The sequence below is a fragment of the Malaya genurostris genome, chromosome 2, assembly GCF_030247185.1.
Source record: "Malaya genurostris strain Urasoe2022 chromosome 2, Malgen_1.1, whole genome shotgun sequence".
NCBI classification, from domain to species: Eukaryota; Metazoa; Arthropoda; class Insecta; order Diptera; family Culicidae; genus Malaya; species Malaya genurostris.
In genome coordinates, this window is record NC_080571.1 from 330,857,576 (window position 1) to 330,913,396 (window position 55,821).

The 55,821-nt window shown below is 37.6% G+C and overlaps 2 protein-coding genes and 2 long non-coding RNA genes across 6 annotated transcripts; 1 reads left to right on the top strand and 3 right to left on the bottom strand.

Annotated features, from left to right (window-relative positions):
- The first annotated feature begins 25,708 nt into the window (after window positions 1–25,708).
- On the top strand, window positions 25,709–30,002 carry LOC131431542 (uncharacterized). The gene is made up of 2 exons (XR_009229691.1): window positions 25,709–29,588; window positions 29,720–30,002. It is a non-coding gene; the product is annotated as an uncharacterized LOC131431542 (long non-coding RNA).
- On the bottom strand, window positions 29,943–30,451 carry LOC131431541 (uncharacterized). Its single transcript, XR_009229690.1, has 2 exons — window positions 30,154–30,451; window positions 29,943–30,095 (listed from the first exon to the last, which is right to left on the bottom strand). It is a non-coding gene; the product is annotated as an uncharacterized LOC131431541 (long non-coding RNA).
- A 2,538-nt stretch (window positions 30,452–32,989) lies between these two features.
- On the bottom strand, window positions 32,990–34,238 carry LOC131427823 (chromatin complexes subunit BAP18). Of its 2 annotated transcripts, XM_058591354.1 has the most exons (5): window positions 34,138–34,238; window positions 33,986–34,077; window positions 33,811–33,912; window positions 33,499–33,727; window positions 32,990–33,441 (listed from the first exon to the last, which is right to left on the bottom strand). In XM_058591354.1, exons 1-5 carry the CDS (start codon window positions 34,153–34,155, stop codon window positions 33,325–33,327), a joined length of 558 nt encoding a protein of 185 aa, XP_058447337.1. In that variant the 5' UTR covers window positions 34,156–34,238; the 3' UTR covers window positions 32,990–33,324. The 2 variants fall into 2 exon arrangements, with proteins under 2 accessions (XP_058447337.1, XP_058447339.1); XM_058591356.1 differs by lacking the exon at window positions 33,811–33,912.
- A 9,065-nt stretch (window positions 34,239–43,303) lies between these two features.
- Window positions 43,304–46,350, bottom strand: LOC131431543 (zinc finger and SCAN domain-containing protein 10-like). 2 transcript variants are annotated; one of them, XM_058597325.1, is made up of 3 exons: window positions 46,088–46,227; window positions 45,890–45,968; window positions 43,304–45,685 (listed from the first exon to the last, which is right to left on the bottom strand). In XM_058597325.1, the coding sequence occupies exon 3, from the start codon at window positions 45,605–45,607 to the stop codon at window positions 43,382–43,384; it is 2,226 nt and encodes a 741-aa protein (XP_058453308.1). In that variant the 5' UTR covers window positions 45,608–45,685; window positions 45,890–45,968; window positions 46,088–46,227; the 3' UTR covers window positions 43,304–43,381. The 2 variants fall into 2 exon arrangements, with proteins under 2 accessions (XP_058453308.1, XP_058453307.1); XM_058597324.1 differs by lacking the exon at window positions 45,890–45,968 and having other exon boundaries at window positions 46,088–46,350.
- Window positions 46,351–55,821: the final 9,471 nt, after the last annotated feature.

Consider the following 55,821-nt stretch of genomic DNA (forward strand, 5'->3'; position numbering starts at 1 on the left):
AATGGCACAAATGCCAGGCAGACCGGCGGACCGAAGAGGATGTATTAAAACTGGGACATAAATTGGTACATGTCTTCTGATCGGTCTCTGCCGTAAATATAAATCAATGCGGATGGCTCTGAGGCGGGTACTTTGGAATGTTCCGGTTGAAGACCGTGAACCATGGCTGGGGCCTTCAGTGTGTACTCCGAGTAGAAACTTGAACTGACCGCACTAAGGTGTGTTATCTTTGGAATCGCCACCGGAGAGAAGTGAAAATCAGCGCTACGTATTATCAAGATGCCGTGGGCAAATTCACTACGAAATAATAATCCTATATTCATTTCTTTCTTTACTTCAATGCCATACACTCGAGTCCATTAATTGCTGTTATAAGATTTTAAATAATAGATAAAATAATTGTTAAGTTATTAAGGTGAAATGTAGCGGAATGCGCGCGTCGCGTTTTTGATCAATTATTCAAAAAATAGACCGATTTTCGAAAAACTAAAAACTTATTTCGCAATTAAATTTATTACAACTAAGTATTCTTAGAATTTTGAAATTTTGCTTTGGGGCTATCCATAAAAGACGTCACGCTGCAAGGGGGAGGGGCGTGTTTCACAAAACGTGAACTTTTTTGAGGGTTGTTGGAATGTGACGTCCAATATTTTCAATGAGCGCATTTTTGAAATAGGGTAAGGGCTCCCTACTTCATCTCAGCTCCAATTTCCATCTCATTCCTTCACCTCATAACTTTGAACATTAACAGATCGGCTGAAAAGTTCGTATCGTTTCTATGAGAGGGCGCCACTAGATTTGAATCCATACCATTTTCAGTTAGTAACAACCTTCAAAAGATACGTGTATAAATTTGACAGCTGTCTGATTATTAGTTTGTGAGATATTGCATTTTGAGTGAAGCTACTTTTGTTATTGTGAAAAAAAAGAAAAAAAAGGAATTTCGTGTGTTGATGAAACACTACTTTTTGATGAAAAAAAAAGTGCCGCCGATACCAAAAAATGGCTTGATGAGTGTTATCCAGACTCTGCACCGGGCGAAGCAACAATTCGTAAGTGGTTTGCAAAATTTCGTACTGGTCATATGAGCACCGAAGACGATGAACGCAGTGGACGTCCAAAAGAGGCTGTTACCGATACAAACGTGAAAAAAATCCACAAAATGATTTTCAATGACCGTAAAGTGAAGTTGATCGAGATAGCTGACACCCTAAAGATATCAAAGGAACGTGTTGGACATATTATTCACGAATATTTGGATATGAGAAAGCTTTGTGCAAAATGGGTGCCGCGTGAGCTCACAATCGATCAAAAACAACAACGAAAAACCATGCTGAAATTGAACGAATTGGGCTTCGAATTGCTCCCTCATCCACCGTATACTCCAGATTTGGCCCCCAGTGACTTTTTCCTGTTCTCAGACCTCAAGAGAATGCTCGCTGGTAAAAAATTTAGAAGCAATGAAGAAGTAATCGCTGAAAATGAGGCCTATTTTGAGGCAAAGGACAAATCGTACTACAAAAATGGTATCGAAAAGTTGGAAGATCGCTATAATCGCTGTATCGCCTCTGATGGCAATTATGTTGAATAATAAAAACGAATTTTGGCAAAAAAAATGTGTGTTTCTATTAAACGATACGAACTTTTCAGCCGAACTGTTAATCATATCTTTAAACGTACCTGAACAAAACTGTGGAACGTTTTAAAACATTTATTCTAGGTTTTGCCACACTTTCCAATTAGTTAAAAAACCTTCACGATCGCTTTTTTCATTAAAAATGAACTCACTTTTTGATTTAGGAACCACTTTCGTCTGAAGTTTTACAATTCATCATGTTTCTGAATATTTACTAATCGATTCGTCTCAAAACATGATCACTGTTTCACATAATTACACAACTATTCCATGTTGGATGACTTTATGGTTAGTAATGTTCACTTTCCACTTGTTTATTCAACGATTAAAGACTTCTGAAATTACCTGGTAAGCAATAAAAGCAATGAAAAATATGAGATGAAAATTTGCACTTAATTCACTTGATTGCGCTTTGTTTTCATTTCATTTCGTATCGCAAAGTTGCCAAGTTTTTTCATAATGTTAAATAAAAATAATTATTTTTTCTTCTTTAAATTATCATCAACAAGTACTTTTTGGTATCCGTGACATTAGTTTAAATATATCATTGATATTTATATATAAATAAAACTATTTCGGAATCTAATATTACCAAATAGAGCGGGTTAAATACTAATCAAATAATAATTGTGGCAAATCTAGTAGCACTGGTTTCTTTCCGCTATTCGTCACTATAACACTGTTAAATGTGTGTGTTTCATCGGCTGTGCACTGAGATGCCACATATTTTCATAGAAAATATGTATCTGCTCTATCTGTTTTCACTAATAAAATGAATCAAATCCAAATTCAAATTGGTTTTAAATTTTAATATAAATGTTTATCAGTGTTCAATATCCAACATTTGCACAAAAGATTTCCATTTTAACATGTGATTTGTCCGTTGATTAATAAACTTTTAAAGAAGTACTGTAATCAAATACTAATAGATACTTAGAGAGAAAAGTCTAACGTTTTACTTCTCACTTTTTATGAACCTCTACACATCTGTATTAAATTTAGAAAATCTGTAATCGGATTTAACAAACGCGAACGCAAAAATCTATACAATACAGATAAATTTGTATGAATGGCATCTCTGGTTCTGCATTTTGTTTTTAGAAGGGCGAATGCTTAAATAGTAGCAATACTTTTTTTGTTTTTTTTTTTTAATTTCTCCAAATTAACTTCAGAGTAAAAATTCAAATTTGAAACGAAAGGTAATAAAAACTATCCAATAAATTTTAAACGTCGAAATGATTCCAAACTGTTTTTTTTAAATATCGTGTGTTGTGCCATAGTTGGCATCAGGCCCTTTTAAAGGAAAATTCTGACATTTTGAACCTGAGAGTGTAATAGTGCAATATTTTGATTCTGATTGCTGTCGCCATTGCTAATTTATGGGATGAATAAAGGACCAACAATAGGATGAATACAAAACCTTTGAGATGAAATTAGGAGCACAGTAGTGAACATATCAGAAGTGTTTTTAGTTGATTTTTTAATTATTATTTTAATTTCCAAGGAATGTGAATAAATTCCCAATGTGGAGCAAGGCGAATTAAACAGAAATATGAAAAAAATCGTAGTGATTTTGGTGGCTAAATCAGGTTTTTAAGGTAACGTCCTTACAAATGAGATGAAATAGGGAGCCCTTGCAACACCTAATTATATTACTGCTTTGCCCTATTTCCTGAAAAAATCTCCACAATAAACGTTCACATTCTATAGGAAAACGTGTATTTGTTTATGTAAAAGCTTCTTCTTGTAAATTCGGAAATGAATGATGCAGGAAATCATTTCTGTTGTGATCAGCAAAAATGCACGGAGGGGTGAGTAAATTAGCGAAATTAATAAATTTGGCATAATATGAGTAAAAAAAAAAATGCCTTCAAACGGTTTAACTTAAGTTATGCACTGACAATTTTAGTCAATGTATATGAGTTTGGGTGCACCAATCGCTTGGAATTATGGATTCTTTAACTTTCGGAAATCTTATGATAGGTAGTAAGCAGATGTGACACAAAGACACAAAGAATGAAAGCATTTCAAAAAGTTTGTTTGGTCGGTCGTATCAAAATTTCATGCTTCTTGATGCTTCTTAAAATTTATTCAACAAAACCATGTTGGCGGAGTAATATCAATAAAACCAGCAAATAACATTAACATATATGCTGTGATTATCAATAATTATAATGATAAGAAAAACTTGTTCAATCATAAATCATGTTATGCAGCTGATTAATTTACCCTGTTTAGCTTGAATATCATGCCCGGGTAGAAGAGATTTCCAAACCAATTATTAAAAGCAAACATCTCATTGGTAGAAAATAACATTATTTAGTTTGAAATAAGAGTTAAAATATCAAAAATCATTGCAAAGTCTGCATGAGAAAATAGCAACAAAATATAAAATTCTACCATTGTAACTTCAAAGCAAGAGCAAAACATTTATAGAAGACAAATTTTTGAGTAATTTGAATTTCTAGCTTTGAGAATAGTATATCATAAGAATTTCTCTTATCTGATTCTGATGCAGTTTATTCATTGTATTCCATTTGAAAAAGGAACCACTGGTAAATTGTACTTCATTGCCTCATCAATAACGAAATAAGATCTTGATTTTAAATAGATATTGTCTAATCTATCAAGAAGATTCCTTCGATTAAATATCAAGAAAATATAAAGTATTGATATGACAGCACAGGAACACCAAGTTTGTGCAAGTGCAAGTTTTGTCAAACGCGCTTTTCAAACGCAGCGTCTGTTGTGTGCTCAAACCCTGTGCTCCTGTCACTTACATAAATGTCAATGACAATGTCGTTTCAAAGAGCGTTTCATTGAGTTTAATCAAAATAGTGTATCCTAATAAACATCATCATCAGCATCAACCAGCTGGAAGTAAAACAAAGTCTTTTGTCGCTCTAATCACTATGTGGTGTGAAATATTTTTCTAAACTAATTTTGCATGGATTATTGCTATTACGTAGTTACGTATGCTGTCAAATTAACAATATCAATGTGATTACGATCCAAACTTATTATTTTCATGGAATTTTCATCTAGAATTTATTTCTCTTAATCTAGTATTCATTTTATTGCGAATCAAACAACGGTTGCGAATTCAAACACGGGATGCATCAAACGAGAATATATTATATGTGATTTTCCTCCACCAAGATCAAAGCTGATCGAATCATCCAATGATTGAACTTATATGAATCAAGAATCATTTTAGCTCAAAATCACTATCGATTTTGTGTGACGGAAGATCAGTACCGATTTGATTGATGTGATTTAAAGATCACTGATCACTGATTAGAAGTGATCCTTATTGGGAAAGATCACAAGCGATCTTGACTTTATTTTCTCAGTCCTGTATAAATTGGAACTGCATAATCATGGACGACGAAACCTTCGTGAAACTCGATTACAAATCTTTGCCGGGACCACAATATTATACGGTGCGAGAAGGGCAAGTGTGAAACCAGTCCGAGACATCGATTGAAGTCGAACAATTTAGTAAGAAAGCTATGGTCTGGCAAGCAATTTGTAGCTGCGGCAGGATTTCGAAACCCTTCATCACCACTGCTTCAATTAACAGCGAATTATACATCAAGGAATGTTTACAATAACGACTTCTACCCATGATTCGAAGCCACAAGGATCCTGTTGTCTTCTGGCCGGATCTTGCTTCTTGCCACTACTCGAAATCAACGGTAGAATGGTATACTACCAAAAATGTAACTTTCGTCCCAAAAGACATGAATCCACCAAATTGCCCACAACTTCGACCAATTAACGAATTTTGGGCTTTAACGAAAGCACATCTTAGGAAACATGTCTCGACAGCCGAAACCATTCAACAGCTCGAAAAAGATTGGAAAAAAGTGTCAAAACTTGTCGTCAAGAAGTCTGTACGGAATTTAATGAGGAACGTTCGCAAGAAGGTCTAGCTGGCGCACAATGGCTAAGTAGCAAATGATGAGAATAATATTCTGTTGTTGTAGTCTAATATTATCAGTTTTTCGAATAAAATTGTGAATTATTTACAGCGAAATCAAAATGCGTCCATACTTTCTGGGACAGTCTTTAGTCTGAAACTTTTCCGCTTTCCTTAAAACTGCTCGAGAAAAATTATTTCAGTTTTAGAATACCTCCACTAACACATTTGATTAGCAACAAACACATTCCTATATGGATTTCCTCTTGCAGAAATTATTGCGATCTACGAACCTTCTATAAGTAAACCCGCTAAATAGAAACCTTTAATTTAACACGCGAAAGGCAATAGATATGGAATGTTGTCGTAAAACTATTTATTTTTCCGGAAAACTGCTTTTGTAACTGAAAATATTTAGTTTTGTTTGTTTTGTGTAGCGCAATCTAATCCAAATACATTGAAGCAGTGTTGCTAACTTTTTTATTAGGGAAATAAAATCTACATTCATAAAATCTAAGCGGAACATTGAAGTGAGTTTCGAATGTTGCACTCTAATTGTATATGTCAAACGATTTTTTTTGTATCTTCCAACCTTCCGGGCTACGCCGTCCGGTGCACTACTTGTATTCGGTTTTTGTTTTCCGAGTGCTCAAAGTTTTCAGTGAGAGAGTCGATTTTGCGAGTCGAATGAAGAAAACAGCGTTTCAGAGGAAAAATTTGTAAAAAGAAGTTTATGTTTCGATTATGTCTTTTTCTCCAATACAACATCGTATTTATACCTGCCAATATAGAAAAAACAACACCCGGGTTGGCAGTTCAATGCATAGGACGCTGGTCTTACAAGCCAGCTGTCGTCTGTTCGAGCCCCGGCCTGGAAGGATTCTTAGTGTCAGTAGAATCCATAGTACTAGCCATGCAATGATTCTGTACACTAAGAATAATCGGCTGCGAAGTCTGTTGAAACAGAAAGGCCAAATTCCACCACAGGAATGTAATGCCAAGACTTTGCTATATAGAAAAAACAACCGCGACTGAAAAATTCTTTTCGCTAGTAGTGTGCCATCTAGTGGCTAGTAGTCATTACGGTGTTAACTTTTTTTCGGTGACAGTGCGCCATATAGCTGCCAATTGCAAAAAGCCAATTCAACCATTTATGTTGGTTGAAAACAACGTTTTATTTCTCTAATTCAACTAAAAAATTAGTTGAATGGAAATGAAGTGTGCCTTAGCTAAGAAATGACAGCACGTTGAAATGGTGAATTCAACTCAAAAAATAGCTATTTCAACAAATATTTTATTATTGTTAAGGGAATGAGAATTAAAAAATCCAAATTAGCAAAAGAAAGATTTTTTTGGTTGTCTCAAAAAATAACTAACTAAAATAAGAAAATCAACTTATTTTTTCGCCAAAATGCTGATTCTGGTCTTTCCGTGCAGATAAAACGCTGCACTCCTGAACATGCCCTAAGATTTAAATTTGGTGCTCAGGCACAAGTGGAGAGTCTGTGAGTGAGTCTGTACATTCAATTTGTACTAAACCAGGGAAGACGCTTCAAGATCATTTTCAGACTTTTATTCTGAATCCGTTGAAGCGTTTTCTTCCTGGTGGAACAACAACTTGACCAAATTGGTACTGCATAAAGCATGGCTGGTCTGAAAATTTGTTTATAAATTAACAATTTGTTTTTTAGACAGAGCTTAGAGTTTCTGTTTATGTGAGGATATAAAAAATTTATACATTTATTACAATTTGCCTGGATTCCTTCAATGTTATCCTTGGAAGTAACTGTTTTGTCATACGTTAAACCAAAGTATTTTGCCTGATTAGACAATATCAATTCCAAGCCATTCAATTTGAGAATGTGATTATCGTTTGGTTTTAGAAAAGAAGCTCTGGGCTTATGAGGAAAAATAATAATTTATTTATGCTTCGGTGTTGGCGATTTGTATCTATGGCTAACAGACTTGTGTCGTCACAAAATTTTAAGATCAAAATTAAAAATATTATACAAGATTGGAGCTATGTTCGAATCTTGCTGAACACCTCCTAGTACGGTTAGCAATTCAGATTTACAATTTCGATGACTAACCTGAAGAGTATCAGTTAAATAATGTTGAATCATTTGAATCAAATAAACAGGAAACCGGAAGTCGAACAAACCTTTATGCCAAACACTGTCGAATGCTTTTTCTATGTCTAGAAGAGCAACTCCAGTGGATAATCCAGAAGATTTATTTGCTTTTATCATGTTCGTTACTCTGACAAGTTGATGAGTAGTTGAATGTTCATGACGAAATCCAAACTGCTCTGGTAAAAAAATTGAATTCTCATTTATATGAGACATCATTCTCAACAAGATATTTTTTTCTAAAAGTTTACTGATAGAAGAAAGTAAACTAATTGGTCGATCACATAATCGCCCTTATTCTGAATAACGACGTATTGATTTTTTGATCGAATGTGGTTCGATCGAATCATAGGTACCTTTGATTTTGCTAGCGTTATGAGGAATACAAATGAAATACGAGGGAAAAAACGATACGACGTTATTCAGAATAAGGGCGAATGTTTCTGCTGGGTTTTTATCAGGTTTGAGTATGGGAATTACTTTAGCGTTTTTCCATCTTTTTGGGAAGTAAGCTAATGAAAAACATTTGTTGAAAATTTTTACCAAGAGTCTCAAGGCAATATCGGGAAGATTTTGAATACGAATATTTAAGATTCCATCATTACCAGGGCCAACAAAATAGAACGGCCTGCTGAGAGGGACTTGACCTAATATTGCGAAATACTGATTGATATCTTACAATTGTTCCGTACATAAAAATATCATTTCATCTTGAAATTAAAATTACACAATTGATGGATTCTTGGACTATTTTGTTGGTACGCACTAGAAAATAGTGTTGAGTTTCATAAAACAGAAGGTTTTTGTTAAAAACAAGTAATAAATTTACTTAAACAAGTAATAAATTTACGTCTACGCGCTTGTGAGGAATTCTGGCAACCGTCAGGAGGCTGGCTGCATTCCGGCAGCTGTCAATATTGTCCAGGCGAAATTACGTCATTATCTCACCGCACGTATCTTGTTTATTTCTCTCTTCCTTCTTTCTTCTTTTGTCGTGAATACGACTTACTTTACTATGGGGCGCCTTTTCAAAATTAGCCATATGGAAGAATGGGCAGAACTTAATCGTGAATATCTCGACTTGTATTAATGGTAGCAACATAATTCTTTCACCATTTCATCAAAAATATGATCAGGAATTCAGGATAATATTTTGAACAGTGTGCGATAACCACAAACAACTCAAAAATTAAGTTTTCTTAAAATTTGAAAACAACGCGGAAAACACCTTACTTTCGCTTGGGTTTTTCGCGCAAGGACGACGATTTTGAGGTAGTCAGGCACATATCTTCAACTGAATGCGTATAAAAGGGGAACCGTGGTCAAAAATCGATCATTTCTTTTCGTGCGTTCGATGGAAGCAGACGTCGTGGGAGTGGAATCATCAACCAGCAGCGACGGACCAAATTGAGTTCCTCAATTTGGTCCTTGTGAATGCTAGAACCGAATCCCTACAGCATATTGATAATTTCTTTCAATAAATTATGCAAATCCGAAATGAAATAATCGACAATAAAATTCTGTATGCGGCTATTTTTATAGCCGTTAGGACCGCCCATTAGTGAAAAAGCTACAAACGAAATCACATAAAAGGAAATCTCTTAACAAAAATTCAATCAGTTTGGATTCAATCACCACTGCGAGCAGATGTGTTTTGTGTCGTCTGCACGCTTTCGACAACAGCGATTACGTCACAGTTGCCAGTCATTAGCAGTGGGAAAAAAACAACGGTGGAGAGCATTGCACAATATCAGCCGTTCTAATGGCTCTAAAAGTTTTCTAAAGAACTATTAGGATTTGTTGTTCGCAAATCGTAGGGAAATATCCTCAGTTTACTGCAAATCAAGAATAGTTTGCTTAGATTTGTGCGCTTTCGCTGTGTGAAATTCACAGTAATCGAGATCATGTGAAGCCTTTTTTTGCAAAAAATGTTTTAGAGTTTAATGTCGTAGAGAATTACGCAATTTGACTCTTCTGAATGCTGGAAACGAATCCCTACAGCATATTGATAGTTTCTTTCAATATATTATGCAAATCCGAAATGAAATAATCGACAATAAAATTCTGTATGCGGCTATTTTTATAGCCGTTAGGACCGCCCATTAGTGAAAAAGCTACAAACGAAATCACATAAAAGGAAATCTCTTAACAAAAATTCAATCAGTTTGGATTCAATCACCACTGCGAGCAGATGTGTTTTGTGTCGTCTGCACGCTTTCGACAACAGCGATTACGTCACAGTTGCCAGTCATTAGCAGTGGGAAAAAAACAACGGTGGAGAGCATTGCACAATATCAGCCGTTCTAATGGCTCTAAAAGTTTTCTAAAGAACTATTAGGATTTGTTGTTCGCAAATCGTAGGGAAATATCCTCAGTTTACTGCAAATCAAGAATAGTTTGCTTAGATTTGTGCGCTTTCGCTGTGTGAAATTCACAGTAATCGAGATCATGTGAAGCCTTTTTTTGCAAAAAATGTTTTAGAGTTTAATGTCGTAGAGAATTACGCAATTTGACTCTTCTGAATGCTGGAAACGAATCCCTACAGCATATTGATAGTTTCTTTCAATATATTATGCAAGTCCGAAATGAAATAATCGACAATAAAATTCTGTATGCGGCTAATTTTATAGCCGTTAGGACCGCCCATTAGTGAAAAAGCTACAAACGAAATCACATAAAAGGAAATCTCTTAACAAAAATTCAATCAGTTTGGATTCAATCGCCACTGCGAGCAGAGGTGTTTTGTGTCGTCTGCACGCTTTCGACAAGAGCGATTACGTCACAGCTGCCAGTCATTAGCATTGGGGAAAAAAAAACAACGGTGGAGAGCATTGCACAATATCAGCCGTTCTAATGGCTCTAAAAGTTTTCTAAAGAACTATTAGGATTTGTTGTTCGCAAATCGTAGGGAAATATCCTCAGTTTACTGCAAATCAAGAACAGTTTGCTTAGATTTGTGCACTTTTCGCTGTGTGAAATTCACAGTAATCGAGATCAAGTGAAGCCTTTTTTTGCGAAAAATGTTCCAGAGTTTAATGTCGTAGAGAATTACGCAATTTGACTCTTCTGAATGCTGGAAACGAATCCCTACAGCATATTGATAGTTTCTTTCAATAAAATATGCAAATCCGAAATGAAATAATCGACATTAAAATTCTGTATGCGGCTATTTTTATAGCCGTTAGGACCGCCCATTAGTGAAAAAGCTACAAACGAAATCAGGTAGAAACAAGCCTCTCAACAAAATCGTAGGGAAATATCCTCAGTTTACTGCAAATCAAGAATAGTTTGCTTAGATTTGTGCACTTTTCGCTGTGTGAAATTCACAGTAATCGAGATCAAGTGAAGCTTTCTTTGTTTTTGCGAAAAATGTGAAAAAGGGGAATGCGTGCATAATTCATACAATTGATATTCGGAAGTGTTAAGGAGCATGTCAGTTGTTTTCGTATTCACGACATCCAGTTATGTCTCTGACATTACCCACCCGCCTTTTTGTCATTCGACTTCAGTTGATATTCGTCAATCCCGCATGTCCATACAAAAAACGAATCTTGAGACGAGGTAAATGAAATTGAAATATGGGTATGTTTGGTAGTGAAAAAGCAATGTTATTGGCAATAACATTTTCCATAATTACCATTTTCCATAATTGGCAATAACCAAGACGCTAAAAATGTAAAACCGATTCAAAACGGTTCTTCCAATCTTGTACGCAAAGATCCGACAGAAACGGAACCGATAATAACTGCTAGGCGAAATTCTCTGCCGGAAACGGTTGTTGCATTGTTGCCAGACTGGCTGACAGACATAGCCAGCCGTCTGGGGGGAAATCTGCCCACCGCATACAAGTGTGTAGTGGCCATTTTTGCCTTACCAAAAAGCGGTTATTTTCGCCCAATCGCTTCGCTTTGATTCTGCTAAGTCATACCACAAACAAGAATTATTTTATCACAAAAACCACTAGTACTATGCAATTCAGTGCTGACACTGACCGAATATGATTTGATCCTGGAAATATATCCTACAACTCAAAAATACTAGAAAATTTTACTTGTGACGAAAAAATCGACACGTTCGCACTCACCGGCTACTGAGACTCAACTATGTCTGGTATGTCAATTGGCATATTGTCGCAAAACTGAAATGTAGAGGCGCTGCTTGTTCAGAGATGATACTTTCTGTAAGAGCTGTCAAATCGGTAGGAAAATTTCTAATTACTCCACCTTTTCAACGATTTCTTATGAAAACGGGAAAATGCATTTGAAAAATCATAGTAGAAGTTGAAGAAAAGGTTGTTACTCTAAGGTGGTAATGTTGATCTTAGTTCATTATGCGAAATCTACCGTTTATTCAGAATAGAGCATTAAACTTGGTTTGATACCATTTTTCAAATGCCTGGAAATAACAAATAAAGTATCCAAAATAAATAGTACTCGATCGCTATATATTCTAGTACTCGAGAAATCAACATTACACTGGCTTCTGTTTATAAAAATGTTGATCCGAAAAAACCTAACCTTACCCAATTTCACATATTTCTGAAGAAATTCCATGTTTAATCGTAATTTACACTGAAAAAAGTAATAGTAATCACTTTGAAATCGATTTTCTTCTACTTCGAGTGTACTTTTGTTGCTGATATCTATTTGTACTATTGAATAAACGATGAAAAAGGTTGCAAATCATATCAAATTGCCGATATGAAAATTTCCGAAAGAATCCTCCTTTTCTTGGTTCCATTTTTCATTGGCAGGTGTCGCTACCGGTAAATCAGCTTTGCGACAATGTGCCAATTAAACATTAGCCAATTGTTGCTAATGCTCGAGCTCACGTATAGAGGGCTTATCCAATGGGATTTGATATTTAGTGGTGGAATTATTGCAAGTAGCCATTTTCGCCTCAGTCGTCGTTATCATTTTCATTTAAAAACGATGTCAAACACTCAAACAAAAAGAGGCAGTCGAAACTAAACAAATAGCGGTGTCGTGCTGAAATTTAACATGTCACCTCAAGTATGACTTTATACAACCAAGAATCTGTTTCTAAATCATTTTCCTCCTAATAACCCATCCTCCATGTAGGAAGATGCGGTAACCCTTACTAAAACCCTAAATCGACTCACAATTAGGTAATGCTGATAACAAATGCATAAACAATTTTTCACAAGGCGATAACGCGGCTATTTTCAGTCTCATGCAAAGCTTCGAAAGAAGCATTGGCCTTACAATAGGTCACAGAAAATCACAGCACGACAATCAAATTGGTTCCATTTCCATTGTTTCAACTATGAATGGGTTAATTCCAGTATCGCAAAGCATTTGTTTACAGTCTGCCAATTACAAACAGTGATAACGTTACGTGACATCGGAAACAAGTGAGATGTCACTGAAAATCCCGAGTTTTGAATGACGAAGACATGAAGACAAAAAGTAAATTCGAAAGAACTTCAAAACTGGCAACGCTACATACTGCAGCGGCTGTGAAATTCCAATGGTAACTTTGATGCAGAAACCAGTGGCCGAGTAAATATTTATTGTCTCAAACAATGTGATGAATTGATAGTGGTGTCCAATTTCAAGTATTTTTGATTACTGAAGACATTGGAACAATTTGGATCTAGTTATTTTAGCATTACCGACACGAATTCTGTCCAGTTTCAAAATGGTGATTGGCCGTACCTCAATGTAACACGAAACGACACCGAGGAATTCAGCGTTGACGTTCCACTGCATGTGCATCTAATGCATCTAGCGATGGCTTGTGGGAGTGGTCGCGTGACGTAAGTGTGATGCACTACTCAGAACTGGATTTTGCTGCAGTTGATAATATTTACTTTCGCAATAACGGCCTTGTGACAGGAGGAGATATGAAGATCGTTGCGCTCGTAAGCTGGTTTTTGTTGTGATATTCTGTCATCAGATGTCTCAATTTGAAATGTATCATCAAATGAAACGCGGAGTTTGTTTATTAGTGCCAAATTCTCGTTTCAAATATTTTTTTCAAATCCTTATATCAGAAACCACGATAGTCTTCAAACAAGATTGAAATATGAAATATCTATTGTTTACATGATTTGGCTATTACCGTTATAGCATAAATTACTTCCACAATTCTGTGAAATTTCGATGAATAAAATTATAAACTTACCTATAATGTACATGGGATGAGAGGAACACATATGCTAATTTACTGATTAGAACTAGCAGTGAATCGATTCAATTGAAGATTGAATTCGCTGTTTGCAATTTAATCTTTACTACTTAGTTTACTTGCACTAAACCAGGACGTTTCAACTTCTACTTAATTTTCAGAATTTTATTTTTAATCTTTTGAAGCTTCCTGGTGGCATAAGGAAATAAACGTATTGATGATGCATAAAGTCTGGTTCGTCTGAATATTTGTTTATTTGCTTCAAAAACACACAGCTTAGAATTTTTGTTTGAAGGAGGATTAAGAGACACTAACAATCTTAGGAAAGCAGTCATTGTTGAATGTCGCAAAAGCAGTTTCGTTCCTTATCGTGCTTTTTAAGGGTACAATTTCAGTTTCAGCCGGGTTGGCGGTTCAATGCATACGGCGCTGGTCTTACAAGTTACAAGTTGTCATATGTTCGAGCCCCGACCCCGACCTGGAAGAATTCATAGTTTTAGTAGGATCGTAGTACTATCCATGCAATGATTATGTACGCTAAGAATCGGCTGCGAAGTCTGTTGAAACAGAAAGGCCAAATTCCACAAGGAATGTAATGTCTTTGCATTCAGTTTCAGCAAGCCAATGTTTTTCGTTTGCACGTCAATCCGGTTATGTCTCTGATATTACCCATCTGCCTTTTTTTGGTTTGAGAAAAGAATCTCCTATGAGATATTATATCAGACATGGGCTTACTCGATTTCTCACTAAAAAAAAATCAACACTTTTCGACAACAAAATGGTTGCAACAATCTTGGACAACTAATTAAATCAAATTTTCTATCACAGCTTAGAAACTTGTCACGCTGTAAGTACATTCTTCACCTTGCGGTGATTTTTTTTCTGAAAAATGTATAAACAAGTGACAGTTTCTCTTTGTTTATTTTCTCATCTCAACTATAAATTATCGACAAATTAACAATAACCGTCACTTTCTGTTGCTCCAAAAATTGTTTTATTCTTATTTGTTTCTTTCAGAAAATATTTGCATTTTCATGTAATGGAATTGTGGATCATCAAATAAAATCGTTCATTTATTCAGGAAATTTGTGTCTGCCAACAGTAACGAAAATTCAACTAAATTTGAACTTCAGTAATATTTAGCAAATTATTTTGTTCTTTATATCCTGTAAATCTATAAAATTCAATTTGTCCGACGATTCGACTATAAGTGTCAAGCCAATTGAATATTAAGTGTTTGGTTGATGGGATAAAAATGTATTATCCATAAAATATATTGTGATTTCATTGAAATAGGATTCGATAATTACACTTAAGTACAACGTGCCGATTTTTATCAGTGTACATGTGGTCAAAAGATTCATATTATGCTTTTCGATAGCTCATTTTCAATTACAAATACTAAGGCGCAATTTTGACATGTATTTTTCTGTGATCATTAAGCTTCCTATACCTTTGTGGCAAATCATTTACACTAAGAGAAAACCCATGTGTTATTCGGCAAAAGTACGATTCACATGTTATAACAGGTGAGCGTTACCGGCAAAAAAACCTTAAACTAATAGAAACCCTCGGAGAAGTCCCGTTAACGTTGACGAAAGTTGACTGATCATTTGAATCGTACTGTTTGAGGGTAGATGTTTCGTGATGAAAACAAATACATTTCAAAATTGCGATTCAGCGTTTGTGGCTGTAAATGAGCCCAGAAAGCCTCATAGAAATTCCGGACAATCAATGGGTGTATTTAAGGGATGAGAGGTAAACAGTAGTGATCCTAAAACCAGAGATCAGCGGAGAGAAATATTGTAGATCTGGCAACGAGACAAATATAACATGAACTCTGGTACCACTTGCATTTGTATTTGTGTTCGAGTGACTTTTTGGCTTTCTCATACAGAAAGGCTATAGAATGACTGTGAAAGCCGACTTTTGAACCGAGGCCCGGAGGTCCGATTGTCATATACCATTCGACTCAGCTCGACGAACTGAGCAAATGTCTGTGTGTGTATGTGTGTATGTGACAAATAATGTAACTCGATTTTCCCAGAGATGGCTGAACCGATTTTCACAAACTCAGATTCGGATCAGGGTCATTTCTCCGAATGCCATTTCGCCGAAAGGGTCATTTCACCGAATGTCATTTCGCTGAATGTCATTTCGCCGAAAGCCGTTTGGCCGAAAGGGTCATTTCGCCGATTCTTGCAATTGTCTTAATATTATAATTGGAATTGATTTAAAATAAACACAAATGAATGATAATACGTTAACGCCCGTTTTGTTGACCTACAATTGTACTTCTTGAATGAAGATTGATTCATGACCCTAAGAACAGAGTTCCCAAGAAAACTTGTTGACTATTAGCCACTAACCATCAACGCAATTGCATAGGTTTATCTACCAAGCAAATGTAAGTGGTATTTTCCGTTTATTAAGTGAAAAAATGATCTAATGCGGCTTCGCCACATCGATTTGCTTAGTGTGCTGTCCGATCTCGCTACCTCTCGTTCGGACCTACTAAAGCAAAGAAACCTAGCTTTGAGTGGATCGGGCAAACGGGAACCTATTCGGCGAAACGACTTTCTGCGAAATGGCATTCGGCGAAACGACTTTCGGCGAAATGACCCGCTCCCCTCAAATTCAAAAGAAAGGTCTCACTGTCCCATAGATCGCTAATGAATTTTATCCCGATCCGACATCCGGTTCCGGAATTACAGGGTGATTGCACCAAACTGATTTTTACAAACTAAGTTGCAAATGAAAGGTCTTGAAATTCTTAAAAAAGTCCCCTAAAAGTTGATTCAGAGCCGACTTCCGTTTCCGGTATTACAGTGCGATTAGTAAAAATTTACGATTTCATGAGGATTTTTTTACAAGCAATGGCGAAACGGAATTTAAATTTTTATAAAATTTAATGGTAAGTTCATCTAGTTGGCAGACCTTGTTAATTGGTGAATATATAAATCTACTTTGGGACTATTAGTGCCAGGTTTCCGCTTCCGTACGCGCCGGTAATAGTGAAAAAAGCTCCACAAACGGAACTCACTTCGATTTTTCAGCAACTGTTCAACCGATTTTCACAAATCATGATTTAATTTCCCGTAGCCGGTAGTATTGCTGAGAAAAAAAAAAACGCCAGAAAATCTTCGCCGGAGACGTTTGACTGCTCCCGGGAATCCGTACTTCACAGTATCTCCAGTCACGCCGGTTCCAAACTATCCCTCGTCGCCACTTGTAAAATATTAACTTATAACACTTTCCCTACTGGCTATTTCGGATGAGCTCTCACTAGCGAAACACACTTATTGAAAGTTTAAAACAGAAAGAGGACCGGCCTCTGTTTATTGATGTTTTTATGTTGCGTATTGATCGACTTTTCGATCAATACACACTAATCACAATACGTGCAATTAGATTTAATTTGTTCGAACATGTAATCAACAAGGTGGACACTTTTAGCGAAGTGTTACATAACAGAAACATGTCAGCTTTATTCGTTTTCACGTCTTTCAGTTATGTCTGTGACGTTACCCACCGCCTTTTATTGTGTTTGAATATAACGATTTCAACCTTGGAGTGGTCATTCACTTCTTCGATTTAGACAAAATCTTTAACCCTATTGATTGACTAACACCCACTCAAATAAAAATTCACGTTCGATTCACTTGAAAAATCACGTAAACTGGTTTCAAATGTCAAATTGAATGGTTTTCGTGACGAAATTGAATGTTACACGAACATCCCCTAAAATAAAAAGAGTCATCACATAAGATTCACGTGAATTGACCAAACGTCAAACAATCTACGTGAATTTCCAGTGTGAAAAACTGTATTTTGAAAATGGCGAACCGTGCCCCTCAAAGTGTGAGTAGTGTAAATATTTGCGAGAAATGTTATTTAATTACAATTTTTTAATACATCGACCGGACCATTCCAGTATGAAAGTTTCCATGTCTTCGACTGGACCGAGTGCCTGCGTGAGTCCGGAAGTGTGCCCGCTCCTGTCGAACGCTTCAAACAGGCCGTTGGTCCACCGAAAATCGAGTTCATAATCGGTATGAAGCTAGAGACACTGGACCCATGTAATGCGAACTCAACCTGCATCGGTAGTGTTGTGGGAGTTCTCGGATCTCGACTTCAGCTTCGGTTGGATGGCAGTGGCAACAAAACGATTTCTGGAGGCTTGTCAATTAGAGATCCCACGACGTTATTAGTTGCTTTTCATTTTCAGCCGTTGAAATTCTATGCTAATTTTCTGAAATAAATGTTTTATTTTTCATGGCATTTTTCATTTCCTAGATTTATATAAAAATCTGAAATCTTCCTTTTGACTTCAACCAATATATAAAATAGTAATTCTCTGGTATCTTAATTTTATATGAACTGATAGGTAACAGATCGGCTGAAAAGTTCGTATCGTTTCTATGAGAGGGCGCCACTAGAATTAAATCCATACCATATTCAGTTAGTACCAGCCTTCAAAAGATACGTGTATAAATTTGACAGCTGTCTGATTATTAGTTTGTGAAATATTGCATTTTGAGTGAAGCTACTTTTGTTATTGTGAAAAAATGGAAAAAAAGGAATTTTGTGTGTTGATGAAACACTACTTTTTGATGAAAAAAAGTGCCGCCGATACCAAAATATGGCTTGAGGAGTGTTATCCAGACTCTGCACCGGGCGAAGCAACAATTCGTAAGTGGTTTGCAAAATTTCGTACTGGGCATATGAGCACCGAAGACGATGAACGCAGTGGACGTCCAAAAGAGGCTGTTACCGATGAAAACGTGAAAAAAAATCCACAAAACGATTTTCAATGACCGTAAAGTGAAGTTGATTGAGATAGCTGACACCCTAAAGATATCAAAGGAACGTGTTGGACATATTATTCACGAATATTTGGATATGAGAAAGCTTTGTGCAAAATGGGTGCCGCGTGAGCTCACAATCGATCAAAAACAACAACGAATTGATGATTCTGAGCAGTGTTTGGATCTGTTATATCGAAATAAAACCGATTTTTTTCGTCGATATATAACAATGGACGAAACATGGCTCCATCACTTCACTCCGGAGTCCAATCGACAGTCAGCTGAGTGGACTGCACGCGATGAACCGAACCCAAAGCGTGGAAAGACTCAACAATCGGCCGGTAAGGTTATGGCGTCTGTATTTTGGGATTCGCATGGTATAATTTTCATCGACTACCTTGAAAAGAGAAAAACCATCAAGAGTGACTATTATTTAGCGTTATTAGAGCGTTTGAAGGACGAAATTTAAAAAAAACGGCGTCATTTGAAGAAGAAAAAAGTTTTGTTTCATCAAGACAATGCACCGTGTCACAAGTCGATGAAAACCATGCTGAAATTGAACGAATTGGGCTTCGAATTGCTCCCTTATCCACCGTATTCTCCAGATTTGGCCCCCAGTGACTTTTTCCTGTTCTCAGACCTCAACAGAATGCTCGCTGGTAAAAAATTTAGAAGCAATAAAGAGGTAATCGCTGAAACTGAGGCCTATTTTGAGGCAAAGGACAAATCGTACTATAAAAATGGTATCGAAAAATTGGAAGATCGCTATAATCGCTGTATCGCCTCTGATGGCAATTATGTTGAATAATAAAAACGAATTTTGGCAAACAAATGTGTGTTTCTATTAAACGATACGAACTTTTCAGCCGAACTGTTAAATGTGATATGAGCAGTACATTATATTTTACCTATGAAACACGTAGCCTTTACTGGATTATGCATTAAACAGTTTTCAAATGCCAGTCCATTAAAACCTACGTGAAAAGTAGGGTGGAAAATATTCACATAACTTTTCACGTAACTATAACATGATTATTATTTTGAGTGCCAGAATTAAATTGATGTCTGTGCTGTACTTCATAATGAACGTAGTTGACGTTCTGGGCAAGTCGAACCATGATCCTTCAGTAGACAGGAAAACTCACCGAACATTACCATTCGATGAACTTTGATGATGATGTAGGAATGAAAAAATAATTATACTAACCACCCGAAATAGTTATCAGTTTTACGCTTTGACGTTTTATAGACTACTGCCACAAAGATACTGGAAAATTTCCAAAAATATGAAACAAACTTAAGAACTAAAGAGCTTCATTCAAATTGGCAATAATGAGAAACACTCAAAAGTGCAAAACAAATGTTTTTGATTTGTTTTTGTGAAAATTGACTCATACCTAGATAGAAAAAAAACAATAATATGTTGGCTCCAGTATCAAATCCGCTTCTTGTTTACTATTTGCTGGAGAGTATTTCGAATACTTCGAGACCATTCAAAACAAGCGTGAACAGTAGCAACAACAGTCGAAAACAACGATCACCATTATTCGGTCTACCAGTGGATAACAAATTCGAACCAGCCGGTTTCTAAAAATCCGACGCCGAAAACACCATTAAACACGAGCGATAATTTACTATCTCATAAATATACGTTAAATTATTCTAATTAGATAAACACACCAGCGGAACCGGCTCAAGCCAGTTCTAGAATGCAAATTGATGTAAATCGCAGAAGCACACCTTTCAACCGAGACCAGCGGCCGCATCAGCAGCCGCCGGCTCATCCCGCTTGGCACAGTTTTACCCTGTCTCCTGTCATCGCCGCATTACAATGGCAAAGGCACAGGAAGGCATGCGCAAATTGTGATGGCAAACACGCGCCGTCAAAAATCACGGTCCGTGCAAAGCAAGCGGCGGCGCAAAAGTAATAAAAAAAAACGCGAAACCGGCTTCACGATCGGTTCGGGAAATAACACACAAATCGCCGCGACTCCACCAATCGAACCGGATCGGACCGGTTCGCCGATCGAGGCGTCCTCGTGTAAACAAATATCGTACCTCGCTTCTGGCCCCGTTGTGCCGTCTGCTACGCCCCTTCTTCAAGACGTTTTGGCTGGCCCGGTTTGTTTACACACGGTTCGAAGCAGTATATTTTTGTTTTTTTTTTTGCTCGATCCCGGTCAGACTGATGGATTAAGCCAATTTGGCATGTGAATGGATGGAATAGGTTTCGTCGAGAGTGATGTAAAATTGTTATTCAGTGGAATAGTACCGAATACCGGTGAAGGTCGCATAGGCCTTCGCGTAAATGGCGATCGCTTCTTCCTGTAACGAAATGGAATCCATATTTCTTCCTGAGTGAGTGAGATCGGAACATGTTATCGTATTTTGTTTGGCTGTTTTTACCAGCAACGAGTTCCGAGAATTGCAACCTCGAATCGATCTCGTCAACGACGTGGTAAATATGTACACTCACTCGATCCTTCCTTGTTCTCCAGTGTTGTTACAGAGTTTGGGTCACTAAACCTAGACAGCGGCATTGAAAGGAGGTCAGTCAGATCATTGCTCTTCTCTGGTTGTGGAGGTTGCATTACACTTCATCAGTTAGGTCAGGCAATTGCTCAGCTATCAGTAACAGATGGGAATTGAATAGTAGGAGGTTGCCGGGCGCAGCTGTATGAGCAAGTTGCACCAATCATGGTCAGCGACAGTGGGCAGAGAAGTGGCAACCCAACTAACCAAAAGTTCGGATAAAAGGGACTGATTTGGCTTAAGCAACTCTCAAAGTTAATCATAAGCATTCTAAGCAGCCCATTTTTTAAGTAATAATCCACACTTGAAAGTTCGCGTGACGCAGCGGAACGAACTTCTAAGCTGCTTCTAGAATACATTTTTCAGCTTCTATGCAGCGAAAAAGTTCACGCGGAACTTGTTCTGTACTTCGAACTGTCAAAAATTGCCACGTGTTTTCTTAAGTAGCTAGAAAGTTCACGCGGAACTTGATCTGTACTTTCAAGTTCTTAAAAGTTCCGCGTGTACTTTTAAGCAGCAAGAAAGTGGACTTTTTAAGTAATTGTGGAACTTTTGGTTGCTTGGGAAACCGCTCTCGAAAAGATGCATGCGGGAGCTCTAGTGTGCAGTGGTTTATATCATCAGAGCAAGCGGTTTGTTCGGATTATGGCGCAAAAATTGGTCAACTTCAAATCGATGTATTTCTGTTAAAAATGAACCGCAAAAACACCTTGAAATGCTGCATTTTGAAGTTGTACACACAATGGTTGCTATGATAAGTTTTCACCATTTGTTCTCCAGTGTTTAATACCGTTTTCGTTTATTGATCAGAGCAGCCTGAAAGCTGACCCAGAGTCGCCAAAACAACGTTTGATATGTTTGTTTTAGCAACCTGAGGTCGCTCTAGATCGGACTCCAATCGCGTAGTTTCGCTCTGAAAACTTTCTCGGGTCACACCACGCATCCAGCCGAGTTTGTTATTTTTTTCTTTTTTTCATGAATTGTTGTTCAGGGCGCGTACCACGTGTTCGTTTTACTCGGAGTCAGAGTAGCCCGCGTCTAGGTTCAAAAACGAAAACGGTATAAAATGACGTCCAAGCAAGAGCAGCCGCGTGTCAAAATTTTGCTCGCGCAGCAAAAGAATCCAACGCACGTCAAGTTGGCAAAATTGCTGGATGTGACCAAATCGACCATGAGAAACGTTTTAAAAGTGTTTGGGGAGCGTCTGTCGACCTCCAGGAAGCAACGGCAATCGTAATCCGGACGTGTTAGCGACGACGAAGAAGGTAGTGGTGAAATATAAGTGGAATCCTAACCTCTCCATCCGGGACCATCACTCGCAAGCTCAAAGTCTCCCATAATACTGTGCAGCGGGCCAAGAAATTATCGACTTGTGAGTAGGTGAAGATGGCTAACCGTGATTATAAACAAATCACGTCGGTATGCTCACTAAATTCGACTGTGTCGTCATGGACGACGAAACTTATGTGAAGGCGGATTTCTAGCAGCCTCCGAGACAGGCGTTTTATACCGCATCAGGAAAAGGGAAGGTGGCCGAAATTATCAAAACCATCAAACTATCGAAGCTCCGGAAAAAAACCTCGTCTGGCAGGCCAAATGCACGTGTAGTCTAAAAAGCGGCATCGTCATCACAACGGGAATCAAGAGATCTACGTCCAGGAGTGCCTGAAAAAGCGGCTGCTATCATTCCTGAAGAAACATAATAGACCTGTGCTATTCTGGCCGGACTTGGCGAACTGCCACTATGGGAAAAATGCAAAGGCAATGATGGAAGGTCGATGAGAATTTAATGGAAGGAGTTAACGCGGAAGGCACGGCAGTTCGGATTTAACAAACCAAAAGAATAAACAAACATTTTTTCTTTTAAATATATGAATAGAACTTAAAAAAAGAAAAATAAAAAGATTTTTTATTATGAATTGTGACTGAAAAACGTGCTTAATCCACCTAGCAGTGAGATGATACCTTTTTTTATCAATCCGCATGTGTTTTTTGCATGAATATTCTTCGGTGTTTCAGTTTTCATGACATTATTCTAATCACAGACTAACGGACATGACAGTATGAGTAAATTCTTATAAAAATAATTTTTCGTGATGCACTTGTTCCACCTATATTGAACTGCGCGAACTATTTACTATCTGTACACCCCTTATTTTATGTAAAAGTTTTTTTACTAGTTGGTTTCCCCTCGTTTGTCAACACCGATCAGCTGCTTGCAGGGATGCCTGATTTCATCAAAATATTTGAAAATGAATCGTCACAATAAATTATTGGATTAAGTTGATAATATATTTAACTTTTTCGCGATGTTGGAAGGTAACCATTTATTCGACTCAAAGTTGTTCATCTAGACTATTTTTTATTGTGTTGGTAGTTTTCACCCGAAATTAAGTGGCGGCAGACCAGAAGCAAGTAAATATTGTAACAAAACGGGTTCGATTTTGTATTGCGTTGGAGGATGAGAAGTAGGCACAATTATGTATATAGTTTAGGCAATATGTATTAAATCTGTATCCTGCATGAAATTCGCATGGACGTATACAAATCAATACATTACAGGTAATTCTGTATGAATGGCAACTCTGTTGGAAAATGAAAAAAATAAACACAGTCTAGATGACAGACAGGATGTTTTTGATAGGGTAACGTGGCGCCATCATGACACATGTGAGTACTGTCTCAAATAAAGGAATATTCGAAATGACCTTTCAAATGATTGAAGAATCTAATTTGAGTGTCCTGTCTGTTAGTCTGTGTTCTAATGTCCGTCGTTTTAAGGGGCAATTTGAGATTTAATTCACTCATTAATGTCGAAACTGCAAATCGGATCGAATTTGAATCTAAAAGTGTAACAAGCGATTAAACATTCCATGATATGTCGAAGTAATTTCCACTTTAGAGTTTAGGGTAATTTAAGGTACTTCCAGACCCGCTATTCAGGAACCAGCATAACCCAAACCGAATCGTATGGCCATATGACGAATAAATTGCAATATTTTTGAGTCCAACTTTAAAGCTTTTCGGGATTGTCGTCTTCTATATCGGTTTGAATTTTAAAAAAATTCATTACCCTATAATTCCAGCATCGGAAGTCAGAATTGGATAAAATTGGAATTATTTTAATTTGAACTTTTGTTTCTGAAATTCGATTTGGCTTTGTTTGAGAAAACGATTGAGCTTTGAGAAACGATTCGATACTGGAACCGGAATCCGAAATTCGGTGTAGCCGAAGTCAGACAAATTCACCTGAGTAGCTGTATAGTTTACATTTGTTTCAAAATGTTTGAAAATCAATGTAGACATCTTTGAGGAATCGTAGTGCGAATCAAATTTTTGGGTACCTTTTGAACGAAAACTGAATACAACCAAAAATGAAATAAGTTTATTTGGTTATCGACTATCCAAATCTGCTAACCCGATAAACCTGATTAATTTATGTGAAATGGACCTTTTTATACTAATCACCCTGTATCTCCGAAACCGGAAGTTGGATCTAACTGAAAACACGATGTTTTATAGAATCTTAAAACTTTTCATTTGAATCTTAGATGATTCTTAAATTTCTTTTGAATCTTAGATCGGTTCAGCCATCTACGAGAAAAATGAGTTACACAGTTTTAATTTCGCTTCACATATCATCCTGTGGTTCCGAAACCAGAGATCGGAACCAAACATAATTCAGGAACCTTGCTTGGAACTATACGAGTTTTCATATGAATCTGAGTGTGTAGAAAATGGTTGAGTCATCTCCGAAAAAAAAGATAGAAATTATTTGTCACATACGCATTTGCTGATCTCGACGAACTGATTCGAATGGTATATGGCTGTTATGTTCCTCCAGTATTTATTGCTGTAAGTAGTTTAAATCACTATAATTATGGAATTGCATTCAACTCGAAAATTCTGCCATCATCTGGTTTACATATTGCATATTCGAACGATTATGTTGCCAAAAACGAATCGTGCCAAAATCGGTTCGAGGCAATATATCATGCTGTACACAGTCTTTTGGGTACTTAGAAACAAATGTATGTAACAGTATAAAAAATCGTGTTTCACGTTGCTCCCAAGCATTTCTTTGTCAGACAGCGCTCAAAACTTCTACTGCTGAAATAGGGGGAAAAGTCGTTTACACAAAAATTTCGATATCTCCGTTAAAAATGGACGGATTTTAACAATCTATGGCTTGTTGGATGTTGGTGCGGAATCTAAGTCTGAAAATATATTCTGTTTTCAAGGTCAATTGTGACAGATACTGTCAAAACTCAAAAAGTAAACATCCGATCTCAAAACCATTCAATAGCGTTCAGGGTGACGGGGAGACCTTTCATTTGCGACTAGTTTGATCAAAATCGGTCCAGCCATCTCTGAGGTCTCGACCTCACACATACACACACGGACTGTTCCAGCACGGCTTACAATTAGAAAAGTTACCCGGCAGATTTCATTCATTTCATCAAATTCAAATCCAGGATTTCAAAACGCGATCGAACATTTCAATATAGCATAAAAAATGCTCAACCACCAGATAAGAAAACTAGAACTGTTTACCCCAGTTTAAGTCTCATGTTTATTTTCCATAGTAATAAAACCTTTCCGTTCCTCTTAAGAAAGGGATCAGCATATGCACACAGGCAGGATAGATTTTACAGAGCTGCGCGCTAGGGCCTTATAGACTATTCAATGTAGGAGGTAAACAAATGCCGGCTAAGAGAACCAAACAGAAATTTATGTAAACCAGATGCGCGCGTATGCATAGGACTCCCGATGTGGAATGGAAAGAGAAAACAACAATACGTTGCGTCATATGTTGCGCAACGTTCCAATTCAATGCAACACTTTTCTTATTATAAATAGCTTTAAGAAATTGTTAATAAACGAGTATACGTCTAAGTCTTGTCCACCCCGGTCGTATCTCGCGTGTAGTGAATATCACCTTTCATTCTTCAGTTTGATCCTGAACAGCAGTTGTCTTTGTCTCCAGTTGAGAGAATCATGACTTGCTGGTTTTAGTGTCGGATGGATCTGTTCGGAAGCGCCTTTCTCACTCTCTGCTCATTGAAATAGGCTGAGCTTAGTTACAAGCCATTTTCCACAAGCTGGACTCTGGCCGAGAAACCGTGGAAGACCAGATTTATACGGCCTACAATCGGCTCCGACGCGCCCCCTCTTAGAATCTCTTGTCACAAGCTGGCATTAGTGGAGAGGCTGGTAGCAAGAGTCAAGATTTTGCTCTAGCTGATTCGAAGTGGCCACTTCTGTCAGTCTCAAACTGTTGGTAGAAATACAGAACTGAGCTGATCTGCCAACAGGTAGAGCTTGGCGTGCAAAAGCAGCACGCTAAGATATACCTGCCGGATAGAAGGATCACGTCTCAATTCGAACACGGACATTTGCTCAGTTCGTCGAGCTGAATCGATTGGCATATGACATTCGGCCCTCCGGGCCTCGGAAAATTTTTCTAAAGTTTGAGCGAATTCTATACCGATTTTTATATTTATAAAAAAGGTAAAAACGACCAATATTTGCACGTTCCAATGAATGAAATGAGCTCATTCTCCCCATTTTTGTCGTGACAGTTTAGAAATGTTGAAAAATAAATTATCTGGCAATGCAATCACATCAAAGTATGCTCATATAGTTCCTAATACGAAACATAGCTGTTTATTTTTCATAATAAAGGAGTATTATTTTGAAAATAGTTGAGATTCAAGCTTGAAGTTGATAATCGCTTGCTTTTGAACATTTCCATGCGATCATTGGTGGAATCCAAAACAATGTAGGGGCAGATGTTCGGTTGCCGCAAACCACCGTCACTTTTGACAGAAAGCAGATAGCATCATTCCGACAAATGTCATGTGTGTGTAATAGCAGCACGTTTTTTTTTGTGCCGAATGCCAAAGCAAACAGACGCTTGTACTTTTTGCTGCGTTCAAAACAAATTTTTATTGAGTTAAAATCAAATACGAGATCTGCAAATGCGTGTGTGACAAATAATTTCACTTAATTTTCTCGGAGATGGCTAAACCGTTTTCTACAAACTCAGATTCATATGAAAAGTCGTATGCTCCTAAATAAGGTTCCTGAATTACGTTTGGATCCGACCTCTGATTGCGGAACCACAAGATGATATGTGAAACGAAATTAAAATAATGCAATTCATTTTTCTCGTGGATGGCTGAACCGATCTAAGATTCAAATGAAATCTAAGAATCAACTATGATTCAAATGAGAGGTCCTAAGATCCTATAAAACAACTTACTTTTTAGTCAGATCCGACTTCTGGTTTAGGAGATATAGTGTGATTAGTATAAAAATGTCCATTTCACATAAATTAATCAGGTTTATAGGGTTGGCAGATGTGGATAGTCGATTAAAAAATAAATTTATTTCAGTTTAAGCGGTATTCGATTTTGGATTCGGAATGTACTCCCAAATTTTAATTCGCACTACAATTTCTCACTCATCAGGTGAATTTAACTGATTTCGGCTACATCGATTTTAGAATTCCGTTTCCAGTATCGGATCGTTTCTCAAAGCTCAATCATTTTCTCAAAATTCCTCGATCATTTTCGCCAAATTGAACTTCAAAAACAAAAATTCAGGTCCCATACAAAATACGAATTCGGACTTAAGGTAACCATACAAAATTAGTGAATTTTATCAGATTCTGAAATTACAGATGGTGAGTTTTTAAAGTTCATACCAATATAGAAGATGTAAATTGTTTGGCGTATTGATTTAACAGATCGGCTGAAAAGTTCGTATCGTTTCTATGAGAGGGCGCCACTAGAATTGAATCCATACCATTTTCAGTTAGTACCAACCTTCAAAAGATACGTGTATAAATTTGACAGCTGTCTGATCATTAGTTTGTGAGATATTGCATTTTGAGTGAAGCTACTTTTGTTATTGTGAAAAAAATGAAAAAAAGTAATTTCGTGTGTTGATGAAACACTACTTTTTGATGAAAAAAGTGCCGCCGATACCAAAAAATGGCTTGATGAGTATTATCCAGACTCTGCACCGGGCGAAGCAACAATTCGTAAGTGGTTTGCAAAATTTCGTACTGGTCATATGAGCACCGAAGACGATGAACGCAGTGGACGTCCAAAAGAGGCTGGTACCGATGAAAACGCGAAAAAAATCCACAAGTTGATTTTCAATGACCGTAAAGTGAAGTTGTTCGAGATAGCTGACACCCTAAAGATATCAAAGGAACGTGTTGGACATATTATTCACGAATATTTGGATATGAGAAAGTTTTGTGCAAAATGGGTGCCGCGTGAGCTCACAATCGATCAAAAACAACAACGAATTGATGATTCTGAGCAGTGGTTGAAGCTGTTATATCGAAATAAAACCGATTTTTTTCGTCGATATATAACAATGGACGAAACATGGCTCCATCCCTTCACTCCGGAGTCCAATCGACAGTCAGCTGAGTGGACTGCATGCGATGAACCGAACCCAAAGCGTGGAAAGACTCAACAATCGGCCGGTAAGGTTATGGCGTCTGTATTTTGGGATTCGCATGATATAATTTTCATCGACTACCTTGAAAAGGGAAAAACCATCAACAGTGACTATTATATAGCGTTATTAGAGCGTTCGAAGGACGAAACTTCAAAGAAACGGTCTCATTTGAAGAAGAAAAAAGTTTTGTTTCATCAAGACAATGCACCGTGTCACAAGTCGATGAAAACCATGCTGAAATTGAACGAATTTGGCTTCGAATTGCTCTCTCATCCACCGTATCGCTGAGGCCTATTTTGAGGCAAAGGACAAATCGTACTACAAAAATGGTATCGAAAAGTTGGAAGATCGCTATAATCGCTGTATCGCCTCTGATGACAATTATGTTGAATAATAAAAACGAATTTTGGCAAAAAAATGTGTGTTTCTATTAAACGATACGAACTTTTCAGTCGAACTGTTAGGGCCATTCGAATCATTTTGGGTTATGCTAGTTCCTGAATACCGGCTCTCCAAGTACCATAAATGATGACGAAAAACTCTAAAGTGGAACTTACTTCGACATCTCATGGAATGTTCAATCGATTGTCATACGTTAAGATTGAAATTCGATACGATTTGCAGTTTCGACATTACAGGGTGATGAGTGATTAAAATCGCAATTCGCGACCTAGAAGGAACAGTGCTGCTATCTATGGAAGTTTAATCTGTGTGTGCAGTGAATGTAAACAAAGCAGGGTACTTTTTCACTCAAGTAAAATTAGTTCATTCTCTGTTTGCTCAATTGATTTTCTTGTGCGTTGAAGTACTAAAAAGATTAAACGCCTCCTATTCAGTCATTAAAACATATTTTTTTGCGGTACATCATTGCTGGTATTTCGTGAGTAAAAAGCGAGAAAAAACTCCTCTTCCGGCACTAGTAATCCACATAGGTAAGACAATATTTGAAATTTTGTGATCAAACAACTATTCTTGGTGATTCTAATGCGGTAAACCAGTGAATTACAATACAGAGGAAGGTAATTGAGACTTATTTAAGATTTTTTTTCTCTGAATATTGTAGGCCATGGATCTGAAAAGTTGCTCGAATGGACTTGCAAAAACATTTCATGACAGTGTTTGTTATACTGATGAGAACAGTGTGTTATGTTCCAGATTGAGTATACCGATTTAATCCTTCCCAAACAAGTAAAATGAACAATACATAACATGGATTCAACGATTCAGAGTTAAGTCAACGAAAACTGCTTGGGTGCATGTGTGTCGTCAATTTGTAAACTGGTATATTTATGTATATTAAATTTATTCATCTGACAATAAAACATAATTAATAAATAAATGTCAAATGTCCTCAAACTTGATGTTATCAGTTCGGAATATCCGACTGCCGCTCGTTTTAATCTCGTTGGATGTTAATCGTTCTTTTGAGCTTTGAGTTTCTGTAACAAATCAAAATAATAATTTTGTGATCTCGAACACGGATTAAAAAAAACAAACCTCAATAAATGATTCAAAACAGCTATCACATGTTTGCATTTTCCTTCACTGGTTTTGCAAGTACATGCAAATAACCAAGCAGAGCGTTCACTTCTAGTACAAACTTTGATTGTGTGCGGCTCGACACTTGGAGTCGAAAATAAGCCAAATCCATAATTGTAGATCTCATCTACTCCAACTATCCGAACGGTTTCCTCCGGCAGCGTAGCTAAAATCTTTCGACAAGTTCATCAACACAGTGCACGTAACATCTTTTGAAGGCTCCTGAAGATGAATCGAAAAATGCATTATTTTCACATTTAAAGTGAACACTTCGACGAAAAAATTATAACACACGTAGAAAACATGTAGTTTCAATGCAATTTAAAGAAATTTTAAAAATAGCAGTAGATTTTCACTCATGAATATTGTTCTGAAATTATGTTTACTTTTTTTCACATACCGATCATTTGATTTTTACATGAGAAAATAGACATCACTCAAAGCGATTTTTTTATACTCATTAACTGAATTAGTATCTTCAAAGATTTTAGGAAACACTGGTACTTATCATTTCAAACAGCAAAACTAAAATCGAGGAAAACGGTACGTTTGAAAATTTATCACTTTTTTCTTTTGCTTGTTTACTTCCACTTCACACACATAAGCTGTCAAACTCAACTTCGTAGTCGCGAATTTGCCGTTTAAAACGACGATAATTGAAATAATGTCATAAGAACTAAAACACCTAAGAATATCCATGCAAAAACACATGCGGATTGATAAAAAAAAAGGTATCATCTCACTGCTAGGTGGATTAATCACGCTTTTCATTGTACATTGGAATCCATGTAATGCCCAACCCATACGATAGATTAATGTGATAAAACTTCTCATCAAAATAATAATCATGCTGGCAACCCGGTACAGTTTGCTCATATACGAGAGAGTACAAGAGAAATACAATGCGTAAAGGGAATTGAGCGAACCACGTGGTCGATTAAAAACTCAACACGCGACCCTCTGTCCTCAGACCTTAATGACTAAATTATGAATGAATGAATGAATGAATGAATGAATGAATGACACAAGATACGATTCACGCGTGATCTGTCAAAAAAAAGTGTTGCCAAAGAGATACCACCAAAAAAATAACCCTTTATTTATGGACCCTCTGATTTTTTTTTGAATTTCACTCATTATCAAAAGTACACCCGCGGGATTTGGCCACCGTATTCCGTTTTTGTCAGTTCGATAGGAAACTGAAAAATTGACCTTCTTGATCACGTTCCGAATCAAAAGGTTCGAATCACACTTGAAGCGATCTCCCACCTTCCTTGCTTTCACGTGGTTGCATTTCATGACTTTTCTTCCGCTGTCAGCTCGCCGCTAGGTTGTCTGGGTCTCGTTGAACGCTTTGACCACGCGGAACATTATCGAATTGTCGATTCCCAACTGTTTCTGTTTGCTTACTAAATCGGTCCTACGCCGCTGACTTGAATAATTATTATCATTCATGTTCCAATTGGTAAAATGATTGGAAATTAAACTTTTAAACAAAACATTGATCTACGATTTTTTATATGTATTTTTATTGGGGGGCGGCCCGTTTGGCATAAGGTCATTTGGCATAATACCGTTTGGCATAACGCTGTTTGGCATAATGGTTATTTGGCATAACAATTATTTGGCATAATGGTCTTTTGGCATAATGGTCATTTGGCATAATGCCATTTGGCATAATAATAATGGGATTTGCAATATTTTAATCTAATGAAAATTGTCGTATGTGTTTCGATCGATTGATGTTGTGCAAGGGAAACTCCAACGAAATATGTGAAACCTTTTTATATAAGCAACTCACTTAGTGCCAGCACAATATTCTGTTCGTCATAGATGATTCAGGTCGAGACGGCCGAAGGCCGCGAGTGCGCCGGCGACCCGCCGTCGGAAGCGCCGGCCACTGCGGGGGGGCAGCGACCCCGCAGAAATCACCTCTGTCTAGTTGCGGGCGTTTGCCCGGATTACCCAAAGCTAGGAGCTATCCCTCAGTTAAGTCCGAACGAGCGGCAGCGAGGTCGGACACCAGGTTATAAAAAACGATGCGGCGTAGCCGCATTAGACTTTACAAAATTGCACTAAATTAGAACAATTTCTATTAAGCAGCATGTTCATCTGTTATGCCAAATGACTGTTATGCCAAATGACCATTATGCCAAATGACCATTATGCCAAACGGCGTTATGCCAAACAGTATTATGCCAAACGACTTTATGCCAAACGTGGTAGCCCCTTTTTATTGTAATATGAGTTTAATTTAAATTGTTAACATTTAAATTGGGTTTTCAGTCACAACTGGTGACTTTTCGGCCTGTCGTTGATTGTCGCTTTCTGCTTTCTTTGTCGCTCTGTAATCGTATAAAATCTGATACCAACGGTAGTGTCTCTGTACTGGTGCGCCCAGCATCTCTGAGGGTCTACACTTCTATGCGTAAGTACGGGAAAACGTCCCGGAAATTAGCTTTGCATCTGCCATCGCGTCTATTGATGCGTTTTGCGATTGGCACCAACAGGGTCTCTAGCTGTAGCAAGAGTTGTCTCCGGTTCGGTAGCAGCCGGTGATTCTATGATTTGATATACGAACGAGACTGATTCCCATTCAGTGCGAATTACAATCAAGTAACATCGAAATATTTGTGGCTACAAAAAAAATCCGAAACAATACGAATATATTGCACAACAAAAGTGAGAAATTGTGAAAATGAAATTAGAATCTCGTTATCGATTTTTCATTCATGGGACTAAAATACGAGTATTGGCAGTGCACCGTAGATCCGATCGAAACAAAACCAAAAAATGCTGATTAAATTTTATTTGAATGTCATCATGACACCTGTTACAGTAGGTAACCTCCAGTAATGATGAGGCTGCATTCTTAAACACTACACTTTCGTCATTTGTGAAACGGAATAATCGAAAATTATAAAACGAATCGATTACTATTATACTAACATTTGACCACTGATTGAACTTTTTAACACTTGATTATACCATATATCTACGTTTCCCACTGAATAGATCTTTCTTCATCAGAGAAAATACGATAACTTATACTGAATTATGAGGAAAACTTAAGAAAACATTGTGCGCCTACGCCCGTGGAGACGCACCAAAATAAAAAGCCACCTCATCTCATCCGGCAACTTCTTCCGCGCCGGGTTCGAATTCTAGCTTGACTTCGGATGTTGCAAGGCCTTCGACATCAGCTTCAGACTCTTGTACATTTAGCCGATTTAGTGTCATCATCATCTAAAAAGCGTGGGAAATAATTTACTAACTGCTAACGTTTTCAGGGCGGTCAATTACATTTGAGGGCTGGTTCAGGTAGCCTGCCTCCCCGACAGAGTCATGCTCTTCCTGTTTCACGATCAAAGTTGGCTGCTGTTCAGTACCGCTGGTGGTTGGCTGGACATTTTGCGTTTGCTGCTGCACCAGGATGGCCTGCTGAGATTGCGCAGATTGAGCAGGCTGCTGTTTCATTTGAATGCCTGCATCTTCGAACGCTTTTTTCTTCAACGTTTGTCGAATTTGGGACCTTAAAAACATACAAATTGATTAGTTCAATTGTTTGTCTGCTGGCGGCAAAACAGATGAAGAAGTAGAAACAGCAAAACTTACACCGTGCGTCCTTTGATCCGTTGACTGACTTTGTTGAGATCCTCGCTAAAACGGGTGACAGCTGAGCGGAGCATTTCTATTTCTTCATCTGTCCATTTGCTCCTTTTTTGGTGATCAGTGATAAAAGCACGATTAACCATCAAATAGTTTACGACAATTTTTTCACTAAACTTACCCTGTTGGGGAATCCGAAGAAGGGTGCAGCTGCATAGTTAGTTCACCCAAACGGTTGAATGCGGCTCCCGCAGCGGTGAAAATTTCACCAACCTGGAATAAACATTCACATGCTTTAAATTTCTAATGGGTTAACTTCGATCAAATACTCACTTTAGTGGCGGAATTCATAGCAAAATTAATAAATTTTGCTTAATTTTCTACAAACGATGGTTGTAAACAAACAACAAGCTTGGAAAATCAATCACCGTTCTGGAGCAGAGATGCCAGCTGAAATCCTCCTATTACTATGGATCAAAAAGTTGGCGAATTCAATAGCATAAAGTGTTTTAGATTTAAAGGATCTATAAAATGTAATGAACGAGATCGATTTTGTGAGTGAAAAAGATTTTGCCAATATAAAAACTTCGTTTTTACGTAAATAATTTTAGTTCACAAAGTCTGCAGGTCTGGCATTTCTGTTCAACTGTCAAACTTCAAGTGCGGTAGCCCGAACAAAAAAGTGGAAAGAAGTTTTCGTTTCAGTTCTTCCTACACGCAACCAAAGAGTGGAAGGGAGGGAAAGTACTCGAAAAGTGGTAAATCCCTCATATCTCGGTCGAATGGAGTCAAACCAGAACTAACGAATAATTTTAAATTTTTTGTGGAACCAGCAAGAATTCTAAATCAATGCCGACTCCAGTGCAGCAATTCTTTCCGAGTGAAATTCGCTACTAGCCGATTAGTTCGGAAATTTGTCGGAATTGAGTGAGAAATTCGATCTGCAATTTGACTTCTTTTTACGTGTTGAAAATTCGAAATTTTACGTACCAGCTTGAAATACTGGTTATGTTTTTATGAATTGAGTCATAAGTGGATTCACATCACTTGTAAATTTCGTAAGTGATAGCTGTATCGATAAAGACCATTTCTTGCTTGAATTCAAACGCAACTCTGAGGCTGTGAACCATTCCCAAGTAACATTTTTAATATTATTAAATACTTGTAGCTATCTTCAATGCTACATAATAAATCTTGCATTAAAACTTTAAACTCCACGAAAGCCTACTGAAAACCTCTATAAGAGCATGTTCCTGCCAAGTGGACCATTCTTCAGAAGGTTTATAAAGCAAACTGAAAAATCAGCAAGAAGCTGCGTTAAACCTTCAAATTCAAGAAAAATTTGAAACCAGCTTTACGATCAACATTAAATTTATTTGCATGAAATGAATTCCGCTATGAATAAACTGTCGTTTTGATCATATTTTTCTTGACTATGTGTGAGTCATGTCTGTGTTGAATGCAATCAATAAAAATTTATTGGATTTTATTTACAAGTTTGAGGCTTTTACCGAACGTAAAATTTCATGCGCTTTTATTTTTATCGTTAATGTATGGATAAAAATAAGAATTATAACTAATCGCCTTGAAATAAATACTGTTTTTGGGAAAGTATCCATGATTTATGAAAATTATTTTCTGTGATTCATCGTCTTTTTTGTATAAAACTATTTCGTGGCGATAAAACTTGTGCATACGTTCTGAAAATGAATCATAAAAGTCCATCATGCTTCCTCGTTTTTGCATTTCGAAATTTATTTGATGTCAATAAAAGCTACGGCAAAGAACATCATAATGGCGGCCATGAAATATTCTTTATTGCAAATTACACTTAATCTAAGAAGCAATAAATCAAATAGCCCACAACAAGAGTGTCATAAATGTACTTCAGAACCCTCAAATTAGCTCTGAGTGAAACTGTCATCCAATTAACACGCACACACACACAAAACTAGATTTATGAAAGAATTTAACTGACAATAATGTTTTAAAGAAAAATTTTTAAAGCAATATTAAGAGCGTTTGCATGGTTTTGTTCTAGTACAAATTGATTTATTTTTAGTCCAGTTGTTAGTCTACGTAAAAGGTTTTATAGAAGCTTTAAAAACTATGATATTACTTGTCAAAAGCGACACTTATTATAGTTGTTATAAAACAAGTAGTGATTGAACAATCAATTACAAAACTCCTATAAATTATAATCAAAACCATAAGGCATTCGCATTGTTACTTGGGTTTCGCGGTTATTTTTAACTTTTAGTTAAAATCTGACACTCGAGCGGTTAATATGATGTGGTTATATCTGTCGAGAGCATGGTTATTTTTGACAGATCGACGGTTATTTTCCGACACTGCAAAAAATCTTGCCATGAAAATTCTAATATTAATTCTTTAATTGAAGTTATTTCCAGTGGAAAATAAATCCAAATAACTTTCCGTCCATCAAATTTTGAAATGGGTCGCAGTTTTAGTTAAATTTTACTACTCGACACAAAATAACCACTGAAATGTCAGATTACAACCAAAAATTAACCGCGAAATGGTTCACAGCCTGACTAGAGTAACTATCGACATTCGGAAGTGTGATGGAGGCGTGTCAGTTTGAGAGATACTGTTGCAGTTAGGCCGTTGTTATGGGACTGTCGATTTTTCTGGATTGGTCTTTCTAATGTCGTTTTCGCTTGATGCCAAACCTAACCCAGTTTCCACTCTAACTGCTGTCAAAACGACGACACGACCAGGCACTCCGAAGATAAATCAACATTAAAAATGTTCGCTAACGATTCACCGCCAGTTACCACAAATCTAGCGACCCCTTGTAAATGATAAAAATAATCTTCTCGAGCAACACTGTTTAAGTTGCTATGGACTTAGTTATCAAGGAACTCCAAAACAAATAAACATGTTTTGAAAGCGGTGGAATAGTTCTATTAGTGTTAAACTTTGTCCAAATTAAGCAGAATTTTAATGAACTCGATTTTCGGAATTTAATCGAAACTATGGATGAAACCAACGAACGAGGGCAATGATCTGCTTCCAGCGATTCATCCGTACGCTTCAACTGCTAGCTTTTCTGGGCAGTAGGATTCGGTGTAATATGCCGGTGTCAAAATTGTTTTGTGTCGGTTGATTGCGCAGCAGTGGAAACAGTATTTCACCTTTTTGGCCACTATTCGAGGATTACTTGTGGAATTCCACAAAGAAACCATTTTACCGAACGTTATGCAGGTACCGCAGAGCACTAGCCTCGCTCAGCTCGTTGTCGGTCATTTCCATGTCTTCCTTCTCACACAACGGTTTCAAGTCTAGACCTGAATTTTGAACTTTTTGGCTTTATGAAAGACATAACTCATACTCCTCAATTTTTACATTCCGCTCGAATCATGTAAATCCATTAATATGTTCCGTAATATAATAACCGATCTAAAATTTATTTTGTTTACATTCATCTTGCCTTCGATATGCAGTAACCAAGGTTATGGTGACTGTTATTCAAAATCAATAAATATATCAACTTGTGCTGCCAGTTTAAAAAAATTCACTAGCGTTTTCGATTTGACATTTCCAGTTACTGAGGGGTAGTTGAATTTACGATACAGTTTTGATAGACGAGTGACAGGTCGTATCGTCGGTCAAACCGTTCGTTTGAAGTCAGCTCCGAACCTAGTTTTGACGTTGTTGAACTGAAAATCGAGACAGTTTTGACCCTGGTTTTTATATCAGGTTTGCTCAAGCCCCCAACAAGTGCGAAACCAACACAGTTTGTTTAAAAGTGTTTGTTTGGTGAAACTACCCTGGGTCAGTTTCAGTTTTCTCAAGCAAAAACGACATAAGTTTATTCATTAGAAAAAAAAAATCAATCAATGCTTGGTTAAGTATGATGAAAATTGAGAACTTAATTTACAGAGAAAGCTTAGGAGATTTGCATTGTAACCAATGGGTTCCAATCTCGCCAAAAATGGCCCAAACAAAAAAAAAAAAGAAAGTATATGTTTCCTTTAATTATATTATTTTATTGAATCGTTGAAATAATAATTAGAGAGTGATCTAAGGTTAGTTAAAATTAAATATTCTACGGGCAAACTTTTAACTCTTTTTTTTTTGGATTGTATACGAATGGTAGAATAATAATTGAAATGTTTATGAATTTAATTGGGAAAAACTCGTTAATTCCTGATAATTATTAGCTAGGAGCGAACCCAAATCAAATCATTAAAATCACTCTCTATATGAATATTTAGGAAATAAGCTAGGGTAAAATAACCGTCAATTTGAAATTTGTCGCAAAAACTATCTGAGAAGGAGTTTACCTGTGGAAGTTGGCGTCAACTGGATGCTGCAGATAGAGATAGTGCGTTCTATTGCTTTCTGGATGAGAGAGTGAGAGTTCCGGTTTGAAGGCGGAGAGTCAGGGATATAAAAGGAGGTGGTATGACTCAACACGGTCTCTTTTTTTGCTAATAGCAAAGTTCGACACTAGTGTGACGGGATCGCGGTTCCTCGAGCGCGGGTTTACTGAAACCGAAACGTTACATTCGGGCGAAGTGATAGTGTGCCACTATTTTAAGTGATAAAAGAGGTGGGATTTCGTGTAGTGAGGTCAACAGGACCACAGAAAAGCGCGACTATATGGATCGGCAGTGAACGTGTCGTTAAGTTAGAGATCCTATAGTAAGTCGCATGCCCGAATTTCCGTTATTAGTAAGAAATCCCCCTCCCGAAATAAAAGTTCGGATAGTGCACCGAAAAAATCTAGTGTCCGCTCGAGTATGCCTGATCGTACATCAACACACGATCCCGCTTCCCGTCGAGTGATCATCCCGAGTGGGTGAGAAAATTTTGTTGATTTTCCCCTCATGGTCGACGAATAATACGTCTGCGGACGAAGACACGTGGAATGGCCTCATCACTCAGAAAGGCCTCCAGATACCTCCGTCCCATTCCGGCACCCGAGACCGGTGCTGTATAGGAAGCTGTGGAACCCAACTGTCCACCACCACCATCGCGACCGGCGAGTCGCTCACCAAGGTACGTGAGAACCCTATCTGCTGATCTCTCGTTCGGCTCGGACCAGTCAGTCCGGCAGCTTCATCTCATCAAGGCGCCCACCCTACCGACGGCCGCACCATGCTAGCCAACGATTAAATTTTGTAAATACTTATAACTAATTCGATATTTTGATGCTTGAATTTTAAATTATATATATTATTGATTACTATTTTTTTATAAGTTTAAAATGAATTTAACTAAAGTGAATTTAATTGGTATATATATATATATATATATATATATATATATATATATATATATATATATATATATATATATATATATATATATATATATATATATAATATATATATTTTGTTTTGCTTAATAATATATTAATAATAACATGCTACTAAATGATACTATGTTCGTTATCAGTGACTCCGAAAATGATTATTGTGAGATTGTTTTTGATGAGAGAATAAGTGCCAATGTGTCGTGCCCTTCTCTAGTTTGCCCTGAGATTGAGTACTTTGCCGAGCTTTAATATTCAAGAAGTTATACCCGAAAGAGAGATACTTACACTTCTTCGATTTATTTTGCAGGCCTGATGGATTACCCGCTGCTATTTTAACTCGTTGTATTACTGCTTTAGCAGGACCGCTTAGCACTACTTTTAATCGATCGTTTGAACTAGCAAAATTTCCATTTGTATGGAAGCAATCATTCATGTGCCCCGTATTCAAAAATGGAGATCGATTAAATGTGGCAAATTATCGCGGGAAAAACAGTCTCTCTGCTTCTTCAAAACTTTTTGAAATTATCGTCAGCGAGGCTATCATGCAAAGAACCACATCTCATTAGACCAACATGGGTTCATGCCAGGACGATCAGTTACTACTAATCTAATAACGTTTACGTCAAAGTGCATCGCTTGCATGCAGACTAAGGCACAGATGGATGTCATCTACACGGATCTAAAAGCTGCTTTTGACAAAATTGACCATAAAATACTGTTGTGCAAATTGTCTCGTCTCGGGTTTTCTGCTCAGCTTGTGTCCTGGCTAAACTCGTATCTTTCTGCTAGGATTTTACGAGTAAAATTGGATAATTGTACGTCTTCGCAATTTTCGAATAGTTGTGGAGTTCCACAAGGTAGTAATTTGGGCCCATTGCTATTCACACTGTGGTTCAATGCATAGGACGCTGGTCTTACAAGCCAGTTGTCGCATATGTTCGAGCCCCGACCTGGAAGGATTCTTAGTGTTTTTTTTTTTTACAAGGTGAAATGCAATTTACGCACGGAGTGTGGGACTCTCCACAGGACTACAAAAATGTTGATTGGAACTACCCACTAAAACACCTTGGATCTCCAACCCTACCTCCCCGGCACCACCGCTAGGTATTACTTCGTGGTGGAAGGTTATTGGTGCTCACAGCACCCTCTCCAGATTTAAGCAGAATTGGGATCAGCATCCTGCTCTCGAGGGATCGACCAGTTGGATGACCAGGTCGGTCCAGTGATGCCGGTTGGAGGGTAACTTTCGATTCACTGGCACCTCGTCACCCAAAACTGATGCTACGTCGCGGAACTACTCGACTAGTCTCCGCCAAAAGATCTAGTCTACACCGACGGAGGGTTCTCCGACGAGGGAAGTCCTCCTGAACCGACGCTTACGGTACACTTCTACGACCAGACCGAAAGAATGCCTAAGTCGATCCAATGATTCCGGTTGGAGCGTGACTTCCGGTTCACTGGCGCTCAGACGATTCTAACGGTACCACGCGACGATCTACTCATCTAGTCCCAGACAAAGGATCTAGACTACTCCAACGGAGAGTTCCCCGGCGAAGGAGATTCTCCCGACACCGAGTCCTCTCTTACACCACACGGGACACCCGAAGGAGTGCCGAAGTCGGTCCGGCGATTCCGGTTGGAGCATGGCTTCCGGTTCGCTGGCGCCTCGACGACTCGAATCGGTGTTGTTGCGACTACTCGACTAGTCTCCTCCAAAAGATCTAGTCTACACCGGCGGAGTTCCCCGACGAAGGAGGCTCTCCCGAAACCATCGCTTTCGATACCCGTCAACGCCCGACCGAGAGGATGCCTGGGTCGATCCAGTGATTCCGCTTGGAGGATAGCTTCCGGTTCACTGGTGCCCCGACGATCCTAACAGTTTTACTTACTACTCGTCTAGTCCCTGACGAAGGATCTAGACTACTCCGACGAAGAGCTCCCCGGCGAAGGAGGTTGCACGAAACCAGCGATCGCGGCTGTCTGTTGTTGCTCCGCACTCCATTTCCGCTGCAATATGCTCGCAATTTGGGATGCCGCGGTCGACACTGCGTTCCAGTTCTCTACGCAGTGGCACATTCTCTGGATCAGGTTCTCCATTGTGGTGTCAATGCCACATGCCTCCAGCAGCTCACTTCTTTGAGCCGCGAAACGGGAACATGCGAACACGTGGCCGAACCTGTGGAGGTACCACCTGAAGCACCCGTAGCCTGCGAGGAATTGCGTCAGGCCGAAGTTCACTTCTCCGTGAGGTCTATCTAACCAACTCGAGACTCTAGGTATGAGTCGATGTGTCCACCTACCCTTGGTTGAGCTGTCCCACTCTTGTTGCCATCTGCGTAGAGAAGCAGCTTTGGAGGCCCTACGGGCGTTCCTGTCTCCTCGCATGCTGTAGCACTCAGCTTCAACAAGCATGGAGGATTGTCGGCGAATACAGCATCAACTACAACTCTTCGTCGATTGGAGCTGCGTGAATAAACTTTTTATCAACGTTTCAAAGTGTCAGGTGATGACGTTTCATCGTAATAACAGTTCGGCTGAAAAGTTCGTATCGTTTAATAGAAACACACATTTTTTGCCAAAATTCGTTTTTATTATTCAACATAATTGCCATCAGAGGCGATACAGCGATTATAGCGATCTTCCAATTTTTCGATACCATTTTTGTAGTACGATTTGTCCTTTGCCTCAAAATAGGCCTCAGTTTCAGCGATTACCTCTTTATTGCTTCTAAATTTTTTACCAGCGAGCATTCTCTTGAGGTCTGAGAACAGGAAAAAGTCACTGGGGGCCAAATCTGGAGAATACGGTGGATGAGGGAGCAATTCGAAGCCCAATTCGTTCAATTTCAGCATGGTTTTCATCGACTTGTGACACGGTGCATTGTCTTGATGAAACAAAACTTTTTTCTTCTTCAAATGAGGCCGTTTTTTTGAAATTTCGTCCTTCAAACGCTCTAATAACGCTATATAATAGTCGCAATAACCTTACCGGCCGATTGTTCAGTCTTTCCACGCTTTGGGTTCGGTTCATCGCGTGCAGTCCACTCAGCTGACTATCGATTGGACTCCGGAGTGAAGTGATGGAGTCATGTTTCGTCCATTGTTATATATCGACGAAAAAAATCGGTTTTATTTCGATATAACAGCTCCAAACACTGCTCAGAATCATAAATTCGTTGTTGTTTTTGATCGATTGTGAGCTCACGCGGTACCCATTTTACACAAAGCTTTCTCATATCCAAATATTCGTGAATAATATGTCCAACACGTTCCTTTGATATCTTCAGGGTGTCATCTATCTCGATCAACTTCAATTTACGGTCATTGAAAATCATTTTGTGGATTTTTTTCACGTTCTCATCGGTAACAGCCTCTTTTGGACGTCCACTGCGTTCATCGTCTTCGGTGCTCATATGACCAGTACGAAAATTTGCAAACCACTTACGAATTGTTGTTTCGCCCGGTGCAGAGTCTGGATAACACTCATCAACAAAAGTAACTTCACTCAAAATGCAATATCTCACAAACTAATAGTCAGACAGCTGTCAAATTTATACACGTATCTTTTGAAGGTTGGTACTAACTGAAAATGGTATGGATTTAATTCTAGTGGCGCCCTCTCATAGAAACGATACGAACTTTTCAGCCGATCTGTTATGCATCCTGTTAAATTCGATTACTGTATTGGTGGTTCAGTCCTGACTAGAGTGAATCTGGTAAATGATTTGGGAATACAATTGGATGAAAAAATTACACTCGATACACATCGATCATTAATAATCACGAAAGCGGTACATCAATTGAGATTCATTTCTAAAATAACTAAGGAATTCAAAGATTCACACTGTTGAAGGCTTTGTACTCTTCACTGGTGCGGTCAATCCTTGAGACCGCGTCAGTTGTTTGGTTTGCTTATCAAATTTCGTGGCGCATACGAATTGAACGTGTTCAGAAACGCTTCGTTCGATAAAGATTGATGCATGAAACAGCCGAAATGAAAATTTGCGAGGAAATTTATTTTAAAACTGAACTCCATCCCGAAAATCTTATCTAGCTGAGGAAATTGGTTCACAAATTGAACAACCATTCTATTTCTGGCCAATTATGTCAAAGAATCGACACTTGTATTTTGAACGTAAATAAAGTATAAAAAATCATTTACTTAGCATAAAATTTTCGATGATTTTCGGAACTAATGAAAATATACACCAGCTGTGTCCTACATCCTCTTTTATATATTTTAAGTGACTAATAATTGCATGATTAATTACCTAATTGGTGGAAGACCCTACTATTCTTTACTAGGTACATACTGAATCATGGTAACGAAACCATGAACATCCTTACAATGATCCTTGTATTTCTGATAAACGTCAAATCCTTCCTGACAAATCTCACAGGTGAACAGTTTCGCTAGGGTATGCATCCGTTCGTGCAAACGTAGATCCCTGTTCCGAATGAACCCTTTGTCGCATACCGTGCACACAAACGGACGCTTCCCCTCGTGCACCTTTGCCTCGTGTCGCTGCAGATCCAGCCGATGTCTGTAGGCTTTTGTGCAATTTTCATAAGAACACTTGTGATTCCGTTTGCTACCGTGCATTGCCGAGATTCGGAAATGTCTGTTCAGAGTTCGTTTGTCCCGGAACAAATAACGTTTACCGGCTGATTTGCATAATTGACATTCAAACTTTTCCGTCTGATTATGCCCTCGCCAATGGGTCCACAGATTTTCCTTCACGGCGAATTGTTTTCCACAGATGGGGCAAGTATAGCAGTTACCATTGCGCAGATGACCCTTTTCTTTGTGTCGCCGTAGATTGTTGTCGCTCATGAAAGACCGCCAACATTCGTCACATTCAAACACACGCATATCTTCAATTGTGTCGTGAATCTTTTGCACGTGAAGTTGCAATTCAAACGACGATCCTACCGCTAGGCCACATTGATCGCATACAAAATCTTTGGGTTTTGCTTGATGATGAAGCTTCAGTGCCTTTCTCGATCCGAAGTTGCAATTGCATACCGTGCAGACGTTGGTGCTCTCCTTCCGACGTAGCTTGTTTTCAAGTCGCTTCACGTGATGAACCTTATTAACGTGATCCATTAGTGCTTCTTGAGATTTAAAACTTTTCGGACACTTACGGAAGCAACACCGTCGCTCGCTGCTATTATCGACTCTATCCGAATCATCCCTTGATTTAGGTTCAATCACACGATTGTGATCTTGACTACGAAGGTGGAATCGAGCAAACACTATACTGGCAGTTCGGTAACTGCAGAAATCTTGTTTGCAACAGTAGATAACACTGGCAGTTGCATTGCGAAGATGGACGTCGTACTTGTAATTTTGCTTGAAAACCTGATGACATTTCGGGCACCAATTGGCTCCATCCTCCGGAATGTTTGGTTTATTGTTGCGATGATATTCGGTCAAGTGTTTGTCCAGCAACGTTTCGTCGGAAAATATTAGAAAACATTCGCAACACAAATGTCCTTCCACCTGAACCGCATCGAATGCTTGTTTTACTAGATCAAAGTCTAACATCGGTCGATTATGCAAGACAGCACATTTCATGTGGCGATCGATCGCACCCTGATTACGACAAATGTAATTGCATAAGTGACAAACGTACAATTTTGGATCGGCTCGCAAACTTGTGTGCCGAATTTTGTAATTTAAGCTCGGAAAATCCGAATGACATAGCTCGCAGTAATGCGTCTTAGATGGGCGTCGAAGGTGATGTTTTGTCTGACAGTGCTCTTTGAGGGACTGTGTGTTAGGGAAATATTCTTCACATCCACAGCACGACACTCCGTCATAGTAGATTACTGCATAATCTCCGTGATCTTCTCGATCAACTATCATGTCTTTTGGTGGTAAATGAAACATTTCTTTTTTCGTGGATTTTTCTTTGACATTGTCCGAAATCTCCATAACGATTTCCTCACCTTCTAAGCTACTGTGTTCAGTTTCATCGAATTCCGCAGGGATTTCATCGATGATGTGTTGTTCAATAATTATTTCATTTGACGGAACTACTTCATTAATTGGAGAGGAAACCGCCGTATCTAGGTCAAGCTCTATTTCAGGTTCTGCACTTTCTATAATTTGTTCTTCTAATACAAGAACCGGTTCGAAAGAAACCTGTATCTCAAGCTCTGGTTCCCGTAATTGCATTTCATCTACTGGTGGTAAAGTGCTTTCATTTTCAACATTCGGTGAAATTTGAACACCTTCGACTTCATCCGCCTTTAACTCCGAAGCAACTTCTTCAAGGTAAAGTTCTTCCTCAATGATTTCATCGAAAATTTCTTCGGCACCACGCGTCATCAAATCGGCAAGGATTTCATTCGGATTTTTTGGTTCCGTTGCTGGAAGTTCCATTAGCTCGTCCACAATTTTGTCCGGCAGTTCCTCGTTCGCGTAGGGTTCATCCTGATCGGGAATATTCTGTTGTGAAACGGGAGACTCCGGTCGTACTCGCAGTTTCTCATCTCCCACTCGACAACGCATGCAAAAACGATACGCATCTAGCAGCTGTAACCAACATCCCGAACAAATGACCTTGGGTAAATCATCCTCCGGCGTGATCTGGATTGTGAAGGGAAATTTAGTCATTTTATTCGCTTATTGTAAACAACTTATTGACAATTAAAAAAAAAAGGATTATCAGAACAGTTTTCAGAACAAATTCGTATGCTTTGTTCGCTTCGCTAGCATGGAAACTCAGTTTTAAAAAGCAGTTAAAATACAACAACAAACCCATCCATAATAAATCAATAAAAATAATATTACCTAATAAATTGACTCCAATTACGCCCTTTGATTAGGATCATCGTAACATAAACATCACATCTAGAGTATTGCTCGGACCCTTTGATTGTTGATAAACAAAATTAACAAAAATGTATAAAATTATATAAATGAAAAAAAAAATAAATACGTGAATCGCCAGTCGCCAAACCAGATTCAACCTAGAAGGAAATCATTTACCAAAAGCTGTCCGCAAAAGGATATCATCTCAGCGAGTGATATGTCGTCGTCCCTCTCGTAAATTGATACGTGCTGTTCCTGTTCGCAATCGATGTTACAAATACGGCACATGAAGGTTGAATTATTCTGCATCATTTCTGATGATTCAGCAGCAAATAACACTTCGAAATAAAATGAAAAACGTTTCGTCTGGAATAAACGATGTTTTCTAGAGATTTTCCAAATTCAGTGATGAAAACCGCAGACTCAGTGGCGTAGCGGAAAATTTTTGACAGAAATTTTTATGAAGTACACATACACTGAAGGAAAACGATTTGTAATTTCTTAAGGTTGTCAACTATCACGCGACTTTTTTTTAACTTTTAGTTCAAATTTGACATTCGAGCAGTTATATTGCCGTAGTAACAGTTGCCATGTTATTTTTTGAAAAATCTGTCTCTGGCTCAAAAATTTGTCATAATTTGTACAAGGAAATTTTTACCGGGCTTCATTTTCAGTGAGCAAAAAAAAAAGGCCTCATCGTCTAGAGGCCAAAAGTGTAAAGATCTGGTGAGATCTAACAAAATCTGGAGAAATTTGTAAAATCTGGGAAAAGATCTCCCGTGAAAAAAATAAACCATTGATTTTACAGCATAAGCAATCGATTCACAATTAGATCTGTGGGTTACAATACATTTTATTGTATCTTGACAAGATTTTTTTTCATTTCCAACGATTCAATATATTGTTCCTACGATTCAAAATTGAATTTATTGTACCCGTACACCACGTGTACTATGTGTGTAAATGTACACACTTAAAACCATTTCTTGAGCTCGGCATAATAAAATGCCGAAACTGATCAGCAACACCTAAATTTGCTGATTGCTCAGTAATCAATACGCATGTTTCTGAACTTCGTTAAATGCATTCACTGATATTTCGGTAAAATGCTTCACTTTGCCGAAATTTGGCATAATTGCTTGCTGAATTTATCAGTAAACAACAGATATGCCGACATCAGCAGAGACGTTTGCCGAGATTTCGGAATATGCGCTAGCTGTTGCCGAGATTCAGCACGACAGCTGTCATTTATTGCCGCGTTACATTTTCGCTTCGCATTGCGCGATTATTTTCTGATGAAATTCTCGAGTGAAAAAATGGATAATCTTCGAAGAAACGTGGAACCACTTGCAAGTAAAAATATAATATAAATATAGTGACATGTTTCGCTTTATAAAAAGCGACTTTATCAGATCACCTTATAAGGGAAAAACACCCAACACGGGGCTCAAAGAGTCCTCGAGACAAAACTTTGGGGGATATGCGAAAAAATAACCCAATGCATGGACAAATTCAATAGATCAAAGTAAGTTTATTTTTTGAACAATACCGTATATGCATAATTGAATATTGAAAATTTTTGTATATTTATTTTTATTTTCATATTTCCAGCTCGACTCAAGGTGGCCGCATCTGGAAACGCCGCTTTTTATGCTACATGTTTTAAGGTAGAGGCTTTAAGCACTACTGGCAACAAATTTGTAAGCCTCCTTTAAGTGTTAATAAAATGAATTTTTGATCCTGAATGGTGTGTTTATAATGTTTAGAAATTACAAACAAAATTAATTGACTAGATTTTTAACTACTGATGATTCGGTAATTTGTTTTTTTCATTTTTTCGTTTTATTTTATTGCCGAATATTTAGCGAACGTTTCACTGAGCAAACAGTAAATCTTATGCTGGCGATTTCGGCAATATTTGACGTTTGTCAAATTTGAGGGTGCCGAGACGCTCAGTTATTTTATTTTTGCCGAGATGATTGCTGATTACTCGGCTGTGCGAATCTCGGCATTTTTTTGCCGAGACTCAGCTAAAAAATTTAAGTGTGTACGTGCAAACTGTACATTTGATTGTTTTCCTGTTGTATGAGAAAATTTTATGATTTGAATTGTTTCGATACTTAACAACCTACACATTTTATTGTGAAAATGAATTGAATAGTTTATAATAATACATGAAAATATTATTCAATGATCAAAGCAAAATTGTGGAAAGTTTTGTAACAACAAATCGTATTGTTTTTCTACAATAGTGTTTATTCGGGATGATTAGTTAGAGTGTCTGTCGAAGCGGGAAAAATCTGACATTTGCCAGATAAATCTGGAATATAGGCAGCGTTGGCCGTGGTCAGAAATAACCCTATTAGGAAAAGGAGTTGTTAATGTTCCAGATTTACCTGTCATATCCGAGGAGGACGACATATCCGGATAATATCAATAAAACTCAAAAAGTCAATGGAAGCTAATCAAATTGTACTACTCTTCATTAATACATCTAACAGTTCAAAAGCGCACCCAACCGTTGCAAAGACAGTCTAATTACATGCGATCGTTTCTAAAGTTATCTTATATTTAACGAGTTGTCAACAAAACTTAACCAATGAAGAAAATGAAGTGCGTTTTGTGGTGCATTAATTAATTAAAAATTCATGAATTTGATAATTTGATTTGTTACGAGCTACAATCGTGAACGCGGGACTGTGTATTAAATTTTTGAGTACATTTTATGTTTTATACAGAAGACCCTCAACATAACTTCGTGTCGACCTTATAGCTGGTTTGATAGCGGTCGCCGTCACGGTTGAAAAGAAATTTTGACAGGAAAGCTCGGAAATATTTATCAACTTCTGAGATATCGTTACCCAAGTAACAATTCGAATGCCTAATGGTTTTGATTGTAGTTTATAGAAGTTTTGTAATTGATTTTTCAATCACTACCTGTTTTATGACAACTATAATAAATGTCTCTTTTAACAAGTATTATCATAGTTTTTAAAGCTTCTATAAAACTTTTTACCCAGACTAACAACTGGACTAAAAATAAAACAATGTGTACTAGAATAAAACCATGCAAACGCTCTTAATATTGCTTTCAAACATTTTCTTTAAAACATTATTGCCAGTTAAATTCTTTCATAAATCTAGTTTTGTGTGTGTGCGTGTTCATTGGATGACAGTTTCACTCAGAGCAAATTTGAGGGTTCTAAAGTACATTTATGACACATTTGTTGTGGGCTATTTGATTTATTGCTTCTTGGGTTAAGCGTAATTTGCATTAAAGAAAATTTCATGGCCGCCATTATGATGTCCTATACCGTAGCATTTATTGACATCAAATATACTTCGAAATGCAAAAACGAATAAAAATGATGGGCCTTAATGATTCATTTTCAGAACGTATACACCAGTTTTAATGCCACGAAATAGTTTTATACAAAAATGACGAAGAATCACAAAAAATAATTTTCAAAAATCATGGAGATTTTCGCAAAAATGCATTTATTTGAAGGCGATTAGTTATAATTCTTATTTTTATCCAAACATTCACGATAAAAATAAAAGCGCATGAAGTTTTTACGTTCGGAAAAAACCTCAAACTTGTAAATAAAATCTAATATATTCTGGTTGCATTCAAAGCAGACATGACACACACATAGCTATGAAAAATATTATCAAAACGACAATTTATTCATAGCGGAATTCATTCCTTCCGAATAAATTAAATGTTGATCGAAAAGCTGGTTCCAAAATTTTCTTGAATTTGGAGTTTTAACGCAGGTTTCTGCTAATTCTTCACTTTGCTTTATAAACCTTATGAAGAATGGTCCACTTGGCAGGAACATGCTCTTATAGAGGGTTTCAGTAGGCTTTCGTGGAGTTTAAAGTTTTAATGCAAGATTTATTATATAGCATTGAAGACAGTTACAAGTATTTATTAATATTAAAATTGTTACTTGGGTATCGTAATAGAGAAGTGCAAATTCTTAAAATGACACAACCCACGAATAGACACTATATCGCATTTATTTCCTCATTCATTAAAATCTGGAAAAATATTTCTGATGAGTTGTGTACCTAGAATCACCGAACAATAGCAAAGCACGGTATGTGACAATCAATCTATAACTAGCCGTTACTATGATCAGTGAAGGTGAACAAGTGTCTATAGAAAATGTAGTAAGTAGAAGTATTCTACAGGTACGAAGTGTTTATGTTTAACAACAGGTAGTTAGTAACTTCCGGAATCCCAGGCCAATGGGTCTCCAACTCCTCACATTGAAATTACCTAGACAATGAACCTCTGTCTGCCGAGTTCGCTGAATGAAACAAATGACACGCGGTTTAATGGTTCAATCCCCAATTGAACAATTTATTTAAAAAAATCATTGGATCAATGGTCCAACATATTGGACCAACAGATTTCTGTTGAAATTGGCATAAGCAAGTAGCCGACATTGAAATTAATGTTACTGCAGAGTGAAATAAAAGAAGCTGAAGCTGAACTGTAAGCTGTAAATGAAGTAAATATGAAGTGCGAATCATTTCTTTTCAACCAATCCAGAGCTCAAGTACAACCTTTCATATAGTCATATAATCTTGAGCTGTACTAAACACAACAACTTAACTTTTTATCGGTGTCATCTGAAATATGATCAGCGATTTACGATTGAATTTACAACATTGTAAGATAAACATAAATTACTCAAAAAATAAATTTTCTTAGGCTTTTGAAAATAATGAAAAAAAACTTATAACGCTTGCTTTCTTTTTTCGTAGCCGCGACGATAGTTTTGAAGTATTCGGGCACATATAAGTTCCGATGTTCAACTGGACGAGTATGAAAGGTTATTAAGGCTGTGAACCATTTCGTGGTTAATTTGAACTTTTGCTTGAAATCTGACACTTGAGCGGTTATTTTGTGTCGAGTAGTTAAATTTAACTAAAACTGCGGCCCATTTCAAAATTTGACGGACGGAAAGTTATTTGGGCTTATTTTCAACTGGAAATAATTTCAACTAAAGAATTAATATTAGAATTTCCATTGCAAGATTTTTTTCAGCGTCGGAAAATAACCATCGATCTGTCAAAAATAACCATGCTCTCGAGCAGGGTTATTTTTGACAACATTAATATAACCACTCGAGTGTCAGATTTTAACCAAAAGTTAAAATTAACCGCGAAATTGTTCACATCCTAAATAACAAATTTTGTCACTTACTTTACTGCATCATTCCTTCTTGTACTTTACACGGAACTGGACGCCTAGATCTAGATACGAGAACTAAATTTTTTATTGGATTCTTCAACAAAACCCTAAAACTGAATTTCAGAACTGAATTCAGAAGGTTTAGAATTTAGTTCCAAATTGAAGGTTCAGAAATTAAAACTATGACTTTGAAACTGAATCGTAATTCTTTGTTCTGGACTAGATTTTGGAACTGAATTTAATTGCTTAATTTATGTTTGGAATTCGAATTCAGAATTATTGATATAGGATTTCAACTTTAGAATTCTGGAACAAAATTCATCATATGAATTTTAGATCAGGATTCTGAATTTTGGAACTGACTTCTGAACCAGATTTAATTCCTGAATTCAGTTTTAGAGCTTAAATCATAAATTCAGTTACAGTGTTCATTTTCAGAATTCAGAACCTGTTGGAACTAAATTCGGAATATGGATTCTAGAACTTTCGAAAAGAATTCAGTTCCTTTATTCAAGTTCGGAGCTCAATTTCGGAATTCAGTTTGAATTTTGAAAATTGGTTTAGTTTCCAAATGCTAGAGCTAAATTCGTGAACTGAATTCTTGATCTGGATTCAGAACCAGAATTTTGCAATTCAGTTCTGAACCTGTACCATATTTCTAATTTAGTTCTTGACTTCAGTTGCCGAAGTTGCTTCAGCTCGACGAACTGAGAAAATGTCCGTGTGTGTGTATGTGTGTGTGTATCTGTATATGTGCTGTCAACTAAGAGGTCGAGATTCCCGAGAGGATTGGACCGATTTTGATAAAACCAGTCGCAAATAAACGGTCTTCCCGTCACCCTGAACGCTGTTGAATTGTTTTGAGATTGGATGTTTACTTTTTGAGTTATACAAAGGTTTCTGTCAAAATTTTCAGTTTTTTGGCAGTAGTAGTTTTTTAGACATAGATTCCGCATGGTAATACCTATCCAACAAGCCATAGATTGTTAAAATCCTTCCTTTTTTAACGGAGATATCGAGATTTTTGTGTAAGCGACTTTTTTCCCCTATTCAAGCAGTAGAAGTTTTGAGCGCTGTCTGGCAAAGAAATGCTTGGGAGCAACATAAAACACGATTTTTTATACTGTCACATACAATTGTTTTTAAGTACCCAAAAGACTGAGTACAGCATGATATTTTGCCTCGGACCGATTTTAACACGGTTCGTTTTTGGCAACATAATCGTTTGAATATGCAATATGTAAGCCAGATGATGGCAGAATTTTCGAGTTGAACGCAATTCCATAATTATATTGATTTAATCTACTTACAGCAATAAATGCTGGAAGAACATAACAGCCATATACCATTCGAATCAGTTCGTCAAGATCAGCAAATGCGTGTGTGACAAATAATTTCACTCAATTTCTCAATGACTCAATCGTTTTCTACAAACTCAGATTTGTATGATATGTTTTTAAATTCTATAAAACATCTTGTTTTTCAGTCAGATCCAACTTCCGGTTTCGGAGATACAGGGTGATTAGTATAAAAATATCTATTTCACATAAATTAATCAGGTTTATCGGGTTAGCAGATTTGGATAGTCGATAACCAAATAAACTTATTTCATTTTTGGTTGTATTCAGTTTTCGTTTCGGAAGGCACCCAAAAATTCAATTCGCACTACGATTCCTCAAATATAAATATAAATGTATACTATACAGCTACTCAGGTGAATTTGTCTGACTTCGGCTACACCGAATTTCGAATTCCGGTTCCAGTATCAAATCGTTTCTCAAAGCTCCATCGTTTTCTCAAAAAACCCAAATCGAATTCCAGAAACAAAAGTTCAAATTAAAATAAATCCAATTTTATCCAATTCTGACTTCCGATTCTGGAATTGTAGGATGATGAATTTTTAAAATTCAAAGCGATGTAGAAGATGACAATCTTGAAAAGTTTTAAAGTTGGACTCAAAACTATTGCAATTTATTCATCATATGGCCATACGAATCGGTTTGGGTTATGCTGGTTTCTGAATACCGGCTCTGGAAGTACCTTAAATTACCGTAAACTCTAAAGTGAAACTTACTTCGACATATCATGGAATGTTTAATCGATTGTCACACTTTTAGATTCAAAGTCGATCCGATTTGCAGTTTCGACATTACAGTGTAATGAGTGATTAAAATCTCGAATTGCTGCTTAAAACGACGGCCATTAAAATAATGTCATGAAATCTGAAACACTGAAGAATATTCATGCAAAAAACACATGTGGATTGAAAAAAAGGTATCATCTCATTGCTAGGTGGATTAAGCACGTTTTTTACTATCATTTGTTTCGTATATTAATTGTGTGACTCATACTGATTGACGACAAACATATTCCATGTTTGTCGTCAATCAGTAGGTACTTTGCCTTCATGCATCGTTACAATTCTGGGCAGGCCCGTACCCAGGATTTCGTTTCGGGAGGGGCCTAAAGATAAAAAAAAAATGTTACTGAAGACTGCTTATGTAGCTAATTCTCGGTGTGCCTTGTACGGGTGATTTTAACATACACTTTAAACTTTTCCACTGAAACTGTTATTGTATTACATTATTGTCTGAAACCTTCTAAATAATTATATATCTGTTTTTGATTTCGGGAGGGGCCCGGGCCCCTTGGGCCCCCTTGGGCCCCCCTCTGGGTACGTGACTGATTCTGGGGACGAAGCAGTAAAAGATGAAATGTTCACACAATCAACTAATTCGAACGATTCTATATTCGAAACTGTGGAAGAAACATGTCAGTTTTATTCGTAATACCCACTCGCCTTTTTGGAAACTGACAAGACTGATTAAGGCTGTGGTAGAATAGTCCAGCCACAAGAGAGAGCAGTTAATAAAAAAATATATATGTCGTGAAACAAATATTATAATAATTGAATTGCTTAGTAATCCAAACTCAAATACATCTCAAATTATTCAAATATGACACAAAGTAATCTTAGCATATTCATAGATTGTAGTCTAAATTCTATAAAACAACGGTAATGATTGTTATACAAACTTCAATCTTAGTAGTCTGAAAGCAGAAAGACAAAAATGACAGGATTGACTCGATGAATTCCATGACAAAGGCTACGATGGATGGTGTACATTGTTGTGTCAAGATTGCGGGCGGTTTCTCGGAACCGTTCGAATCACGTAGGGGATTAAGACAAGGTGATGGGTTGTCCTGCCTGCTGTTCAACATCGCACTTGAAGCAGTTATGCGAAGAGCGCGGCTCAATATGCGGGGCACGATTTTCACGAAGTCCGGACAATTCGTGTGCTTCGCTGATGACGTGGATATAATCGGTAGAAACAAGGAGACGGTAGCAGATCTGTATACCCGACTAAAGCGCGAAGCGGCACGAGTAGGACTGAGGATAAATGTGTCTAAGACAAAGTACATGCTGGCTGGCGGAACTGAAAGCGATAGGCAACGTCTGGGCAGCAGTATAACGATCGACGGCGACGAGTTCGAGGTGGTTGACGAGTTCATCTATCTTGGCTCACTGGTGACTGCGGACAACGACACCAGCCAGGAGATCAGGAGGCGCATTATATCCGGAAGTCGTGCCTACTATGGACTCCACAAAACATTGAGATCCAGGAAACTTCACCCCCGCACGAAGTGCACCATGTACAAATCACTGATAAGACCGGTGGTTCTCTACGGGCACGAAACGTGTACAATGCTCGAGGGGGACCTGCAAGCACTCGAAGTCTTCGAAAGGAGGGTGCTGAGAACGATCTTCGGTGGTGTGCAGGAGAATGGAGTGTGGAGGAGAAGAATGAACCATGAACTAGCGCAACTCTACGGTGAGCCAAGTATCCGGAAAGTAGCCCAGGCTGGAAGGGTACGGTGGGCGGGACATGTGAGACAAAGAGGAGCGCAGCGTGCACGGTGGCTGGACCAAGTGGAGCGAAACCCGGATAGTATCGGGCGCCGACGTGGTTGGAGGCAAGCAGCCATGGATCGAGTTACATGGAGAAGAATTGTTGATCAGATAAAATCTTAAAAGATGTAATATCAGAAATATATATATATATATATATATATATATATATATATATATATATATATATATATATATATATATATATATATATATATATATATATATATATATACTCGCATTTTATTTTTCTTCAAAATTGTTAACTCGATATATGTTACTCCCTCCCACTTGTACGCGGCGGGCAGATTTCCCCCCAGACGGCTGGCTATGTCTGCCAGCCATTTTTGCCGGAATTCTGCCAGAGTTCTGGCAAAAGTCTGGCAACAATGCAACAACCGTTTCTGGCAGAGAATTTCGCCTAGCGGTTATTAACGGTTCTTTTCTGTCGGATTCTTGCCATACAAGATTGGCAGAACCGTTTTGAATCGGTTCTACATTTTAAGCGTCTTGGTTTTATTTTTTCAATAAAAGACACATATGAAAGGCAATAAGTTATTGCCCTTAATATATACTAATCATGGAAAATGTTATTGCCAATAACATTGCTTTCTCACTACCAAACATACCCATTTTCAATCTCATTTACCTCGTCTCAAGATTAGTTTTTTGTACGTACATGCAGGATTGACGAATATCAAATGAAGTCGAATAAAAAAAAAGAAAAAAGAAAGAGGAGGGAAATAAACAAGACACGTACGGCGAGATAATTACGCAATTTCGCCTGGTCAATTT

Excerpts from the sequence above, each read along its gene's own strand:
- LOC131427823 (XM_058591354.1), bottom strand. Across the intron at positions 33,728-33,810 it reads CGGATCAAAGGACGCACGGT|GTCCCAAATTCGACAAACGT; the intron begins GTAAGTTTTGCT and ends TATGTTTTTAAG. Across the intron at positions 33,442-33,498 it reads ACCTGAACCAGCCCTCAAAT|ATGATGATGACACTAAATCG; the intron begins GTAATTGACCGC and ends CACGCTTTTTAG.
- LOC131431543 (XM_058597324.1), bottom strand. The coding sequence starts at position 46,222 with ATGATGCAGAATAATTCAACCTTCATGTGCCGTATTTGTAACATCGAT. Across the intron at positions 45,686-46,087 it reads CCTTTTGCGGACAGCTTTTG|ATCACGCCGGAGGATGATTT; the intron begins GTAAATGATTTC and ends TTCACAATCCAG.